Source organism: Triticum aestivum, chromosome 2B (genome assembly GCF_018294505.1).
Source record: "Triticum aestivum cultivar Chinese Spring chromosome 2B, IWGSC CS RefSeq v2.1, whole genome shotgun sequence".
Lineage (NCBI taxonomy): Eukaryota > Viridiplantae > Streptophyta > Magnoliopsida > Poales > Poaceae > Triticum > Triticum aestivum.
The window spans coordinates 606533211-606605299 of NC_057798.1; positions in this window are offsets into that span (position 1 = coordinate 606533211).

Sequence of the window (72089 nt, forward strand, 5' to 3'; positions counted from 1 at the left end):
ACGATGGAAGCGTTATTTAACGCTGCCAACAAAGCATTTGGCACCTCTGGCTGGATAGAGGTTGCCGGTGGAACAGGCGCGCCCCCTTTTGTCAAAGAAGGTTTCCTGCCTGATTCCGGGGCCTTGACGGTCTCCGGCACCGTAGCCAGCTGGGAGTCGAATTCGAGCTGACCCCCGTCGACAGTACCCGTGGCGGTCCCCTCTCCTGTGTGGCCGGCCGCCGGGATTTGGCCCGCTGGCGCCACTCGAGCGGTCTTCCCATCCCCTCCTTGGCCTCGGCCCATTAGGGACAACACTTAGGCATCGTCCGCATGTTTGGGGGAGGTGGTCGTCGGGGGAGTTCCGCTGTCCATCGCGTCCGAACCTAGTGAATCCTCTGACGAGGACTGCTCGGCGCGAGACTTGGCCGGCTACAATATGTGTGGCTCAACATTATCAGCATTGAGCGATAATTAGTTCGGATATGTTAATATATTCGGATTCTGTGTACTCACGATTTAACCAGGGGCTGGACCCTGGGATCCCACTCCAGGCTGCTGTCGGTGGCGGTGGTGGAATCGTCTACGGAGGAGATTTTCCCCCTCTTAGATGACTTGGCCTCCAAGTGTATTGAGGCAGTCCTTTTCTTTCTCCCCTTCGCTGGGGGGGATTGGCTTTCCTCCTTTTCCTCGTTCTCTTCGGAGGAAGAGCGGGCCTTTGAGTCTTCGGACATTTTGTCTGAGACACCCCTGCGACGAAGGCCGCCCCTGGTCTCTTTGGCTGTCTTCTCTGCTTTCTTCTTAGGCGCCTTGTAAGGCGCTGGGACCAGCATCTTCGTTAGGAGTGGGCTGGCTTGTTCTTCTGGCAGCGGGTATGGACAATAGATCCACTCCGCCTTCTTCGTCCAGCCCTGGGAAAATTATCGGAGAATATGTTAAGCATCTTCTTCAAAATATGTGGCTAAAGCATACGTTCGGTTAAATATCCAAAAACTTACCGAACTCGCGGGACGGGACAGTTTGTACCCGCGGTCCTCGGCCGAGTCCGGCCACGATTTGCCAGACTTGAAGAGCACCTTCTAGATATCTTCATGCGTTGAGCCGAAGAGCTTCGTCAGGGTCGGGTGCTCAGCTGGATCAAATTCCCATAAATTGCAAGCCCGACGTTGGCACGGGAGAATCCGGCGAACCAACATCACTTGGACCACGCCGACAAGTTTAATGTTCTTATCTCCCATGCCCTTGACACGCGCCTGGAGCACTGCCCGTTTGTCTAGCGAAGACCAGTCTAGGCCCTTCTTGGGCCAGGATGTAAGTAGCAACGGGGCTCTGGATCAAAATCCGGGAGCCACGGCCCATTTGGTGCCACGTAGCTCGGTGACGTAGAACCATTGTTGCTGCCACCCTTTGACAGAATCATTAAATGTACCTGATGGCCATGTGACGTTGGGCATCTTGCTCACCATGTCTCCTCCACACTCGGCGTGCTCGCCTCCCACCACCTTGGGCTTCACATTGAAAATCTTCAAGCATAACCCGAAGTGTGGAGAGATGCGGAGGAAGGCCTCGCACACGACGATAAGCGTCGAGTTGTTGAGGAAAGAATTAGGGGATAGATCATGGAATTCGATCCCATAGTAGTACATGATGCTGCGAACGAATGGGTGGAGGGGAAACCCCAACCCGCGGACAAAGTGAGGGAGGAACACGACCCTCTTGTGGGGTTCCGGGGTAGGAACGATCTGTCCCGCCATTGGAAGATGATGCGCGGTCTTCTTGGCCAGATACCCAGCCTCCCGAAGTTCCTTGATATCCTTCTCCTGGACAGTGGAGGCCATCCACTTGCCTCCAGCTCCGGATCCGGACATTTTCGGAGCGCTTTAGTGGGAGGAGAAGGTGAATGCTTGGGCATTGGAGCTCGAGAGGAAGGATAAGCAGAGGAAGGAGAAGGAATGGGTTAAAGAAGAGGAATCCTTATCCCTTTATAAAGGTGGATCATGCGCCTTCCCACATTCCCTAAGACTCGCTTATTCCCCAAACGCCGTGTTAATGGCTAGGTTGGGGTACCCACACCCGTATTGATGAGAATCCCATGATAAGGGGACACAATCTATGTTTCGACAAGACGTGCCAATGAAACCACCTCGTTGTGGCTGGCTGATAAAACGGTTCAAATAGTAACCGGGCCGTAGTGTAATGTCACGCTACGAATAAACTGTCAGCAGATTAGATCCGTGAAATATTATACTCTCTACGGTGGTATGTGGAATTTGTTTTCGTAGCCGGACACGATTCTTGTGTTCACGATCTACTTTGGAGTATTCGGAGAAGGAACCCGCCTTGCAATGCCGAAGACAATCTGTACGTCGGACTCAATCGTTATTGAAGCCTGGTTCAGGGGCTACTGAGGGAGTCCTGGATTAAGGGGTCCTCGGACAACCGGACTATATACTTTGGCCGGACTATTGGACTGTGAAGATACAAGATAGAAGACTTCTTCCCGTGTCCGGATGGGACTCTCCTTTGTGTGGAAGGCAAGCTTGGCGATTCAGATATGTAGATTTCCTTCTCTATACCCGACTCTGTGTAACCCTAGCCCCCTCCGGTGTCTATATAAACCGAAGTGTTTTAGTCCGTAGGACAAGGACAACAATCATAATCGTAGGCTAGCTTCTAGGGTTAGCCTCATCGATCTCGTGGTAGATCAACTCTTGTAATACTCATATCATCAAGATCAATCAAGCAGGAAGTAGGGTATTACCTCCATAGAGAGCGCCCGAACTTGGGTAAACACCGTGTCCCCCGCCTCCTGTTACCATTAGCCTTCGACGCACAGTTCGGGACCCCCTACCCGAGTTCCACCGGTTTTGACACCGTCAGACTCCACCTCGGTCACCGCTCCTAATCAATATCATGGCACTTTAGTCAAAACAAATCATTCAGCCTCCCTGACTATAGACAAGGTTATTACATGCCTTGGTTATCCTCCAGCTATTTCTTCATGTGGCCGAGCTCTTCCTCGGTCCACTCTAGACTCTGCTTCAGTCCGGAGACTTCAGCAGCATGAGAGGTCGCAGCCAGTAATGACGCCTGCTTATCCACGTAGACATTTCATGGTTAGTCTCCTGTGAAACTTGTTTGATCCTATGTCCGGCTTTTCTTTTCGAACGCGGGACAGTGTCTCAGGGGCTACTGTGTATACTGTGACATTCTTTTTATAAATTGTGTTGCTTACCTCAAAGCCTGTTAGAAGGCTTGTGCAGGCTCTGGTCAGCCCGCTTTTCACGGACTAGATCCTCTCAACCACCGTACCCATATGGGTATGGTGTTCCTCAACAATGGAAGCGCCTCACAGCGCTTCGAGAAAAGTATCTGGTGCCTCTGGATGGACAGAGGTCACCGGTGGAATAGGCGCACCTCCTTCTCCTGAAAGAGGTTGCTTGCCTGATTCCGGAGCCGTATGGGTCTCCGGAATTGTATTCGGCTGGGGGCCGAATTCGACATGCCCCCATCGTTAGTGTCCATGGGGGTTTGCTCCCCCATGTGTCCGGCTGCCGAGGTTGCACCCTCCGGCGCTGCCCTGACGGCCTCCTGAGTCTCTTCCTGGCCTGGGATCTTTCGGGACAACACCTTGGTGTTATACATGGCCTTGGGAGAGGAAGCCACCAGAAGGGTCCCGCTGTCCATTGCCTCCGGGTCCAGCGAATCCCCCGAAGATGAGGATCGCTCGAGGTTGGATCGAGCCGGACTTCAACACATAATTTGAACATATAAAAATCATGAAGGAAAAAGGGCCGGACACATGGGTGCATCTTCAGGTACTTACGATTCGGCCAGGGGCTTATCCCTGGGGCGCCATTCCGAGCTGCTGTCGGAGTCCGCTGTGGAGCTGTCCGGGAGGGAGGCCTTCCCCTTCTTGGATGCTTCGGCCTCCAGACGCATGGAGGGCACCCTTTTATTTCTTTCCCCCTCAGCGGGGCATGGCTTTCGTCTTCCTCCTCTTCCTCATCATCCTCGACGGCGGAGAAATGAGTCTCGGCGTCTCCAGACGTCACGTCTGAAGCGCCTTTATGATGTGGGTCACCTCTGGTCCCCTTGGCCTTCTTCTTGGCCTTCTTCTCCAGCGCTTTATAGGGCGCCGGAACCAGCATCTACGTCAGAAGTGGAATTGCTAGGTCTTCGAGCAGCGGAGCCGGACAGTATATCCGCTCCGCCTTCTTTGTCCAGCCTTGAAAGAATTAGTAGGGAGGTTGATGTCTACTACACAACCTTCTTCCTATAGACGTTGTTGGGCCTCCAAGTGCAGAGGTTTGTAGGGCAGTAGCAAATTTCCCTCAAGTGGATGACCTAAGGTTTATCAATCCATGGGAGGTGTAGGATGAAGATGGTCTCTTTCAAACAACCCTGCAACCAAATAACAAAGAGTCTCTTGTGTCCCCAACACACCCAATACAATGGTAAATTGTATAGGTGCACTAGTTCGGCGAAGCGATGGTGATACAAGTGCAATATGGATGGTAGATATAAGTTTTTGTAATCTGAAAATATAAAAACAACAAGGTAACTAATGATAAAAGTGAGCACAAACGATATTGCAATGCGTTGAAACAAGGCCTAGGGTTCATACTTTCACTAGTGCAAGTTCTCTCAACAATACTAACATAATTGGATCATATAACTATCCCTCAACATGCAACAAAGAGTCACTTCAAAGTCACTAATAGAGGAGAATAAATGAAGAGATTATTGTAGGGTACGGAACCACCTCAAAGTTATTCTTTCTGATCGATCTATTCAAGAGTCCGTAGTGAACTAACACAAAGTTATTCTTTCCGTTCGATCTATCATAGAGTTCGTACTAGAATAACATCATAAGACACAAATCAACCAAAACCCTAATGTCACCTAGATACTCCAATGTCACCTCAAGTATCCGTGGGTATGATTATACGATATGCATCACACAATCTCAGATTCATCTATTCAACCAACACAAAGTACTTCAAAGAGTGCCCCAAAGTTTCTACCGAAGAGTCAAGATGAAAATGTGTGCCAACCCCTATGCATAAGTTCACAACGTCACTGAACCCGCAAGTTGATCACCAAAACGTACATCAAGTAGATCACGTGAATATCCCATTGTCACCACAGATAAGCACATGCAAGACATACATCAAGTGTTCTCAAATCCTTAAAGACTCAACCCGATAAGATAACTTCAAAGGGAAAACTCAATCCCTTATAAGAGAGTAGAGGGGAAGAAACATCATAAGATCCAACTATAATAGCAAAGCTTGTGATACATCAAGATCGTACCAAATCAAGAACACGAGAGAGAGAGAGAGAGAGAGAGAGAGATCAAACACATAGCTACTGGTACATACCCTCAGCCCCGAGGTGAACTACTCCCTCCTCGTCATGGAGAGCGCCGGGATGATGAAGATGGCCACCGGTGAGGGATTCCCCCTCTGGAAGGGTGCCGGAACAGGGTCCCGATTGGCTTTTGGTGGCTATAGAGGCTTGCGGCAGCGAAACTCCCGATCTATTGTGCTCCTGGATGTTTTCGGAGTATATGTGTATATATAGGAGGAAGAAGTAGGTCAGTGGAGCTGCGAGGGGCCCATGAGGGTGGGGGGTGTGCCTCCCTGCCTCGTGGCCCCCTCACTTCTTTCTTGATGTCCACTCCAAGTCCTCTGGATCATGTTTGTTCCAAAAATCACTCTCCCGAAGGTTTCATTCATTTGGACCCCGTTTGATATTCCTTTTCTGCGAAACACTGAAATAGGCAAAGAACAACAATTTGGACTGGGCCTCCGGTTAATAGGTTTGTCTCAAAAATAATATAAAAGTGTATAATAAAGCCCATTAAACATCCAAAACAGATAGTATAATAGCATGAATACTTCATAAATTATAGATAAGTTGGAGACGTATCAGAGGCTTAGGCTTCTTCCTCAAATATGCAAGTAAAGGATATACCTTGAAAACATGAAAAAACTTACCGGGCTAGCGGGATGGGGCAAGTCGTGCCCATGATCTTCGGTTGTGTCCGACCACGTCTTGCTGGACTTGAAAAGCACCTTCCAGATGTCTTCGTGCATAGTGCCGAAGAACTGTAGCAAGGTCTGGTGCCTGGACGGATCGAACTCCCACAACTGGCAAGTCCGACTTTGGCATGGAAGGATCCGACGAACTAGCATCACCTGGATCACGTTGACAAGCTTGACGTTCTTGTCCACCATGCTCTTGATGCGCGTTTGAAGCATTGTCAGCTCATTTGACGAAGACCAGTCCAGGCCCTTCTCTGGCCAGGAGGTGAGCCGCATTGGGGGTCCGGACCGGAATTCGGGAGCCGTGACCCAGGTGGTGTTGCGCGGCTCTGTGACATAAAACCATTGTTGTGCCACCCTTTGAAGGTCTCCACAAAAGTACCTATTGGCCATGTGACGTTGGGCATCTTGCTCACCATGGCGCCTCCGCACTCCGCGTGCTGGCCACCCACCACCTTTGGCTTCACATTGAAGATCTTCAGCCATAATCCGAAGTGAGGTGGGATGCGGAGGAAAGCCTCGCACACGGCAATGAATGCCGAGATGTTGAGGAAGGAATTTGGGGCTAGATCATGGAAATCCTGCCCATAGTAGTACATGAGTCTGCGGGTGGAGAGGAAATCCCAGCCCGCGGACGAAGTGGGAAATGAACACTACCCTCTCATGGGGCTCCAGAGTGGGGACGATCTGTCCCTCGGCCGGAAGTCGGTGGGCGATTTTGTTGGCCAGATACCCGGCCTCCCGGAGCTTTGTAATGTCCTCCTCCTTGACGGAGGAGACCATCCACTTGCCCTGCGCTCCAGATCCGGACATGGTTGAAGTGCTTTCTGGGGGTGGAAAGGATGACAACTTGGGCGCTGGAGCTCGAGGATGGGGAAGGCAGAGAGAAAGAAGGCATGGGTGAAAGAGGCGGATCCTTATCTCTTTATAAAGGGAGTGAACATCAAGCGCCCCCCACTCGCCCTAAAAACTCGCTTATCCCCAAGGGTCGTGCAAACGGTACGATGGGATTACCCAGGCCCGTATTGATGAGAATCCTGCAATAAGGGGACACGATCTCTGCTTTGACACGGTGTGCCAATCAAACCGCATCTTGAAATATGGAGCAACAGGCTAGAAAACAGTTCGAAATAATGGCCAGGCGGCGACGTGATGTCACGCTACAAAAAGTTGTCAGCGGATTGGACTCGTGAAATATTATACTGTCCATGGTTTTGCGTGGAATTTGTTTTGCAGAGCCGGACATGATTCTTGTGTTCAAAGACTATTTTGGAATATTCGGAGGAGGAGGCCGCCTTGCAATGCCGACGACAATCTACGCGCCGGACACCTAGTCATTGAAGCCTAGTTTAGGGGCTACTGAGGGAGTCCTAGATTAAGGGGTCCTCGGACGGCCGGACTATGTGACATGGGCCGGATTGATGGGCTGTGAAGATACAAGACCGAAGACTCTCTCCCGTGTCCGGATGGGACTCTCCTTGGCGTGGAAGGCAAGCTTGGCGTCAGGATAATGAAGATTCCTTTCTTTGTAACTGACTTTGTACAACCCTAGCCCCCTCTGGTGTCTATATAAACCGGAGGGCTTAGTCCGTAGAGGAATAATAATAATCATACAAGCTAGACTTCTAGGTTTTAGCCATTACGATCTCGTGGTAGATCAACTCTTGTAATACTCATATTCATTAAGATCAATCAAGCAGGAAGTAGGGTACTACCTCCATAGAGAGGGCCTGAACCTGGGTAAACATCGTGTCCCCTACCTCCTATTACCATCGACCTTAGACGCACAATTTGGGACCCCCTACCCGAGATCCGCCGATTTTGACACTGATAGTGGGCACGCCAAAAGGGGGGAGTCCTACTTGGACTCCCGGTCCAAGTAGGATTTGGCCCCCCCTTTCCTATTCCAACTAGGAGAAGGAAAGGAAGGAGGAAGAGGAGAGAAGGAAGGAGGGGGGCGCCTCCCCCTCCTAGTCCAATTCGGATAAGCACATGGGGGGGCACCCCTTGAGGCCCTTCTCTCCTTTCCTGTATGGCCCATTAAGGCCGACTACTTCCCCCGATGAATTCCCGTAACTCTCCGGTACTCCGAAAAATACCCGAATCACTCGGAACCTTTCCTATGTCTGAATATAGCCTTCCAATATATCGATCTTTACCTCTCAACCATTTCGAGACTCCGAACAAGCTTCGGTAATCAAATCACATAAACTCATAATACAAATCATCATCGAATGTTAAGCGTGCGGACCCTACGGGTTCGAGAAATATGTAGACATGACCGAGACATATCTCCGGTCAATAACCAATAGTGGAACCTGGATGCTCATATTGGCTCCCACATATTCTACGAAGATCTTTATTGGTCAAACTGCATAACAACATACGTTCCCTTTATCATCGGTATGTTACTTCCCCGAGATTCGATCATCGGTATCATCATACCTAGTTCAAACTCGTTACCAGCAAGTCTCTTTACTCGTTCTATAATGCATCATCCTGCAACTAACTCATTAGTCACATTGCTTGCAAGCCTTATAGTGATGTGCATTACCGAGAGGGCCCAGAGATACCTCTCCGATACACGGAGTGACAAATCCTAATCTCGATCTATGCCAACCCAAAAAACACCTCCAGAGACATGTAGATCATCTTTATAATCACCTTGTTACATTGTGATGTTTGATAGCACAAAAGGTGTTCCTCCGGTATTCGGGAGTTGCATAATCTCATAGTCTGAGGAACATGTATAAGTCATGAAGAAAGCAATAGCAAGGAAACTGTAACGATCATAATGCTAAGCTAACAAATGGGTCTTGTCCATCACATCATTCTCCTAATGATGTGATCCCGTTCATCAAATGACAACACATGTCTATGGTTAAGAAACATAACCATCTTTGATAAACGAGCTAGTCAAGTAGAGGCATACTAGGGACACTTTGTTTTGTCTATGTATTCACACATGTACTAAGTTTCTGGCTAATACAATTCTACCATGAATAATAAACATTTATCATGAAATAAGGAAATAAATAATAACTTTATTATTGCCTCTAGGGCATATTTCCTTCAGAAATCGAAGCCTTCGTCATCACCAACAACCCTCTCATCTTGGGAGGATCAGTCTTCCTTAACATCTTCATCAACACCATCTCATCTCAAACCCTAGTTCATGTATTGTGTTCAATCTTTGTATCAAAACCTCAGATTGGTACCTGTGGGTGACTAGTAGTGTTGATTACATCTTGTAGTTGATGCTAGTTGGTTTATTTGGCGGAATATTACATGTTCAGATATTGTATGCTATTTAATATCCCTCTGATCTTGAGCATGATTATGATTTGTGAGTAGTTGCTTTTCTTCTTGAGGATGTGGGAAAAGTCTTGTCATAAGTAATCATGTGAATTTGGTATTCGTTCGATATTTTGATGATGTGTACATTGTGATTCCCTTAGTGGTGTTATGTGAACGTCCACTACATGACACTTCACCATTTTTGGGCCTAAGGGAATGCATTGTGGAGTAGTTATTAGATGATGGGTTGCTAGAGTGACAGAAGCTTAAACCCTAGTTTATGCCTTATTGCGTACCGGGCTGATTTGGATCCATATGTTTAATGCTATGGTTAGATTTTATCTTAATTTTTCTTGCGTAGCTGCGGATGCTTGCGAGAGTGGTTAATCATAAGTGGGAGGCTTGTTCAAGTAAGAACATCACCCAAGCACCGGTCCACCCACATGTCAAATTATCAAAGTAGCGAACGCGAACCAAACCAACATGATGAAAGTGACTAGATGAAATTCCCATGTGCCCTCGAGAATGTTTTGCTTATTATAAGAGACTATTCCGACCTGTCCTTGAGTCGCATAATCCAGCAACCAGGCGAATCAGCTCGCAAGCTTTGGAATCGGTTCCTAACTAAAAAGAACCAGATCGTGGATTGTCTGGACGCCGAAGCCTTAGCGGCCTTCAAACACAGCATCCGGGATGAATGGCTCGCCCGACACCTCGGGCAGGAAAAATCGAAGACCATGGCGGCCTTAACCGCACCTTGCTGCACCTATTGTTACTTGTTATCCATTATCTTGCTATCAAACTACCTGTTGCCGATAATTTTAGTACTTGCAGAAATTACCTTGTTGAAAACCGCTTGTCATTTCCTTCTGCTCCTCGTTGGGCTCGACACTCTTACTTGGTAACAATCCATGATCATAAGTGTGGTTAAGGCCGCCATGGTCTTTGATTTTTCCTGCCCGAGGTGTCGGGCGAGCCATTCATCCCAGACGCTGTGTTTGAAGGCCGGTAAGGCTTCAGCGTCCAGACAATCCACGATCTGGTTCTTTTTAGTTAGGAACCAATTCCAAAGCTTGCGAGCTGATTCGCCTGGTTGCTGGATTATGCCACTCAAGTCATCGGCATCCTATGGCCGGACATAAGTGCCCTGAAAGTTGGCCCAAAAAGCATCTTCCAAATCTTCCCAGGTTCCAATGGAGTTTTCTGGGAGGCTATTCAACCAGTGCCGTGCCGAGCCTCATAGCCGTTAGAGGAAGATATTTGATAGCATGGAGGTCATCTCCACGAGCCATGTGGACGTGGAGAAGGAAATCTTCAATCCATACAGACGGATCCGTCGTTCCATCATACTGTTCGATGTTTACGGGTTTAAACCCTTCCGGAAATATGTGTTGCATTACCTCATCGATGAAGCATAAAGGGTGTGTGGCCCCTCTATATCGCGCAATATAGCTGCGGAAGTCGGCTGACATCTGAGTTCGCTCTGATCCCGAGTATAGTAATGGTCGTCGTGCCGAGCCTCATAGCCGTTGTTTTGCGTCGGGGCATGGCCTCTTGATCTGTAGATTGATCTAGTCTAGCCTCTTTATTGGCTAGGCCTCGTTGCAAATCATATGTGTATCCCGTGGCTGCTGTCTCCTTGCCTCTTCGGCGAGGAGGTGTGGGTTGGTGTTTGGCTTGATATGCCACTTTATCCCGTCCATATGGAGGTTGGTCTGGTTGATCTACCTGATTATATTTCGACGGTATTGGCCCAAGGGCTTCATCGTCAAATTGTGGCAGCAGCATATGCTTAGGGTGACTTTTGAAAGGTCAATCGTGGACGTATTCCTCAGCACCCAGGACCTTAGTCCACCTTTCATTAAGCGTATCTTGTTCAGCTTTGAGCTGCTGCTGTTTCTTTTTCAGGCTCCGGGCTGTGGCAATGAGCTGTCGCTTGAAGCATTCTTGTTTGAGGGGTTCCTCTGGGACGATGAAACCTTCGTCGCCGAGGCTAACTTCCACTTCGGATTCTGGCATATAGTTGTTGTCTCCGAATCTTCGTGATCAGCGTGTTCGGGACTATATTGACCCTCTTCCCTCGCGTCCTATGCGGAGGTGGGCTCGACAGGGTATTCGGGATCTTCGGCATCATCCGGAGTCTCATTGTCTCCGATGCCGGTATTACTATCCTTCACCCGACACGATCGTGAGCGGCGCCGCTGACGTTGGTGCTTTGGTGGTTTATCGACGGGTTTGTCCTCATCGGGGTTCTGATTATCATCGTCGTACTTTTTATCAATAGTGTCCACCATGTATACGTCGTAACTTGAAGTGGCTGTCCAACGCCCTGTGATGGGTGGGACTTGGCTCGGTTCGGTGTCGGCATCGTCGTCCATACCATCGCTGTCTTCGGACGCGTAGTCCAGCATGTCGATTAAATCCTCAACAGTGGTTGTCGGGGATATACCCCGGGGCGTAACCCGGCCGGACTGGATGACTCACTAAGTAACCCACCCGAGCCTGGCGACTCATGGGTGACCCGGCGAGTGGGTCAGAGGAATGACAAGACCCGGTGGCCCAGAAGGCGGTTTATGGAAGGCCGGATCATGTTATGGTGGGCCGGTTTATGAGGAAAGCACAAGGAATATTTTCCTACAAAGGAAGCAAGACTAGGACTCCACTTGTAATAGAGTAATCCTAATCCAACTAGAACTAGTCATGTAAACCGCCCCTTCAACATATATAAGGAGGGGCAGGGCTCCCCAAAGAGGGACAAGCAACAATAAACAATCTCTAGGGCTAGACACAACTAGAGGAGAGCCGGTTTACGGCGACTCCCTCATGAGCATAATGAGACCTAGCCACAAACAGCATGTAGGGCTATTACCGGATGATGTTTCCCGGGGCCCGAAGCTGTCTAAATCCTTGTCTTGTGTGTCGATCCGCCTCGCGTCTCTCTCATCTCGATCAACCCGTCTCAAGCTACCACATAGATGCGTTGGCCTCACGACTAAGTTCTCACACTAGGACATCTGCCGTGACAATTCCACGACAGTTGGCACCCACCATGGGGCCTGCGCATGGTGGTGTTGAGTTCTTGAAGGGATCTCCCCTAAGGTTTCGAGAAGTTTGCGATTAGCCAGATGAAGAAGAACTGATGCGGAAGAATCGTGCAAGATGACCCGACATGGGACAACTTTTTGGCAGAGCTGATGTGTTCATTGTTTATGATCAGAAGTTGTGATTAATTCTACAGGATCAAGACAAGAGCTAAGGGCTGCGTACGGCCGCCGGAAGAGCCGTGGTGATCCGCCAGCTAGATCGTTTTTGTGGACCTCTGCAAGTTGCCAATCTGAGACACTGCTGGTACTACTTCACGTCATTGCATAAAAGAAGAAACAAAAAAGCATGGCCGGAGGCCCAGGCGCACACGTCACTGATTGCATGTGCGTATGTTGAAGTTGCCGTGAAAGAGGAAAAAAATGCGACGGCCGCCGATGGATCGTGTGCGTGCACAGCTGCTGCATCGATTGAGAGGATGTTCAAGTGGATCAAGAAAAAGGAAATCAAAGCCGACCATGTATGGATTGTACTACTACTACAATACAAAGTCGGACTGATGTGCCATCACAAAAGTCTAAGTGATTTGCACTGTTGTCGGATTCTTCGAAGATCCGAAGACCAGATTAAAAAAAAGTAGGGGCTTGTGGAGCACCCGAGGACTGTGCGTGCGCGTGGATCAGAGGGAATATTATAACAAGTATATCATTACGACAAGACAAAAGGAAAGAGTACTTTGCATTCGGATCAGCTATCATATCCGAATTCTACTCAGTACTGGTGCAAGTCCAGCAAGACAAAAACAAATTGGATAGCTGCCTAATTAGGCGGTCTAATCTGGGGCTGAGGTGAGGTAAACTTGGATATCTCTATATGAGGAGATCAAAGGCAACTGCTATTTTCTTCATCACATGAAGACAAAGAAAAAGAATGGGACAAAGGAGGATAAGGTCACGTGGAGACATCATGCATTTGAAGACAAGAGAACACAATACTGTCCACCAAAATCATCAGGTGTTATTCACTCTATCTATTTCATCAACATGTAGTAATTCGCCCGAGAACAAATTACTCTGGGATGTAATATTTTTATGCAGGGCGACTATTAAAGAAAAAGGGTGGTGTTATACCATGGAGGCACATCCGGCTGTGTCGCGCGGTTTCACGAACAGGCATGTCGCGGTCCGGTTTTTTATTAACGCGCCGGCCGACTCGTCCGTCCGTGCTGCCTTACAACACCACGGACGACTCACCCGTCCTCCCTCGTGACCGGTTCATGCGTCCGAACCGGCTTACAATGCAGACGACAATTTGCTCGTCCGCACCGGCTTACAACGCCGCGACCGATTTATTCCTCCGCTTCCGCGGCCGACTCACCCGTGGTGATCATCAACTTCGCGGTGGATAATTTCTGGCCTAACATATCAAGGTGAAATCTGTCCAAATTTTTATTAATATATTTTATTCTTTAAAATAACAAATTACTCCGGCTTTTGATATTATTTATGCAGGAGCAATTATTCATCATAAAGCTATGGCCGTGTCATGGATGTATAGCTCGCGCCACTATTATAATGCGCTAGCATCTGACCACACCGTCAAGCTCGATGAATATATCTGCAAGCCGCGATTCTGCAGACCAGTTTACATCAACATGATGTGGTTAATTCGCCTGTCCGCACCAGCTTACAACACCGCGCCCGACTCATCTGTCTGTGCCACCTCTCATGCTGCGGACGTATTTCCCGTCCGTCTCTCGCGGTCTAGTCTACATGAACACGCCAGGACGCACCTGTCTGCATGAGCTGTTCATTGAGTATGAGCAAGTCACAACTTGGGTAGCCCAGTTTTCTTTCAACAAAATGAAGGCAAATTATCATATACTATCAACCACCGTCTGCACTGGGTGGCCCAGTGGGCAGGCGCACAAGTCGCCACCACTACAGTTTGGTTAACTTCAAATAGCCTTGGAAGGAACCATTGGTTGTGTTGCTGACACGACTCATACAGGATCATTTATAACCCGCCGCAGTCACCTCAACCTTCTATGGATTTACATCGTGCTATCAACACCAATGATATGCCGGTTTATATCACGGTCCAATATGGAGAATCTCAAGCCAACTCCTCGAGTCACCTTGAGACTTGGGGGCTACAGTGATAAGACTCATCAAATGTCTGTGGTTTTCAGTGAAGTCAAGAACCCTAGGACATTGGAGGGAAAGATAACCCGGTCCCGGAGGCTACTACCATATTGATGAAAGTATAAAGGCCGTCAGAAAATTTTTGGTTCAAAACGAAGAATGCCGGTTTAAAATCTGGTTCAAGGGAAGTCTATTCTCCCACAAAGCTCCAAAGCTCTCAAATCCGGTTTAAGAATTTCCGGTTCAAAAAGAATTAATCTCTCACAAGTTCAAGTTTAAAGGTCGCCAGAAAATTTCTGGCTGAAAATGAAGATTTCGGTTTAAGATACGGTTCAAGGGAAAGATGTCTCCCATAACGCTTTGAAGCTCTCAATATCTGATTTAACATCTAGTTCAAGAAGAAATATCTCTCACAAAGTTCGAGTTCTCAGAAAAGTCAAAAGGGGCCAAAGAGAGTTTGTTGCACAGCACAACTCAAACATGGGAACCCGGCAAGCACAGCTCAGAAATATATCACTTGGGGGCTTGGTCGTATTCAAACCATAGCTACACCTCTTGATCAGCGTAAGGCCACCAAGGAAATCACTTGGGGGCTTGGTCGTATTTGAACCATAGCTACACCTCTTGATCGGCGTAAGGCCAACAAGAAATCACTTAGGGGCCAAAGAGAGTGTTGCAAAAGCACAACTCAAACATAGGCACCCACTGAGCACAGCTCACAAAGTTACTTGGGGGCTCTTTGTGCAAAGCAACAAAGAGTTTGAAAGGACCCTTGTAATAGGCTATCGAGCCAGGCTTGGAAGCCAGGTGTATTCACCTAAAACCCCGGGTTAACATGCCTTCATCAAGTAAGCCACTCCATCCAGGTAATCCTGGTATGACCCGCCGAACGTTTGACAAGTCAATCTAATACATACCCTGAACTTGTCAAAGTTAAAACGATGATTGGTTAATGTGAGGTCCATCTTAAAAGGCTATGTAAAATGGTTTAACTCAGCGGCCTGGCAGCCCATGAAAAGCCTCGAATTTGGGCCTGACAGGCCTTGAAAAGCCTCGACTACAAGATTTTATTTGCTTTTATTTGTCAAAGTCTTTTCTCTTTTGATAAGGTTTTATGCTAAACCAGCGTCTATTCACCCGGCCTGACTATAAGTCATCAATATAATCCGGTGTTTGTTAACCCGGCTTGACTTTCAACTATAAGTTGTTAGTACACAACCAATTATAAACCGGTGTTTGTTAACCCGGCCTGGCTTTGTCTATAAGTCACCAGGATGATCATCTGGTGTTTATTATAACCCGCGATGGCTTCATTATAAACCAGCAAATCATGGTGGGAATTACCAGCAAAGCATGGTGGGAGTTATCAGTACTCCAGATTTAGGTTATCACTCTTACTACAAAAAGTTGGTAAACCAACGATGTGATTCAATGTCACACATATGATATATTTCATATTTGATTATTCTTAAGTGCAGCCTTGGTTATAAACCCGGGTTATATGTTGGGCATTATGACCCGTCCGGTGGTAAACCGCCAAGACACTTTAAACTTGTTGTATGCAGAAACAGGTTGAATAAAGCATAATTATAAATCACCGGCGTTTATTAACCCGTCCTGGCTTTAAGACGATAAGTCGCCAGTATATGATGAGAAATTATCTGGTGTTTGTTAAACCGGCCTGGCTTTGGACTATAAGTCACCAGTATGATGATAAATTATCAGGTGTTTATTAACCCGGCCTGGCTTTGGACTATAAGTCGCCAGTATATATTTGGATTGCGCCATTGGAATCATGCGCTCATAAATTATTGGATTATATTATTCAAATATTTAGATAGCCAACATGGTTGGATTTTATTATGGTTATCAATAACCAGTATTATGATTGAGGTTTTCAAAGTCGCTTTAAGCGCAATGGCTATTATTTTATCAAAGGATATGATTTATTTTACAATGAAAGGAATAGTCCCGAGTTGCTGCAGGATGACAACCCGGCACTTGGGGGCTACATTATTTAAGTTGAGATCACATCAAATATTTCAAGTCCCATGTCACTGCCAGCACGCACCATGGCACTTGGGGGCTAATACAATGTCATTTTTTCATCACCTTATTGAAGACCCGACTCATCACATTGTAATGAGCCGGCCCTTGGGGGCTACCGATTGCTCCTATCAACAATTTAAGGTACACAAGTCTTAATCCATTATATTGAAGGATCCATTACTTAGTTGGTAAAGAACAAAGCTCTTAACCTTGTGGACGTGGGTTCAAGCCCCATGATGGGGGTTACATTATATGATGTTCTTTTCAAAGAAGTATATATAAAGTCCCAGCTCAATATTATCTTACTAAGCCGGCCCTTGGGGGCTACACATTGTTGTTCATGTCTACATGATCATATTTATAAAGTCCCTGCTCATTATTGCATAATGACCCGACCCTTGGGGGCTACACTGGTTGATGTTTTTATGGGTATAAGGCAATTACAAGTCCCAGGTTGCTGCAAGCATGACAACCCGACACTTGGGGGCTACATATATGGAGTATTCAGTTTTCACTAGTGACTGAGATGAACAACATGGATTTCTTCAAAGTGGCAGTAATTATATGGAAACAAGCTCAAATCATCACTTTGTTCTGTTCAAGACTTGGGGCTACAGGTAATATGGATATAAGGGAGAAATATCTTCCAATTTTCAGTTTTGAGCTAACCAGATTACCCCGGTGTCACCAACTATTATTGATCCGGCGTCACCAACAATTATTGACCTGGCGTCACCAATTATTATGACCCGGTGTCTGCAACAATCATAACCCGACATCATCAATAATCAGGAACCGACATTGGCAACAATCATGAACCGGTGTTGGCAACAATCATGACCCGGAATTATCAGTTTTATAACCCGGCGATTTTGGAAATCATAGATCGGCAAGTTTTATATTTTCAAGCTGACTGAATATCAGTTGAATATTTGAAGACCAATATTTTTGTCAAGTCAGAGCATTGAAGGCCGAGTCAAATGGATTCTTTATTTACAACATTTTTTCTACAAGCAAATTGATTACGAAGCTGGTCTACTGACCCGGACTTTCTACAAGGAGGGAATGACAAGGACTTAATGATGATCAGGTGCCGGCTTACAAAAATATTTAACCCGGAGCACAACCTGTCAAATTTGTTCTTGTGTTTATGTTGCAGATCAATTTAACATGGATAAATCGAAATTAAACTGGGGGCTAATGTCGGGGATATACCCTGCAGCGTAACCCAGCCGGAAGTATAACCCGGCCGGACTGGACGACTCACTAAGTGACCCGCCTGAGCCTGGCGAATCATGGGTGACCCGGCGAGTGGGTCAGAGGAACAACAAGACCCGGTGGCCCAGAAAGTGGTTTATGGAAGGCCGGATCATGTTATGGTGGGCCGGTTTATGAGGAAAGCACAACGAATATTTTCCTACAAAGGAAGCAAGACTAGGACTCCACTTGTAATAGAGTAATCCTAATCCAACTAGGACTAGTCATGTAAACCGACCTTCAACATATATAAGGAGGGTCAGGGCTCCCCAAAGAGGGACAATCAACAAGAAACAATCTCTAGGGCTAGACACAACTAGAGGAGAGCCGGTTTATGGCGACTCCCTCATGAGCATAATGGGACCTAGCCACAAACAACATGTAGGGATATTACCGGATGATGTTTCCCGGGGCCCGAAGCTGTCTAAATCCTTGTCTTGTGTGTTGATCCGCCTCGTGTCTCTCTCATCCCGATCAACCCCTCTCAAGCTACCACATAGATGCATTGGCCTCACGACTAAGTCCTCACACTAGGACATCTGCCATGACAATTCCACGACAATGGCTATCAAGTGGTTGGTGGGCGGGGTATAAAATTCCCCACCCTCAGCCCCCAGCCTGAGCTGGGTATAGTTTGGAGGTAAAATCAACGTGATGGCGAGAGACTGCATTAATCCCAATGCTTCATCTAGGAGTGAAAGTTGGAACCGAAACTGTGGGTCGGCCGGACTGAGCTCGGCATGGGACACCTGACCGGACCCAATGAGTGTAGACCTCGATAGTTCGGAGTGATCGTCCAGAGGCAAGTCCAAGATTGCATCTGGGTCTTCGGTCGGGAGCTCCACGAGAGGAAGGATTCCGACAGGGCCGACACTCCCGTCTTCGGACGATGGGACCCACTCCGGATCTAAGGCCGGGGCAGGTATGAGGGTCGACCCTTGAACGTGATCTAATAGGGGATCCGAAAAGACTTCTTGATGGGGGCACGGAGGGGCGGCCAAGTCCGCAAACCTGTCGAAGATTAGTTCTCCTCAGATGTCAGCGATGTAGTTCAGGTTTCCAAACCTGATCTGGTGGCTGGGGGCGTAACTGTCGACATGCTTGAGATGACTGATCGAGTTGGCACGAACACGAAGCCACCAAACACAAAGACCTATCCGGGGAGAAAATTTTCCCTGGACGCAACATCATTGTTGATGAAGAGATGAGCCATCGATCCCCCTGTCGTAGATAAAGCGGAGCTCTCAATGAAAGCACCAATGTCGGTGTTAAAACTGGCAGATATCGGGTAGGGGGGCCCAAGCTATATGTCTTAGGACCGATGGTAACTATGGACAAAGGACACCGTGTTTAACCAGGTTTGGGCCCTCTTAATGGAGGTAAAACCCTACTCCTGCTTGATTATATTCGTGGGGTTTAGGAGTTACAAGAGTTGATCTACCACAAGATCGTGTTGGCTAACCCTAGATTGGCTAGCCTAGCAATGTTGTGATCCTGCCTCCAATCTAACCATCCGGTTTATATAAACACTGAAGGGGCTTAGGGTTGTACAAAGTCGGTTTAACAGAAAGGAAATAACATATCCGGACACCTATACTTTCCATCCACCCATACGGGAGTCCCTACCGGACACGAGAGGTGATCTTCTGTCTTGTATCTTGACGACCCATCAGTCCGGCCCATATCCAACAGACCGGACGCCCGAGGACCCCCTAGTCCAGGACTCCTACAGGTATGGGCACTTCCCTTGGCTTGTGCCAAGCTTGCGGGAGATGCCCCAGTATCATATCACCATCACTTTTATTATCTTTACCTATTTTAGTTCAATATTTATCTATTTCATGATTTAGTTGTATAAAGTTTAGTATGATCTATTTTTGAGTGCTAGTTTCATGATCTATCTATCTATGTAATCGAGTGAGAGTTATATAATAAAGATTAGTTCGAGTTTTTGATTCTTTACTTTTATGTTTCCATAACAATGAAATAATGAAAAAGATCATAAGCTATTCTTATGGGAAGTAATAACATTACATAAAGAAAAGTATAAGTGGTATTTTTTTTAAAAGTTGGCAAACATAGCATTGGTCAATGAGGTAATTCATGAAAGAATTAACAAGGGAGGAGAATATTCATATGCAAATACACTATCTTGGACATCTTTTATGATTGTGAGCCGCCATTACGTATTTTATGTCAAATTGTTAACATTGGACAAGGAAGTCAACATAATGATTTATGGTTGTTCATATTCACATAGAAGTTATATTGTCATAGATCCTCTAACATGTGGTGCTTACTCGAGATCTTTGCTAGCCAAAAATCCGCATCAAGTAGAGATACTACTCGTGGATCCCCTTAAAATCAGGTTCATATTACAAGAGTCCACTATACCTACCTATGGATGGAATAAGATCCATCAAGTAAGTTGTCTTTGGTGTATAAGGCAATAAAAATTGCTTCTAAATATGTATGCTCTTTTAGTGTAAGGGAAAATAAGCATTGTACGAACTTGTGATGGCAAAGAAATAAAAGTGACATACTGCATAATAAAGGTTGGTCTCACAAGGGGCACTATAACATGATGTTCTTTTACTAAGAGACTGTGCATCCAAAAATAAAAAGTGCATGCCAACCTTTGCTTCCCTCTGCTAAGGGCTTATCCTTTACTTTTATGTATTTACTGTTTATGCAAGAGTCAATAGTGTTCTCCCCTATTCCTTTTTATTTTTCTCTTTTGCAAGCATCATGTGGTGGGGAAAGATCTAGGAACATATATCTAGTTGGATATGGGTGATCATGAATTATTATTGTTGACATCACAGTTGACGTCAATAGGTTGGGAGGCGAAATTATAAGCCCCTATCTTTCTATATGTTTGGCTGAAACTTTTTGCTCCATATATATAGTGTGAGTGTTAGCAATCTTAGAAGACTAAATGATGGTTGGGTATGTGTACTTGCTAAACAAAGCTCCGACATGAGACCCTTCCTGAAAAGATGATGAATTGCGATTGCATTGTTGACGGAGAACATAGTTTGTTAGTTTCCAAGACAGTTTATTATCTATACTTTGATGTTGTGATGAATTGTTACTTTCTCATGAGAAGTTTTATGATAATGTCTATTGTTGTTATAATAATTATCATGATGCTACTATGTCCGTATTTTGTTTTTATCGACACCTCTCTCTCTAAACATGCGGACATGATTATCGATATCGGCTTTCACTTGAGGGCAACCAAGGTCTAAGCTTGGCGGAGTTGATACGTCCATTTTGCATCATGTTTTCCTACTATTATTTATAGTGTTTTCAATCAATATAACACTTTGTGGAGCAATTCTAATACCTTTTCTCTCATAATATGCTAGGTTTACACAAAGAGGGGGATTGCCGACAGTTGGAATTCTGGACCTGAAAAAGCTATGTCAAAGATACCTATTATGAACATCTCCGAATGAGCTGAAATTTTACGAAGATTCATTTTGGAATAAATAAAAAATACCGGAGCAAAGAAGTACCAGAGGGGGCCACCCAGGTGCCCACAAGGCACCAGGGTGCGCCTGCCCCCTAGATGCGCCCTGGTGGGTGGTGGGGCCCTTGGCCAGCCCCGGTGCCTATATTCTGTTACATGAGCCCATTTTCCCTAGAAAAAATAGAGAGAGGACTTTCGGGACGGAGCGTCACCGTCTCAAGGCAGAACTTGGGCAGGGGTGATGTTGGCTTGAACTACGTCGGCATTTCCCCAAAGAGGAAGCGATGATGCAGAACAACAACGGTAGGTATTTTCCTTAGTGCCGAGACCAAGGTTATCGAACCAGTAGGAGAACCATGCAACACCACGTAAACAGCTCCTGCACACAAAGACCAAATACTTGCAACCCGACGTAAGAGAGGGGTTGTCAATCCCTCACGGGTAAAAATATAGATAAAATTGTAGTAGTTTGGATAAATAGATCTTGCGGGAACGCAAGATAAAATAAATAAATAAAAAATGCAGCAAGGTATTTTTGTATTTTTGGATTAATAGGTATGAAAATAAAAGCAAACAAAAATAGATCTCAAAGGAAAATATAATAAAGAAGAGACCTGGGGGCCGTAGATTTCACTAGTGGCTTCTCTCAAGAAAAATAGCATACAGTGGGTAGACAAATTACTGTTAGGCAATTGATAGAACTTCAAATAATCATGACGATATCCAGGAAATGATCATTATATAGGCATCACGTCCAAGATTAGTAGACCGACTCCTGCCTGCATCTTCTACTATTACTCCACACATCGACTGCTATCCAGCATGCATCTGGTGTATTAAGTTCATGGAGAAACGGAGTAATGCAATAAGAACGATGATATGGTTTAGACAAGATCTATTTATGTAGAAATAGACCCCATCTTGTAATCGTTAATGGCAACAATACATACGTGTCGGTTCCCCTTCTATCACTAGGATCAAGCACCGTAAGATCGAACCCATCTCAAAGCACCTGTTCCCATGGCAAGAAAAATTGATCTAGTTGGCCTAACTAAACCAAAGATTCGAAGAAGAAATACGAGGCTATGAGTAATCGTGCATATAAGAGATTAAAAGACTCAAATTCATGGATAAAAACATAGAGCTGATCATAAACTCAAAGTTCATCGGATCCCAACAAACACACCGCAAAAATAGTTACATCAAATAGATCTCCAAGAGACCATTGTATTGAGAATCAAACGAGAGAGAGGAAGCCATCTAGATACTAACTACGAACCCATAGGTCTACAATGAACTACTCACGCATCATCGGAGAGCCACCAATGAGGATGATGAACCCCTCCGTGATGGTGTTTAGATTGGATCTGGTGGTTCTGGAACTTGCGGCGGCTGGAATTGATTTTCGTCGACTCCCCTAGGGTTTCTAGAATATTGGGGGTATTTATAGAGCAAAGAGGCGGTGCGGTAGGCCACCGAGGTGAGCATAACCCATCAGGGCGCGCCTAGGGGCCCAGGCATGCCCTAGTGTCTTGTGCTCACCTCGGGCCCCCTCTTGAGTACTTCTATGGCCCACTGGATGTCTTCTGGTCCAAAACAAATCCACAAAAAGTTTCGCTATGTTTGGACTCCGTTTGATATTGATTTCCTGCGATGTAAAAAACAAGTAGAAAACAACAACTGACACTTGGCACTATGTCAATAGGTTAGTCCCAAAAAATTAATAAAGTTGCTATAAAATGTTTATAAAACATCCAAAAATGATAATATAACATCGTGGAACAATGAAAAATTATAGATATGTTGGAGACGTATCAGCATTGGCAATCTTAATTCCTGCTTGTCCTCGAGTAGGTAAATGATAAAAATAGAATTTTTGATGTGGAATGCTGCCTAACATGTTCATCACATATTCTTTTATTTGTAGCATGGACATTTGGACTTTTATATGGTTCAACGCAATAGTCTAATTTTGATATGAAGACTTCAATCTCAAGCGTATCAACAAGCAACCATGTCTTTCAAAATATCAACGCTAAAGCAAATTATCCCTAGCCCATTATGCTCAATCATTGATCCATTCATGAAACACACTCGCATATTAGCTACACCCAATGCTCAAGTACGATCATAGTGCCCCTTAGTTGGTGCTTTATAAGAGAAGATGGAGACTCAATTAAAAAAATAAAAATTGCATAAAGTAAATAGAAAGGCCCTTCACAGAGGGAGGTATGGATTTGTAGAGGTGCCAGACCTCAAAGCGAAAAAGATAGAGATAAAATATTTTGGGTGGCATGCTTTTCCTGTCAATGAAAACGATCGAGTAGTTCCCAATACTTTCCATGCTAGATATATCATAGGCGGTTCCCAAACAGAAAATAAAGTTTATTCCTTTTTCCACCATACTTTCACTTTCCATGGCTAACCGTATCCACGGGTGCCTTCCATACCAACACTTTCCAAGGAATTTATTATTTGACAACATAAAGTAAATTCATTTTTTATTTTGGGACTAGACATCCCTAATACCTTTGCCATACTGTCATGCAATGACAAGATAATAAACACTCATCTTGAGAATAACATACCTTTGCCATACTACCGTTTCATGAGCAGTACGAGCACACAAAATAGAAATTTATTTTGAAGTTTAGAGATGGCACATACAAATTTGCTTAAAACGGCAAAAGAATACCGCATATAGGTAGGTATAGTGGACTCATGTGGCAAAACTGGTTTAAAGGATTTTCGATGCACAAGTAGTGATCATACTTACTGCAAATGAAGGCTAGCAAAAGATTGGGAAGCATCCAACCAAGAAACGAAAAATCTCATAAGCGAGCATTAAGCATAACTAACACCGAATAATGCACCACAAGTAGGATGTAATTTCATTGCATAACTATTGACTTTCGTGCTTGCATAGGGAATCACAAACCTTAACACCAATATTCTTACTAAAGCATAATTACCCATCAACATGACTCACATATCACTATCATCATATCTCAAAAATATTACAAAGAATCAAGTTTATTTTGTCCAATGATCTTCATGAAAGTTTCTATTATATCCCTATTGAATATCTATCACTTTGGGACTAATTTCATATGTTGCTTTTGATAGCTCAAAAAAATCTAAGTGAAGAACATGAGCATGAAAATATTTCTTCTCTCAAAATAATTTAAGTGAAGCAAGAGAGAATTTCTTAATTTTTTACTAACTCTCAAATAAATCTAGTGAAGCATGAGAGCATTTCTTCAAAAATAGTAAAGCATGCCATGCTAAAGAAGATATAAGTGAAGCACTAGAGCAATTCCATGGATCATAAAGATTTAAGTGAAGCATAGAGAGCAATTCTAACAAGTCATAGCATAATTTTGGCTCCCTCAACTAGGTGTGTCCAGCAAGGATAGATGACTTAAAACACAAAGCAAAACAAGCAAAAACTCATATCATACAAGACACCCAATCAAAACTCATAATATGTGATGAATAAAAAAATAATTTCAAGTAAAATACCGATGGTTGTTAGAAGAAAGAGGGGATGCCACTCGGGGGCATCCCCAAGCTTAGTTGCTTGATACTTTTTTTTAATATTATCTTGGGGTGCCTCGGGCCTCCCCAAGATTAGCCTTTTGCTAATCCTTATTCCTTCATCCATCGCAATCTCACCCAAAACTTGAAAACTTCAATCACACAAAACTCAACACAACCTTCGTGAGATCCGTTAGTATAAGAAAGCAAATCACTACTTTAAGTACTATTGCAAACCCATTCATATTTTTTATTGTATTATATCTATTGTATTTTAACTTTTCCATGGCAAAAACTCTTGAAAGGAAACCATAGAATCATTAACACAAGCACATAACACAACAAAAATAGAATCTGTCAAAAACAGAATAGTTTGTAGTAATCAGGGAACTTCGTATACTTCTGTAACTCCAAAAATTATGAAAAAATTAGGACAACATGGGCAATTTGTATATCAATCTTGTGTAAAACATTCAGATGAAAAACACTTTTCTGTGATTTATGAAAATTATTTTTCTGAGCGCAATAGTTTCTCATTTCCAACAAGATCAAATCAACTATCTCCCATATTATCCCAAAGGCTTTGCTTGGCACAAGCACTAATTTAAACCACAAAAACACATCTAAACAAAGGCATAATGGAGTATTTTATTGAAAACAACAAGAAAACTAAGAAGCAAAAAGATACAAGTTGGGTTGCCTCCCAACGAGCGCTATTGTTTTACGCCCCTAGCTAGGCATAATGTGAAGGATCTACGTGTTGTCATTTGTAGTTTCAGCAATTTTTGTAAGGGCTTTCTCAAACCCGGGAGGCTCTTTGCATTTCCCTAAATTCTCAGGAAAAGAAACCATCTAGAGATCTAAGATATCCAATTGCTTATTACAAAGAGTAATCAAAGTGTTCATTCAATAGAGGTTCCCACCGATATGCTTGAGGGGTTCATTATATTTTTGCAAGTCAACCATATGTTTATGCAAATCACTCAAGCTGTCTAAGATTTGCACCCCTTCTTGAGTAAAATAGATCCCCTTCTTGGTGGGTGGAATCCCGAAGATCCCCTCTAGAATCTCATAGGCAATATTAGCATCAAGTTCGAGAAAATTTCCTTTAGCGGCTAAATCCAGAAGTTGCCTATGATGCAAGGCAAATCCTATATAAAATTTCGAAGCAAAATCATTGCATCCCCTTTCAGGTTGCTAATGCGATAAGATTCCATTAGCCTATACCAAGCATCTTTCAAATTTCCTTCTTGTCTCTGCTTCAAGTATAAAACTTCAAAATCTGGAGACAAAGGAGGAGTAGACATGCTAGCCAAAGTGACAAGGTGGGCAAGCAAGATCACACACATAAACAAATCTAACGAGAAAACGGCGAACGAAAAAGAGGGCGAATAAAACGGCAAATTTTTATGAAGTGGGGGAGAGGAAAATGAGAGGCAAATGGAAAATAATGTAAATTGCAAGGAGATGAGATTTGTGATTCGGAACCTGGTAGATGTTGGTGATGTCTCCCCGGCAACTGCGACAGAAATTCCTTTTGATGTTGGCTTGAACTACGTCGGTATTTGCCCAAATAGGAAGGGATGAGGCAACACAACAACGGTAGGTATTTCCGTCAGTGATGAGACCAAGGTTATCGAACTAGTAGGAGAACCACACAACACCACATAAACAACTCCTACACACAAAGAACAAATACTTGCAACCCGAAGTAAGAGAGGGGTTGTCAATCCCTCACGGGTAAAAAGATAGATAAAATTGTAGTAGTTTGGATAAATAGATCTCGCGGGAACGCGAGATAAAATAAATAAATAAAAATTGCAGCAAGGCATTTTTGTATTTTTGGATTAATAGACCTGAAAATAAAAGAAAACAAAAATAGATCTCGAAGGAAAATATAATAAAGAAGAGACCCGGGGGCCGTAGATTTCACTAGTGGCTTCTCTCCAGAAAAATTGCATACGGTGGGTAGACAAAATACTGTTGGGAAATTGATAGAACTTCAAATAGTCATGACGATATCCAGGCAATGATCATTATATAGGCATCAAGTTCAAGATTAGTAGACCGACTCTTGCCTGCATCTACTACTATTACTCCACACATCGACTGCTATCCAGCATGCATGCATCTAGTGTATTAAGTTCATGGAGAAACAAAGTAATGCAATAAGAACGATGACATGATGTAGACAAGATCTATTTATGTAGAAATAGGCCCCATCTTGTTATCCTTAATGTCAACGATACATACATGTCGGTTCCCCTTCTGTCACTGGGATCAAGCACCATAAGATCGAATCCATCACAAAGCACCTCTTCCCATGGCAAGAAAAATGGATCTAGTTGGCCTAACTAAACCAAAGATTAAAAGAAGAAATACGAGGCTATAAGTAATCATGCATATAAGAGATCAAAAGATTCAAGTAAATTTCATGGATAAAAACGTAGATCTGATCATAAACTCAAAGTTCATCGGATCCCAACAAACACACCGCAAAAAGAGTTACATCAAATAGATCTCCAAGAGACCATTGTATTGAGAATCAAAAGAGAGAGAGGAAGCCATCTAGCTACTAACTACGGACCCGTATGTCTACAGTGAACTACTCACGCATCATCGGAGAGGCACCAATGAGGATGATGAACCCCTCCGTGATGGTGTTTAGATTGGATCTGGTGGTTCTAGGACTTGCGGCGGCTGGAATTGATTTTCGTCGACTCCCCTAGGGTTTTTGGAATATTGGGGTATTTATAGAGCAAAGAGGCAGTGCGGGAGGCCACCGAGGTGGGCACAACCCATCAGGGTGCGCCTGGGGGCCCAGGCGCGCCCTGGTTTCTTGTGCTCACCTTGGCCCCCCTCTTTGTTACTTCTTTGGCCCACTGGATGTCTTCTGGTCCAAAAAAATCCACAAAAAGTGTCATTGTGTTTGGACTCCGTTTGATATTGATTTCCTGCAATGTAAAAAACAAGCAGAAACAACTGGCACTTGGCACTATGTCAATAGGTTAATCCCAAAAAATTATATAAAGTTGTTATAAAATGATTATAAAACATCCAAGAATGATAATATAATAGCATGGAACAATAAAAAATATAGATATGTTGGAGACGTATCAAGGGGCACTTTTGCTCTCCGACGGAGCTATTCCGTCGGGGATACTTCCCTCCGGGAGGGGGAATTCAAAGCCATCGTCATCACCAAACCCTCTCATCTTGGGAGGATCAATATTCATCAACATATTCATCAACAACATCTCATATCAAACCCTAGTTCATCTCTTGTGTTCAATCTTTGTATCGAAACCTCAGATTAGTACCTGTGGGTGGCAAGTAGTGTTGATTACATCTTGTAGTTGATGCTAGTTAGTTTATTTGGTGGAAGATTATATGTTCAGAACTAATATGCTAGCTAATATCCCTCTGATCTTGAGCATAATTATGATTTGTGAATAGTTGCTTTTGTTCTTGAGGACATGGGAGAAGTCTTGTCATAAGTAATCATGTGAATTTGGTATTAGTTTGATATTTTGATGATGTGTATGTTGTGATTCCCTTAGTGGTGTTATGTGAACGTCGACTATATGTCACTTCACCATCTTTGGGCCTAAGGGAATGCATTTGGAGTAGTTATTGGATGATGGGTTGCTAGAGTGACAGAAGCTTAAACCATAGTTTATGTGCTATTCCGTAAGGGGCTGATTTGGATCCATATGTTTAATGCCTTGGTTAGATTTTATCTTAATTCTTCTTTCGTAGTTCCTGATGCTTATGAGAGGGGTTAATCATAAGTGGGTGGCTTGTGCAAGTAAGAATAGCACCCAAGCACTGGTCCACCCACATATCAAATTATCAAAGTTGCGAACCTGAATCAAACCAACATGATGAAAGTGACTAGATGAAATTCCCATGTATCCTCGAGATTGTTTTACTTATTATAAGAGACTGTTCCGGTCTATCCTTTGCTACAAAAAGGATTGGGCTACCTTGCTGCACCTATTGTTACTTGTTACTTGTTACCAATTATCTTGCTATCAAACTACCTATTACCGACAATTTCAGTACTTGCATAAATTACCTTGCTGAAAGCCGTTTGTCATTTCCTTTTGCTCCTCATTGGGTTCGACACTCTTACTTATCGAAAGACTACAATCGACCACCTATACTTGTGGGTCATCAAGCATAACCTCAACATTAGTCGTCACCTCAATGTGGGGGCATGAAGCATTTCTCCTTGGTGGGCCGGCATGAGAGGTGGCCGGTGAGGGTAATCACCGTGGGTGCCCATGAGGCAGTCGGCGAGGTAATGAGGGCACTGATCTGGGGAGGCCGCGGGCCAGAGGAGCGGGTCGGCTGGGGCTGCCCACATATGGCTCAGAGGAGGTGTAGGACCCCGAGTGAGCGTTTCAAGGGTGCTTGGTGGGTGGGGCTTTGGCCGGAGGCCAGCGGGGAGCCACGTAGGTGCTACTTGTGAGCTGCATTTCAATTTTCCCCAAAGAGGAGGGGATATGTAGTACAATAGTGATAAGTATTTCCCTTAGTAATAACCAAGGTTTTTCAAACAAATAGGAGAACCACGCAAATTCCCGTCTTCAACACCTGCACACACAAAAGCAAATACTTGCACCCAACACGGGCAAGAGGGTTGTCAATCCCCTTGAACTCGTAACTTGCAAGGATCAAATCTTGTAAAGGTAGAAGGATAAATTGCAAAGTAAAATAAATTTAACTAAATTGCAGCAAAGTATTTTTGGATTTTATAATATGATTAAAGTAGACCCAAGGGCCATAGTTTTCACTAGAGGCTTCTCGCTCGAACACATAGCATACGGTGGGTGAACAAATTACTGTTGGGCAATTGATAGAAAAGCGCATAGTTATGATGTTATTCACGGTAATGATCATGTATATAGGCATCACGTCCGAGAGAAGTAGACCGACTCCTGCATGCATCTACTACTATTACTCTACCAATCGACCACTATCCAACATGCATCTATGGTATTAAGTTCATGAAAAATGGAGTAACGCCTTAAGCAAGATGACATGATATAGACAAAGTAAACCAAATCAATATGAATAAACCCCGTCGTTTTACCCTTAATTTTAATAATACAAATATGTGTTTTGTCCCCTTCTATCACTGGGATATAGAGCACCGCAAGATTGAATCCATTACAAAGAACCTCTCTGGATGAAGATAAATCAATCTAGTTGGCCAAACCAAACGGATAGATCAGAGACAAATACAAAGCTATAGCAATCATTCATAATAAAGTTCAGAAAAGACTCAATTACTTTCAATGAATAATCTTATCATAAGCCCACAATTCACGGGATCCCAACAAACACACCGCAGAAGAAGATTACATCATATAGAACTCCAAGAAGATCGAGGAGTACATGGTATTGAATATCAAAGAGAGAGAAGAATCCAACTAGCTACTAGCTATCGACCCATAGGTCTATGGTGAACTAGTCATGCATCATTGGAAGGTAGTGAGGATGATGTAGAAGCCCTCCGTGATTGATTCCCCCTCCGATAGAGTACCGGAAAAGGCCTCCAGATGGGATCATGAAAAAACAGAAGCATGTGGCGGCGGAAAAGTTGTTTCAGGTGGCTCTCTGTTGGTTTGGGAATATTTGGGAATTTACAGAGGTGGAATTAGGCCAGGGGTGCTACCAGGGGGGGCACGAGCTCAAGGGGCGCGTCTTGTGAGCTCATGGCTCACCCGTAGCTCTTCTGGCCTCCTCCGAACCTTCTAGGGTCCCTTCTGGTCCATAAAATATCACTGTAAAGTTTCATGGCATTTGGACTCCGTTTGGTATTGATTTTCTGAAAAACCAAAAACAAGCAAAAACAGGAAGTCGTACTGGACACTAGATTAATAGGTTAGTCCCCAAAAATGATATAAACTATCATATAAAGTATCCAAGATTGATAATATAATAGCATGAAACAATAAAAAAAATATAGATACGTTGGAGACGTATCAACCATCCCTAGCTTAATTCCTGGTCATCCTCGAGTAGGTAAATGATAAAAAGTGAATTTTCGATGTGAAATGCTACCTAACATGTGTATCATGTAATCTCTTTCACGGTATAATTATTAAGATCTAAATGATTCAAGACAATAGTCTATCATTTGATATAAAGACATCAATACTCAGGCATACTAACAAAGAATCATGCCTTTCAAAATAAAGAATGCTAAAGAACACCATCCCAACAAAATCATATAGCCTTGTCATCTTAGTCTTCCTAACATAAAATATTAATAATGAACTACCCCGATGACAAATCGAGCAATTGGATCATACTTTTTAACGTGCTTTAGCATTTTCAACCTCACGCAATACATGAGAGAGAGCCATGGACATAGCACTATGGGTGGAATAGAATGCAGTGGTAGAGATTAGTAAGGAGAAGTCAAAAAGGAAGATAATCTCGTATCAACGCGACTAATCAACATGCTATGGAGATGCCCATCAAATGATGTCAACACGACGAGTAGGGATTTCCATGCAACATATGCACTAAGAGCTATAAGTGTATGAAAGCTCAATGGAAACTAATGATGTGTTTGTTTTAGGATTTTTTAACGTAACCTCGTTATGCTGGTATCACATCCCGTTCAAATGTGTTTGGTTCGGTCGAGACGTAATTTGTTAATAGTGGTATCAGACGACGTAGTACAAATATGATTACGCCCGAAATTTCCTGTATCAGAAACCGTCACTTTCACGCATGAAGCCCCTTCCCACGACGTCGTCTTCCTCGCGGTCTCCTCCACCCAGGCACCGCGGCCGGTGCACCACGTCTTGCTCGTAGTCTCCTCCGCCTAAGGCACCACCGCCTGTGCACCTTGATGGCCTCCGGCGAGCCGCCAACCGCCGAGAACCTACATAGATACATGGCATACGTCGCCGGAGCTGCTGCACGTCGGCTGTATAGAGCAGGCCACCGGCCGGCCAGCCCGCCCAGTCCTAGCTCTGTATCTAACCCACTGATTGGAGCGTGCACATGCACAGGAGCGCCGCTATCGGCCACCGCTAGAAATTTTCTGGAATCAGTTAACATTGCGCTTCATAGAACCAAACAGAGTTTGATTCGCCCATACCATTTACAGTGACGGTGTAATTTTATTACGTTTGCACTTGCGCCACTACTCATGAACCAAACACCTCCTAAGTGGGTGTGCATCCAACTAGCTTGCTCATGAAGACATCAGACATTTGAGGAAGCCTATCATCGAAATATACAAGCCAAGTTCTATAATGTTAAATTCCCACTAGTATATGAAGGTGACAGCATAGCAGACTCTCTATATGAAAAACATGGTCCTACTCTAAAGCACAAGTGTGGTAAAGGATACTAACATGGCCCCTTCTCTCTTTTTCTCTCACTTTTTTGTTGGGCTCTTTCTGGCCTCTATTTTTTTTGTCCGGATTCTCATCCCGACTTGTGGGGGAATCATAGTGTCCGTCATCCTTTCCTCATTGGGACAATGCTCTAATAATGATGATCATCGCACTTTTATTTACTTACAACTAGATATTACAACTCGATATCTAGAACAATATGACTCTATATGAATGCCTCTGGCAGTGTACCAGGATGTGCAATGATCTAGCGTAACATGTATGATAATGATGGATGGTGGATGAGACAAAATACTATGTCAACTATATGATCATGCAAAGTAATATGACAATGAATATGTATGTCATGCAAACGGAACCATGGAAGTTGCATGGCAATATATCTCAAAATGGATATGGAAATGCCATAATAGGTAGGTATCGTGGCTATTTTGAGGAAGATATAAGGAGGCTTATGTGTGATAGAGTGTATCATATCACAGGGTTTGGATGCACCTGTAAAGTTTGCATCGGCTCTCGAGGTGAGAAAGGGTAATGCACGGTACTGAAGAGGCTAGCAAATTGCAGAAAGGTAGTAAGAGTGTGTATAATCCATGGAGTTAGATTGGTCATAAAGAACTCACATACTTATTGCGAAAGTTTATTAGCACTCGAAGCAAAGTACTATTCGCATGCCCCTAGGGGGATAGATTGCTAGGAAACGACCATCGCTCATCCATGACCGCCACTCATAAGGTAGACACCACTACAAAAAAAAGACACATCCATGACATTTTGGGCTGAACGATTTTTTTCCTGTCATACATATGACACTTCTATGACGATAATTGTGACAAAACCCGGTATCATCATAGATGTTGTGGGCTCCTACTTCTATGACAAAAAATCATGACGGAAAATGGGCTTTTCGTCCTGGGCGGGCCAGAGACGCAGCTGCATGACATTCTTTGGGCCGTCCATGACGGAAAAAACCATGGTAGAAGCGAGGGCAAGGAAAATTTCGGGGAGTTCCCGGTTACAGTGGGAGGTCGGGGGCTGAGCGATGCACGTTTCTCTCGTACACGTACGCGCGTGTGTGCGAGGCGTTGGCTCTAACTGAACCCGAGCGAGGCGTTGGGCTCTAACTGAACCCGAGCGATTGCACTGCAGGCTACGCGTTACTGAACCCGAGCGATCAATCGATGGCTGTTAACTAAACCCGATCGAGCGATTCCTTCGCTACTGCTACTAACTGAAGTCGATCGATGCTGCCTCTGGGATGAATAGTGAGCGTTGCTGGGGGGGTTCGATGAACAGTGAGCGGTGGCGTTGCCTCTGGATGAACAGGACCCTGTGGTGTGGAGGGCTGGATGAATAGTAGACGATGGAGGGGTGCTCGTGGAGGGGTGGATGAACAGGACCCTGTGGTGTGGAGGGCTGGATGAATAGTAGACGATGGAGGGGTGCCCGTGGAGGGGTGGATGAACAGGACCACGTGGTGTGGAGGGCTGGATGAACAGGACCCCGTGGTGTGGAGGGCTGGATGAATAGTAGACGGTGGAGGGGTGCCCGTGGAGGGGTGGATGAACAGGACCACGTGGTGTGGAGGGCTGGATGAACAGTAGACGATGGAGGGGTGCCCGTGGAGGGGTGGTTGAACAGTAGCCGGTGGAGTAGCGTGCGGTGGAGGCTGGATGAACAGGAGCCCGTGGAGGCTGGAGGAGGTCGACGGTAGCCCGTGGAGGCTAGAGGAGGTCGTCGGTGGAGATGAACAGTATCCCGTGGAGTCCCGTTTTAAGGTACGCCACACCCCTCCCGATGAACAAGACCCCCGTTTCGACCGTAGCGCTCCAACACAAGTCCGTTTCGTCCGTTTTGCGGTACGCCACACCCCTCCCAATCAAGAGGACCCCCGTTTCGACCGTAGGAGGTCCGTTTCCTCTGTTTTGCGATACGCCAGACCCCTCCCAATCAACAGGACCCCCGTTTCGACCGTAGGAGGTCCGTTTCCTCCGTTTTGCGGTACGCCAGACCCCTCCCGATGAACAGGATCCCATTTCAAATGTGGCCGATCAAACACAAGGCTGTTTCCTCTGTTCTGCGGTACGCCAGGCCTCGTTTCCGTCACCTGTTCCGTCCAAGCCCTCCCGATGAACACGGCCATGCATTCCGTTCCGACCCAGCCGGTTGGCTCCCCATGAACACGACGACGACGCTGTTTCTCTGTTCCGACCCAGCCAATGTACACGAGCCCTGGCCGTACATATATATGCGCGAGTAGGCGTTTGAGACCCCGCCCGTATGTACACATACGTGGCCGTATTTTCTTTCTTGCACCCTAGCCGCTGTACGTACATGTACATGCTACGTGCGCGCCTCTACTACGACACGTGCGCGCCTCTACATCCACCAGTATATATGTACGTGCATGTTCGCGACCAGAATGACAACGCTACGTACGCTTCGACCAGGTGGGTCCCAACTGTCAGGCACTTCCTTGCGTGCGAAGATGTAGCTGGTGGGTCCCAGCAGTCAGGGGGGCGAATCATTTTTTTTGCCCGGACGCACTTCCTTGCGTGGGAAGATGTAGCTAGTGGGTCCCAGCAGTCTAGGGGAAACATTTTTTTCATGAAATACGGTGGCCCGTCCGGTGGGTCCCCGCTGTCAGGTGGAGGAGTAATTATTTTGCACGTAATAAGGAGGCACTTCCTTGCTGCGGCTGTCGACTCCAGCTGTCAGCCTCTCCACGTACGGTCCAACGTCCGATGGAAGCCGTTTTCCTTGACCATGTTGACCACGGCCGCGCTGAGAGCACCAGGGGTGGTGACGATAGTGAGTCCTAGGAAGGGGACGACACGGAGCCGGGGAAGACGCGGCAGTGGATGCCCACGTGTAGAGGAGTACGAGGGTTCACTTGGTTCGCTGCGGTGTGAGGCTGCCGTCGCCGCAGAATAACAGGGGGTGTGGGTGAGTAGAGGGATGGCCCTGGCCAGCGGTGGAAGTAGTAGGGGGCGGTGAGGCCTCCGCGGCATCACAGCCGGCCACGGGAGGTAGGAGCATGCGGCACGACCGACGCTGCTGTTGCGCGGCTAGAGCACGAAGACCCAGAGGTTGAAGAAGCACTACGGCCGTTGGATGGACATCGTACGGTCACTGGAGCTAGAATTGTTCATATTGACTAAGTTGAACAAAGCCCTCCGTCCTCGTAAACTTAGTAGGCCCACAAGTCAGCCTCCCACCAAGGTGAGTCCTAGCTAGCAGGGGTAGTATTCATTTTTTTGTGCGTAATAAGGAGGCATTTCCGGTGGGTCCGAGCTAACAGCGGGCTGGGAACGTTTTTTTCACGAAATACAGAGACCCTTCCGGTGGGTCCCAGCTATCAGTGGAGGAATCATTATTTTGCGCGTAATAAGGAGGCATTTTCTTGTGTGGGCCCCTACTGTCAGCCTCTTCCGATGATTGTTGTTTGTTGACCATGTTGACCTCGCCGCGCCGAGAGCACAAACGCGGTGGACGAGGGCGAGTCCCAGAAGAGAACCACCCGGAGCCGGCGAAGCCACCGCAGCGGATGCCCACGCTGAGGGGAGAACAAGCGGTGACTGCTCGGCAGCGGGTGAGGTTGCCATCGCCAGAAAATAACAGGATGTGTGGTGGTTAGAGAGATGGCCTGGCGGCAGCACAGCCAGCCACGAGAGGAGGGACCAAGCAGTCCCGCCGGCGCTGGTTTGGGCGGCTGGAGCAGGAAGATCAGAGATTGAAGAAGAACGGCGGCCGTTGGATGGACATCCAACAGTCACTGCTGTGTGTTGACTAAGTTGACAAAGCCTTGAGTACGTGTCAAAAAACATTAGGACAGCGTCATCGTCAACCTAGTAGGCCCAGAAGTCAGCCTCCAAATCTGTGGAAAACGCATACAGCCCATTAGCCATTATTTTCAATAATTTACAACCCATTTTCTAATTCTTAAGGATATTTGAATCCCATATTCTTTTTATTAGCATTACAGACCATATATTCTGGGCACTTCTAAAAAATTGAACGAAATTTTGCATATTTCGGTGGGGTCCGAACTCTTTTAATCACGAAATTTCGAGTCACGTTAAAAATAATTTTCAAAAAATTATATCAATATAAAATTCAAAAAACAATTCTCCGCAAAAAAAGAATGAAATTTAGAATCTTAACTAGCAAGATGCCCGTTCATTGCACTGAACATGAAGATGCATTTGTATGAGTAGTTTATCTTGTGGGAGAAAAGATGATATTTTAATGTAATTGCTAGTTGGCTTTGGTTTTATAAGAGTAGAGAGTAGAGAAATCCTGAAAAAATGATATTTTAATGCAATTGCCGGTTGGCTTTGGTTTAAAAATTTACAGCCCATTTCTTACAACTTATAGCCCATTTTCTGGGGAAGCCCATTTCTTACTACTTACATCCCTCCTCTTCTTGAAAGATTTGTTGCCCAGCAGGGCTGAGAAAAGCAAGTAGGCCGCGGTTTTGGTATTCTCCAAAAAAAGAACTGGGCTAGCCAATTTCAGAAAGAAAAAATATATCAACTGGGCTCGTCATGTGCTTAATAAAAGCGTAAGCGTGGGCTAGACGGGCCACAGCCCCTGCACAACATGCAGTTGAGCTCCGTCTCTAAACCTGAAAAACAACTGGGCAAGCTACTGGGTCCCTGGTGTTATCCGCTCGTTGTATAATTTTCTCGTTTATTGACTACATTGACAATGGCCTGGAACCTAGTTGTCAAACAATTAGGAGGAAGTATTTTTTGGCTTGTAATAACGAGGCACCTGCTTGCGAAATGCAATGACCCTGGTGGGTCCCTACTGTCAGCCTCTCCACATACAGTCATCTCCTGATTCCTCTTGGTTGTTGATCATGTTGACAACGCCAGACGGCAGCGGGCACGGCGAGCTAACCAAGGCGTAGAACAACGGCAAGGCCTCGGACGGGAACGAACAACGGCCATAGAAGATGCGACAGTGTAGTGGCAGGTGGAGGGGAGTACGAGGCCAACAACATGCAAGTCAAGCATACAAATGGTACAAAAAGCCCAAGGATTAATTGTTCATAAAATTTTTAGACAAAACCCAGATTGAACATGACAGTAACATCTAACCCAACCACTCTTTTTTGCAGTCACAAACAAATGGATCGGTCTGATCCGTAAAATCAACATCCTGTGCAAAAAAAATTATTTCAGGATGTCTACAACTTATTGTAAATAGAAGCCGAGCACGTTTAGAAGCCCATTTGTCCACCTGAAACTTCTTTTTTGCTGTTCAACATGTTCGTCTGTGAGAAATCTCTTGCTGTAAAAATTAAGCCTCATGGACAATAGTAACCTCGCATTCAACAGGAAGAATGTGACAAAGCTTCTATTTGCCTGGTTGGATGCGTATCGTCCCATCGTTATTGTCCTCAAACGAATGTCATGAGAACTGAGAAAATCCTTGTGCTTATTACGTCAACGATTGGTTACATGTTTTTCTCCATGTGGTTCTTCCTAAGTAGACATGAAGATTGAAAATAGTTAAGGTCTGAAAAAAGAGTAAGTCGAAATAACGACAGCTGAATAGTTAATTCTAGTACAATATATATGGGATTTCAATGTGCATGAAATCATCACCTCTATGTATAAATTCTCCATAGATCGAAAGCATTGCAGCAAGCCAATAATTATGTCCGGATCAAAACTATACATTCTGATATATATGATCTTGACAGAATCCAGCAGCATTGATAGGCTATCAATGGACGAACTCTTCATTGAGCATATAACATAATATTAGTACCCAAAGTGTACTGCAAGATGATATAAAACTTATGCGCACAAATGAAAAATGCAGCATATGATTACAAATGTGTAGATGATAATACGGTACCTGAAAAAGTGAGGAGCCAAACACCCACTCCTTGTCATTATTAAACGGGTCACGGATTACACCCAAGGTCTCCAGTTTGGGCGCAGAGACGACAGTTATTTCTGAAGGTGTATAACAATTATGAAGGAGCAACCTTTCAAGTGAAGGGGCATCTTCGATGATGAGCTGTTGTCCTTTAAAACAAATTCCAATGCTTTTAAGGTGAGGCGACTTTATTTGGAGACAATTGATATCGATTTCTATTCCCAAACCAATCAGCAAGCGCTCCAGGGCAGGGCAACTGGAGTGGATGATGCTGTGCAGTGAGGCCTCCGACAGATAAACCACCACAAGCGAAAGTTTTTTTAGCAGTGGGAGTCGAAGCATTTGTACCAGATCGTCTGGTAGATGGCACTGGGCGAAGGTGGCGGTGTGGAGAGAGGAGGAAAACCGCGAGATGGACAACAGTGGTGTGGGCACGAATTCTTGGTATGTTCGTGGTATGAAACTTTCATGGTAATGGTAGAACTCAAACTGCTGGAGTTTTCCGAATTCAGGGGATGTTAGCCAAGCGTCCACCTTGCCGGGTATGGACAGCAGGTAGCTTGTCGGGATGTAGAGGCATTGAACGGGGCCCTGCTGGTGAGAAGAGACGATGGCTCTGAGGAGATCAAATTCAGGAAGGACAGATATCTGACGACAGTCGAGATTGAGGGACGCGGTGCGCCATAGAGGGCGCCACCGAGTTGAGAGGACTTGTGTGCCGCAGCAATCCTTGATGGGGAGAAGCGAGATGATCTCCTCAAGGATGATGCCCGGGAGATCGCTGATGCGGTCCACCGGAGATTCTACCGGTTCCTCAGATCCTGGTGGGGGGGGGGGGCTCGCCGCTTCTCCCTGCGCTACCGGGTGCGAGATCTACAACCGGCGTCGCCGCTGGCGGGAGCCTCATCTTCTTGGCGTTGGGGCTACCCGACTCCATTTTCCTTGTGGGCATCACGCCCAGCTCACGGGTTTGAGCAGAGTAGCCAGAGACGAGCCTAGTGGCAGAGCAAGTGGGGAAGGAGGGCTGGGGATTTCTATAGGAGTGGAAGAAGAGGAGCAGGCGTTTTCTGTACGAGTGAGGAAGAAGGTGAGCGGGGTTTTCTGGACGAGTGAAGAAGATTGGGGAGCGTGGGGAATTGGGTGGGGAGACGAAGCGGGAGAGCGAGCTGTTCGTGTTTATAAGGCCCGCTGCACTAACTACTCGCTTTTTTCCCAAGAACCGCTCTCTTGTTTTGCGTTGCTGCATTGGAGCTGGTGCATGGGCTTGGCTGACTGGCCATGCATGCAGGATGCATGTGCCCGCCGGCCACTGCATGCGCCTGGTTTGTTACTAGGCCTATTTAATAGGGTGGTTATGGAGTAAATTAAGGAGATTTATTTTCTCTGTGTGCATCCACCAAATTAGAGGATGCGGTACTGGATGCAGACACTCACATTAAACTAACATTCAGAAGAACAAAAGTTCAGCATGTCTATGCATCTCAATGATTCACCATACTATAACCAATATACAAAGCTGTGAGAAGGTGTGGAAATAAAGAAAATCGGTCGATGCTTCTCTGAGCAAAGGGCCTCCCTGCGCACGCATTAATTTCCTGGGCATGCTTGTTTCTTCTCAAAATGTTGCGAGCACTTTGAGCATGTTGGCAACTCCACAGCTAGCTAGCTGCCTCATCTTGCAATTGATGCTGACACATTTGCAGCAAACACATGAGGCAATAGAGATGACTCAACATGGGTCCATATTGTGCAGTTCCCCTGAAATCATATTCATTGTCCTGAATCTGAAAAGATAGGAAAACAGTAGCTATACTTAAACGGTGTTGCAAAACAGTAGCACATATCAATAGCTCGGCATGACAAAACACGATCATCTGGACGAAGGGGATACTGACCTGCCTGAGGAAGATTACATATAATTTCATAAGTCCTTGGTTGATTTCCACCTTCGGCTGCACTGCTTGTTTGCTCCTCCACACATGACAGGATCGTTCCGCACTGCATTCAGCAAGTCAACGTACGAATAAGCTAATTTCATCTTGCGGTGGTCATTGTACCTAGTTACGAATGTAGGAATACCTGGAGCACCATGAGGTTAGCTGACAGCAGGAAGATGCAGCCATATAAAATTTGTGCGGTGCTACCAAAATTGAGGTTTGTATCCCTTCCCGTTATGAGAATTCTTCTTGAAGTTGGTAGAATGTGACGTCTTGTTCTTTGCATCAAACTTGCCTTTCCCCTGAGATTTGTTCTTGTTGTTTTGGGGCTGGTTGGGCTGGAAGTTCTTCTCGTGTACCATGTGGGCACTAGAAGCTCCCTCAGCGACCCGAGCACGTGTGTCTTTTGCTCTCGCCTTCTCCTCAAAATCAAGAGTGCTAATGAGATCCAAAACAGAAAACTCATGTCTCTTGTTTTTCAGAGAAGTAGCAAAATCGTTCCACGAAGGTGGAAGCTTGGCAATGATGGTCCCAGCAACAAATTTGTCCGGCAACACACACTTAAAGTACTCAAGTTCCTTAGAGAGTGACTGTATCTCATGAGTCTGCTGAACAACAGAGCGCTCATCAGTCATCTTGTAGTCACAGAATTGCTCCATGACATACAACTCGTTGCCAGCGCCCGAGGGCCCAAACGTGGCCTCGAGCGCAGCCCACATGTCTTTGTCGCTGTCAAACGACATATATGAATCCACAATGGAATCGTCAAGAACACTCAGCAGGGCGGCTTTGAAGAGGGTATCCATGTTCTGAAGAGCTTCCTGCTATGTAGGATTAAGATCGCCCTCAGGCTTACCCTTAGTGGTGTCATAGCAGTACATGATCTGAAACCAATATACTGCTCTTGTGCGCCACCTTTTATATTGCAGCCCTTAAAAGTAGGCAGCTTCAAAAGCGCAGCAAAACCACTCGGAGTAAATTGCCTGTAATCAGGTTTTTGGATTGGATTGTTGAATATATGAGCAATTTAGTATGAGATTTAATCCGAATCAGCAGTAAATAGATCATGACGACAATTGCAAACATCAAAGTAATGATGCGGACTAAACCAGAGGACAGAATCACATACTTTACAGCAGGAGCAGAACCGATGTGGTTGATGTTGTCACTCATGTCGTTGATGAAGAGGTTACCGAGGTCAGGGAAGAAGGCTGTCGATGAGGAAGTCATCGCTGGCAGCAGTCATAGGAGTGTGCTCCCCAAAAACCTGATGGCCCCTCTCTCGTACAGGATCACGAAAGGCGGGGTTCGAAGGACTGTTGTCCCTTATCGCGGCGCATGCCAGAAGGAGGGCTGGAGAAGAATTGCATGGTGGCGCTGAGATCTGGAACGGTGCGAAACCATATGATACAGCAGCGGCTAGGGTAGAGCATGTCAGGTCGGTCGTGCGAGTATAATAGTAGGCCTTTGGCCCCCAAACCCCACGTTCAAGTCAATAATATCTCAAAAAAGTCAATAATAGCCCCACCAAGGTTTGTCTCAAAAGAAAAACCGGAGTAATTAAGGCGTCCGTTAGTCCCTTTAGTATAAATACAATATCATTAATAATGGCCCCACCTTTTATCTCACAAAGTATGTCGAAGTACAACCGGCTACACGTTTACAATCCGCTTCTCTTCTCTCTCATCTTCTCTCTCCTTCAACTAAGCACAAATACTATATTTAAGTCCTTATAGCCTACTTATGTCAACTAATTGTAGTACTTGCTCTAAAGTTACTATCCACTGGGTAGTCTGAAATGCCGGGCGTGCAGCGGGCGGTGCCCTCGGTCGACGCGCCGCTTCAACGGCGGAAGTAGTGAGAGGTCGTGTCGCCCGACTTGCCATCAATTGTGGAGCGGTGGGCTCAGCTGGCACCAGGCGGGAAGCGCGCACGGGAGGGGGGAGCGGTTTTTGTTGGGCCAAGAAGGTGAGAAGCCAACTTGGGATCGGTCCGGACGGGGAAATATCATGTGCTCCCATACTCTGCATATGGCACTAGTCTATGTTACTACTCCCTCCTTTCTGGTTTATAGAGATGTTTAGAGTAACATAGTAATATGTTATAGTACAAGTTACTCCCCACTATGACCAGCCTTGGCCTCTCCCAGTGCTCCACCATGTATAGCTGCTAAGCCTGCCACGTGGGCATAAAATATGATGTGGCACCAATAAACTAAGCACCTATGCATTGAAGACTTGAGTTACTAAGCCATTTAGTGCACTTAGCACCTCATCTAAAGATCATTAATAGTATAGCCAGTGCCATGTCATCTACAGCCCATCTTATAGTCAACATGTACAAAATAGTAGATCAAAAGAGTGTACTACTACTTTTTTATTCTGTGGCCCACCTTTCATTCTCACAAAGTGCCTAGGAGCACGTGCTAGAGCTGGCTCTTCATGAAGAGCCTGCTTACCTTCTCTCTCCTCTTCTCTTTCCTCCAACTAAGCAGAAATATACTAGTTTATTCCTTATAGCCCGCTGACTCAGCTCTATTGTACTTTCTCTAAGCACATCTAAGACTAGCCACAACGGTGAGTAACATACACTAGTAACATACACATATCCCTAGACTATGTTACTACCTTCGTAGTGGGTAGTAACATAAGTGTGGTAACATGCAAGCTTCATTTATTAGGTTATAGACTCATATTGCATTGGGACATGTGATGTTACAGTAACTAGCTAAGTTACTATAACTACCTCTCTATCCTCATTAAGTCACTGCCACATAAGCAAATTTGCTGAGTTGGACTCGATCTTACTGCTGAAGTTACTCCCACTTTGGCTAGTCTAAGCACTTACTAGCACCCCCTTGACCGTGGACCTTGACGGTGTACGTCACCTTGTGTCTCATAATTTTCCTCGTCATCATCTGAGTCCTAGAAGATCTCACCCACATCATCATTAGCATGCAGCCGCCTTGATAGACAACGTGTGCAGAAGGAGTAGAGGCGACTGGGGACGCACCACCACCACATCGTGGGCACTCCGTATGTGCTCGTGTGCATGCAGCGTGCGTGTTTTTCCATCGGTGCTAGCTCTAAGGTCGAGGCTGCGGTCATCTTCATCTCCGACTGCGACTAGTAGTTGAGCAACGACGGCAAAGAGGTGCTGCAAGAGATGTGTATGCGCCGTTGCGTGCGAGCTTCGCCGTAGCACGACGAACCGGATGTCGCCGCGGATGGCGCACGCCTCCATGCAGCCGAGTGTGTGTGCATGCATGTGTTATTCACGTGCATTCTGCGACCGAGCGTGTGTGCATGCACGTATTGTGTACGTGTTTTGTGTGCTCCATGCTGTGCGCGTATGTGCATGAGTTGGATCGGATGGAGTTAGTGCGTTGGCTTGTGTACAGGCGTGGCTGCATGCGTCCTGTACATGCGAAAAGTTCATGTTCTTTTATTTGTTTATAGGTGGGCAGGCGGCAAAAAACAGGGGAAAACGTGCAAGGTTCCTTGCAGACGCTCCACCGCGAGGTTCCTTGCTCCTCCTCGATTGTCGGGAATCTAAGCTCTTCAACTCTTTTCTTTTACATGAGCTTTGTTCATCCTTTTCCCAACACGCGAGACATCTAGCATCAAGGTGCACGTGCCATGCAAGAAAATGGAGATAATCAGATAAGCAGCGCGTAAGTGAGTCGTGCAGGGGGGAAAGCGGGGGGAAACCCTTTTTCGTAAGTGAGTCGTGCACTTCGATGGCACCTACGCAATGTTTTTTCTCCTCGATGGCACGTGAATAGTGCACGTACTCAACGACGGAGCACGGGATGGTAGCAATGACATGGTCAGCCCTTTTTTGGAGAGAGTACGTACTACTAGTAAATAACTTTGATGTGTCCCGTCAACTCGCAGAACGACGAGAAGCTTGATTATGCCTTCTCCCTCGCCAACGCGTGCGCGGTGGCTCGCAGCACGAGGAGAAACTTTTGCTTACAAGCGGTGGACGTCCAGCAGTTCATTTGGTGTCAGATTGCCAGAAGCACTACTGTAGAACCATCGACTTCCGGAAGAGGCGAAGAGCCAAGCGCAAGGTCACCTACTAACCTTAGGCTAGGCGTAGTGGGAGTAACATAAGTAGGGGTACCTCCTTTTTTTATTCTAGAAACAACCACACGCGAATATCAAGGTGCTTGTTACGTAGAACAAATTTCCTGCAGTCCGTGCTCAGCCCTCCTCTATCTCTCTTCTCACCCAGCCAGCGGACGCGCGGAGCCCATCGTCTGTTTGCTCACATGCGGCCCCACATGTCAGTGAAAACGCAAGAGGACCCACTGAACCTGCACATCTTTCACCTCGACGTGCTGGTGATGAAAAACAAATCCAATAAAGATCTTCGGTGGCCGCTTTTGGAGTTACTCAAGAGTAGTAAGATTCTATTTACAGTTTAACCCAAGATGCACATCTCGTGGCTTCAACTACCACTCTATTTTCTTTCATGACACGACCTGGATGCTGGATGTCCCACGTGTCGGCAAAAGGAGGAAGAACCCGACCAAATCTTCGGTTGTGCTCTCGGATTAGACTAGTTGTGCTAACTTAAAAATTTTATTGTGTACTCCCACCGTTCCAAAATACTTGACTTCCATTTGTCCAAAAATGGATGTACCTATATACTAAAACATGTCTAGATACATATATATTTTGACAAATAGAAGGCATGTATTGTGCAACGGAGGGAGTAGAATGGATGCAAGTTTTTGTATTGGGAAGAAGAGTACATCCATATATTGATAGAGCGTTGGAGTTGGCCTTACAAGTGGGACCGCAGTTGAGGAAACCGACTATCGGCAAACCCCCACCTCGCCCGCCGCGCGATGGCTGAGTTAGAGAAACGATGAGGTTGAAGAGATTGCTCTAGCACGGACTCCAAGAAATATGGTGTCAGATGGAAGTCGTGCTGGTGGCGTGTGCCGTACTCCTGGACGTGAATGCTTGTTCTGGCCCATGCCACCCTACTACTCCTACTACTTACTTATATAGTACTAGTAGTATCGAGGATTCGAGGTGCTGGTTACGTACAATATGGCTATAGTAAAAACACCCGCACGACGCGCGAAGCATGTGAAGCTAGTACAAATAGTGTACTACTATTGTTGATTGGCCTCATCCGATAACCTGTTGCAATGCACGTACAATTATGTATTCGGAAAATATATTTTTGCCTCGTCGCACCACTCACTCACAGAAGCAACTCGAAAGCCATTCATAAATTTAGTAAGTTTATCACAGGCATATCATTTTATTACATACAATGGGTCATCAACCCACATCGACAACGAGGATACATTATAAATACTAAAGTTTTCACCACACAACAAATAACAAGCAATGAAATGAACTTCAACTCAACCATTCCTCGGTGTTGGAAACGCTTGCTTTTAACCACAAGTGATTCTCTGAGACGAGCCATCTATTGTTGATATCGAGACCAACGCAGGACTGATCATCCAGGCTGAAGCGGCCTACTATATCAGTACCAGGGTAGGGAACCACCCTAATGTCCGAGGTATAGACAAAGTTGCGCCTCATAAATGGTACTAGTAACGTTGTGTCAACAGCAGTTGGATCGCCTTTCACCATCATCGGATAGTTTTGTCCAAGGAAGAGCGAGTTTTCTCCAAGACTATCAATTCTGTACCAGGGAGAAGGTGTTGGCGCTAGCACACTAGTATCCATCCCGAATACCATGCAACGGGTGTTGGAATAGGTCCAGAGAGTGCGACCATGGGAGACAACACGTGCTCCCTCAGTAGTAACATCATCAGTGGGCTGTATACACACAAGAAGAGGTGATCCATCAGAATTAGTTGCCAGGCGCCACTGAGTATATACGTTCTGCTCGTCCTCATGCTCGTGATCATCACCATCGCCATCTCCCCCTTGGTTATAAAAATTTTCAAGTATAGGTGGTGGAATGTTCATAGGACCTTGGAAACACAAGAAGAAGGTTAATTAGTAAAGGGAAACTTTCTAACCCGCATGCATGTGGATGAAACAATTATAATTATGGTGGAAGACAAACGTACCGAAACTACGAGGATACCATGCAAAAATAGTGCCATGAGCGGTGGAAGCAAACACAAGACCCTTGTATTGAATTGCATCACAGTACACATCCGTGTATAGAAATTGATTTTTGAGCAATATCCATCGAGTCAAACCACCAAGGACGGCAACAAGCTTGTCGAAGATAGCAACAACTTCATAGTTGTTGTAATTCCAAGAGCGGTTGGGAACTCGACAAATTGCTATCTTCCGTAGAAGACAGTCACCATGATCGTATTTGAACGTGCATACAATACCGGTGTGCTCAACCTCTGGGCAGTCTGCTGAGATTTTTGGAAGTGGAACCCGGTCACGAGTGTACACATTCACAAGTTCCCACTCGCAGTTGGACCCAATGTAAACAACCCAATCTCCATTTGCGCCTGCCCAAGCCTTGCCCTCAAGCGATGGCATCTTAACATCATACGTATCATTATCAAGCGGCATCAACTTGCACAGGGCAAGGCCTCCGTCGTGCGGCGCCAGTCATCAGGGTCACGGCGAAGAAGATAGGGGAGATCAAACTGCTCCTTGACTCTTGGGTTCCTTGTAATGATGTTATTAGTTGAGTCGAGAATGGGCTTGAACGAACCTGCCATGCTAGCCGAGGTGATGACGTCACACCGATCAATGAGTTCCTCCACCACGTCATCTTTCAGATCGGGGCAAGAATAACGGGGTCGTTTCCGGCCTGTTCCCTCCATGGAGAAGACGATCGAACAATGGCAGAAGAAAGGGTGAAGGGCTAAAGGAAAATGGAGGAGGGAGAGGAAGAGCGTGCGACAACAGTTCCAAATCGAGAGGGAAAGGCGAAGAGTCGGTGGACGGTTGCCAGTTTGCCACGGTTCACGAAGAGGCGCCCCGGCCTACACGTCCGTTCGGAAATACTCCTACTACTCGTCGTCGTCTCACTGATATGTTGGAACGGGACCACATGTCAACGAAACATGGTGTGTAATTTCTCGTGCAAAATGCGATCTGGCCGCGTTGGCCCGAGGTGCCGCATTAGTTTTTTTTGAAAGTTTGCCGCATTAGTTATCGACCTTTATTTTTTTAACATGCAATCTGAATGGATAGCTCCTGTGGTCATCACACGTGAGCGGATATAGTGATGGTTGATTCGCCCGAGCAACTTATTACTGTCGGAATATGGGAGTACCAGCGGATTCAAGGAACAAAGAAATGATGGTCGCTTCGTCTGAGCAACTTATTGTGGCAAATGTGGGGCTCTGTGATTTGACTGCTCACTAGTCATTACTACTGCGGCGCAAGGACCGGGGTGAATCTTTCCCTGAAGTTGTGTTGTGCACTCAATATTGCTGCATGGCAGGTGGAGCCGGATGAAGGATGTCCAACATGTCGGCGAAACGAAGTTTAATTGTTTCTGGCATTGCTATCAATCCTTCAGGATTAGTTTATATGTACGCATAATTTTGATGGAATTGTACTGTGATGCTATGAAGGTTTCAACTTTGGTTCCCACAGGAAAAAAAGGTTTCAAGTTAGGATTCATGTGTCTTGCCTCAAGATTATCTCGTTACAACATTCCATCAAATACAAATGAAACTACCATGGCTAATGCATCTCAATGGTTCGCAGATCAGCGCCAATATTCACATCACAACTGAAGACAAAGTTGTGAGAAGGTGTACAAATAAAGAAAAAATATATAATTGATCGATGCTGTTCGTAGGCATGGCTCCATTTCCTTGGCACAATGTTCATTGCTTGGCAGCTAGTTTCACCCAGCTCTGTAGCCAAAAAAGAGGTGTATGAAGGACACCACAATCCGATCATTTTGTGCAGCTCCACTAAAATCGAGCGGACCATCCCTGTTTGCAAAGATATCCAGTCAGTGTGATTACAATAATAGTGGAACTAGATGATGAAACATAACACACATAAATAGAAGCCAATCACCTCTACGATCTCTCTTTAGGACTAACTTCTTGTTGGAGAATATTAGGCACGGAGTTGCATGAGGAGGATAGCAAAACCAATCTCCCTTTCCGCAGTCCCACAGAAATGTAAAAACGTTGCCCGTGTGACATTTTGGCGGAACTGCACAAAACACTCTTCAGAAAAGTGATTTGTGCAGTTCACCAAAAGGTCGCAATAGCAATGAGGTGAAAATGGATAGCCCTGTTTGCAAAAGGAGGTCGAAAGGAAACAATTACTTCCCAATAACATGAGTTGAAGACACATACACCAACAAAAAAGAAGCATGTTCCATGTAAAAAGGGAAAGATAGCACATGGCGGTTTATCAAAAATGGTTTGAGGATGAGATTGCAAGATGGAAAGTACGCCGGCCGAGATACGATTTAAGCAAATAACTAAAGAAGATCCACATGCAGCAACGTTGGAAGATGGGCAGTGGAGCACGGCTAGAGGAAGATGTACCTGAGGGTCGTCGGGATGTTACTAGGAGGGCATCGGCGGCCGGGATCAGCCCATACTACAATAGCGAGCAAGTGGCGAAGGCCCTACCGTGCCGAAGCTTGGTCAGAGAGAACGGCGGGTACCGCAGATCGGGACGAGCTGCCTCAACACCGTTGAACGGAGAGACGATGCACACCTCCCTTTCCGTCGGCAGACGGGATGTGGCCGGATCGCTACCAACGCTGAGAGAGAGAGAGGCCACGTCAGCCTTGTGTGAGATGGTGTGACGAGAGACAAACCCATTTTTCCATTTTCCCCACGGCAATCGTTTTATATTCTAGGCGTGGTACCCGACCCTCCTTCGAGTAAACAACCGCTACACGCGTCAAATTATTACGTGGGCTGCCTTTTCATACAGAAACGAACTCCACCGTGTACCCGCACGGGTGTGGCCGGGAACGAGACGTGAGTATGTGCGTCCTGCGTGCACTTCTTCTTTAGGTGCAGGTACGTACGTGGGTGGGTGTGAGAGAGATGGTTTGTGCGAAACAGAGGCAATGTGTTGATGATATCTCAGTCAGAAAACCGTAACATATGCAATGTGTGTGAAACGGAGTCATGGATGTGAGATATTGATAGAATTGAAAACAGGGATGAAGTGTGTGGCTGCGCGATCGATAAAGAGTGCCATCAAATTTGTGTTTGCCCACGTCAAAGATACAGGGTGGCTGGCCTACTGGAATTTGAGAGGGCAGAGGTGCAGTTCTTCTCCTGGCATGGATACCTACCTACAACGTTCAACTATCGGTGTGTGTGGGTGTGTGTGGGGGGGGGGGGTAGAGACCGGTCGACTAGTATATGTGTGGGGAAGGAGAGAGACCTAGCTATGCATTGAGGGAGATCGATCGACATCCATGGATATGTGTAGCAGAGGAATAAGGTTGGGAAAAGACAAAGGTAGAGCATCGGAGGGTTGGTGGTGGAGTGGCGTCTCACAAATGGTGCGAGAGGCCTGCTAGAAAAACGGAGGGTATGAGTGCAATATAAATAAGAGAGGGTGGGGGATGTCTGTCTGTCTATGACGTGCGTGTGAGAGACGGGTCGGGAGGTATTCAAGGATGATGAGGGGAGAAGATATGGTTGTGGTAAGCATGCGTAACTACATAGGAAGATCAACCGTCATGTGTCCGAGAAAAGGAGAGACATAACTAGCGAGGTAAGTTCCCTGTGCTTGGTGAAAACGAATTATAGTCTACCTGGCTATATGTAGGGAGATCAGTTCATATACACGCCCGCATGTGTTAGAAGCAAATAAGGTCCGGAGAGGCGGACATGGGGAGAGGGTGTGGCTAGGAGGTGGTGCGAGAGGCCTACCATGTCGAGGGGGGAGGAGTGTGCGAGCATGTGATAAATGAAAAGAGGGGCGGGAGTGTGCACCTGTGTGGAATCGTATTGGACTATGGGGGCATGGACGGTGAGAAGAGAAGAGGGGAAGTATATATGTGTTTGTTGTAGGCACACTTGGCTAGAGAGAGATATCAACCGGTGTGTGCTAGAAAGAAGGAGTCGGGGGCCTACACACACCGCTGGTGGACGACCTAAAGAGAAATAATGACTGTGCGCGATGGAGGGGACGCTAAGGGTGTGTGAGGGGGGCGGATGTGTGCATGCAAGATAGAAAGTTAGCGCTAGCTAGCTACAAATAGAAGAGGGTCGTGAAGGTGTAAAAGACGAACAAAGATCATAATTCATTATAAAAAAGTGGATATGGATACTTGAAGAATATATCATAATGTAGAACATTGATTATAATTTGGGCTAATGTGTGGCTTTTGCAACTCAGGTGTAAATACTTGTCATAATGTAGGGGGCGGGGCACTATACTTTGTGTGATAAACATGGTGTACGTCTGGAACATGGTTTAGATTATGAATATGTAGTTAGTACATCAAATGTACTATTATTTGGAATCAACATCAAGTGTATTCAAAAAATAGAATTCGAGTTCATGTAGTACACGTAGTTCATATCTATCTCTATAGTAATCATGTGGTGTGTTATTAAGGTAATACATGAATGATGGTTGAAGTTGGCAACAATCATGATTGTAGATTCTTATTGAAATAGAGAAACCAATTCAAATTTAGTTCGAATTGCAGTGGCAGTATAGACATTTGGAATGCACTAAAATGTTGGTATGAGTAGGTTACATGCATTATACAGCAAGCAAAAAAATTTAATCGGACATAGCTTTGAATAGCATTTGTATAGTAAAACGGGGCAAGACTCTCTCTTTGTGTGGTGTGAATAGTTTTATTTTTTTTGTTTTCTTTTTGGTTGAGGGAAGTGTGAATTGATTTGGTACGTGCAAGTACAATATTACTACACGTTAGGCTTGTCCCTAAAATACAACCCGCGTCTTGTTATATCCCGAAAATTCAGATATTGTGCTCTCAAAACTGGCGCCTTCACAACCCGCGCCTTGCTATCCCGAAATTACAACGCGCGCGAAAACTCCCTCCAGCTGCCAAATCCCGACACGCGAAATCCCCCTTCTAACCCTTAGCCAAAAGGGACGCTAGTTCAAATCGGTGGGGGGTACTTTTGTGACACACCCTACATTTTGGACAAGCGCGTCCCTAAGTCATGCTTCACCCCCTCCCATCGCCCCCTTTTCGCCATTCGAAATCCCAGGCCGCCATAACCTATCCGCTCCAGCCGCGAAACCCCACCCTCCTCCATCCGCCACGTCACCGCTGCCCAGCCGGAGCCTCCTCCCTGACGACGACGTCCACCGCAACAGCTCGACGTGCCTCGTCCACCTCCCCGGATGAGGATCTGTCATCCATCTCTCCGTCTCGCGGTTCAGCCGCCCCGTCCTCCACCTCCAAGGAGCTGCTCCAACGATCGCCTCGTCTATCACGGCTGCTCCATCCCCACAGCGCCGCCTTAACCTGCTCCACCGAAACCGCAGCATCCTCACCGACTCCTCGGACGAAGCCGAGGCCTACTCGGTGCCACCAAAGAGGTTGTACACTCATCGCATCACACCTTCTCCTTAACTCGATCTCTCGGCGCCGATGGTGCTCCATCCCGCACCCCCATGGAGCGGCTACCTTGAAGCCAGCGCCACGGGCGACATCTCCATGGCGGCTCTCCCCCAGTGTGAGACCCCTTCGGCGGCGGCGTACATACCAGCTGGATCTGCTGCTGCTGCTCCGGCTCTCGCTCGTGCTGCTGCTGCTGCTCCGGCTCTCGCTCCATCGCTCGCTCGCCCAGCTGTTGCTGCTGCTCCCCCTCACTCGTGCTGCTGCTCTGCTCCGATTAAGCCACACTTCAGTCGACTGAATCGACTTTTGGGTCAGTCGATTTTCAGGGGTTGAGGGGGCTCGCCGGAGTTAAGGAAGAACCACCCGCAGCGGGGACGGGGGCTTGCCGGAGAGGTACTCCACTATCTATCTTAGGGTTCAAGGCCGGGGCCGGGGGGCCTAGAGGGCTGGCCGGGGCGACGGTGGCGAGTTGTTTCGGGGCGGCGAGGCGGCGATGGGGCCGGCGGTTGGGCCGGTGGTGGCTGGCGGCTCAGGGGGGTGCAGGTTGAAGATGAACTGCAGGCCCTCCCTAAACTACATGTCAAGTGCCTCTCTACTACCATTGCGTTTAGTTTCGACAGTAGCATTCAGATTCCATAGTAAATTTCAGTTTCGACAGTTTAGTTCAGAGTCAACAGTTTTTACCTCATCTGTTGTAGTCAGGTGGTTTTTGGTGATGTTAATTTTACATCCATTTTACATCATCTACTGGGGATGCTATTAGAATCCCACTTCAGATTGACGATGTCTGCCTTGTGCTGCTTCAGCCTTAACGTCTTACGGCTCACCGGAGTTGCTCCAACGATAGAACGATCCATCACAACAGAGCAGTGCCCTGGACGCCGTCTACAGATTCCTCAGATCTTCCTCCACACCTCCGACAGCCACCTCTGCCTCAACTGCTTCAGCGACCAACCCAATGATGCTGAGGTCGACACAGCTACGGCAAAGAGGTTGTACACTTGTTTCATCACTTATTACTATACATTCACGTCGATCCATTAGTGCTATTTTGGTTCAACGGAAAAACATAGCAATTGGGAATTTTCCAATGGCACTCTACTATTCAATTATTCATGCATTCGGTTGAAAGGAATGAAGCAAAACATCCACCTGGACCTACTTTTCAAAATCCTATGCATGAAAACAAGACCAAGTGCATTAGTGCCTGAATAACATTCTAACTGTACACGCTTTCATATGGTTTGACTTTATTGTGGCCATGTTTCTTTGCATTCCTGTGCTCTTCCAGTTCCTGTAAACCAAACACCCAAGTTGACAGAAACCCTATCTTTACAAATGCTCTGTTTACCATGTGCATTTTCCTATCCTATTCTAGTGTTTTTCCTATCCCTGCGTTTTAAGAATCATGCAAGCCAAATGAGCCCTTACAGAATTACTTCAATTACAGGTACGTGTCGAAGGGAACTTTGTGTGGTTTGTCCTGCTCCTACCGCGACGTCGTCCACCTCACATGAGCTGCTCCATCAACAGAAGCATCCACCAAACCAGACATCACGACTCCCGACCGTCTTTCGCCGCCTCAGATCTCCTTCCCTGCCGCCGGCACCCACCGCAACGGCATCAGCATCATCGACTCAGCAGATGAACCTGAGGAGTACACGGGTCCACAAGAGAGGTCGCACTCTTTTGTTTTTTTGCTTATGTTATGCATTTCTTAAACTTACCTGCTACTTTATCGTCCTGTTCAGCTCTTGGACTCCCATGTCAGGTCCAAATTAATGTTCAAACTTGAGTTCTAAATTAGTTGTGGGGCACATATCGAGGCAACAATGAATAGTATGTCTGTCTAATATCTGGTTCACCTAGGGTATGCCTATGTTGTTCATCTCGGGTGGGAAACAAATAGTAGAGCAATCATCATCTGTCTTTTTATTAATTTAAAGCAATCATCAGCCTGCTATCATTATTTTTGGATCCATCCACTAGTTGTTACCATCACTCTAAATTTCTACATGCTCTCCTTACATAATCTCACCATATTTTTCGTATGCATGTCAGATATTGTACACAGTCATGCTGAACATGTAGAGAAAAAGAGAAGAGTTTTATGCGGCAATACAATGCCATGCAGACATCGCTCAATGGTGGGTTCAATGGCAAACCCTCCCCACCCCTCTCCAGATTGTAATCCAGAGGAAGATATCTATTCTAAGGCGGATTCAGACGCCGCTGACCACTCCTATTTACCCCCCAAGGTGTTTTCTCTACCTTGGCATGATGATGCTAGTCATATCATGCATATGTTGCCTTGCAGTGCCTACTTTTGACATCATATATGTCATCTGCTTAGTTTAGACATGTTCTGTAATGCCACCTGTTTAGTTTCTATATCATATATGGGAATTATGAAGTCTCATGTATTTTAGCCAGCCATAATGTATGTGAAATGTGCAGTGCCATCCTGTTTAACCAGACATCATATATTTGAATGATATCTTGCCCATCCTTTTCTTCATTATATTTCCATTTGTCAACAATGTTTGTACATTAAACTACTCTTCACATGGACGGTTGGGCTAATCAAATCAGCACGAGGGACAGGAGGAGATCGTCACCCAGCCCACGCGATCGCCATTTCACATGGCCGGGTGGAATATGAGGCAGACAGGCAAGCCTCTAGGCCCCACCTTACCGCACTCCATCCTTTTCTTCATTACATTTCCATTTGTCGACAATGTTTGTACATTAAACTACTCTTCCTGTGAATCAGCCATTTGGGTGGGAGATAGAAAAATCTGGAGTGAAAACAAGGCCTTCAGAGCAGACAGTGCTACCTGTCGAAGCAGATCTCTTGTTGGGTTCATAGATAGATGACCAGTCCTATTCCCCCACTGAGGTGTATGCTCTAACTTGGCATGGTTATACTGCTCATATCATGCATATGATGTCTTGCATTGCATAGTTTAGACATCATATACACAATATTCAACACCATGTTCTTAGTTCAGACATCATATCAAATGCCCTCTGTTTAGCATATAAATCACATATGTGAATTAAATGATGTGATCCTGATTACTTAGATAACATGTAGGTGAATTATGTCATACGATCCTATTTAGTTATTCATCATATCTTTGAATTATGTTATGCTATGCTATCCAGTTTAGATAGACATCATATATGTGAAATTATGTCATGCTATCTATTTTAGTTAAAGAATATACATGTCAACTATTTCATGCCCTCTTATTTCCACACTATCTATTGCATCTGTCTCTCATACAATGTCTGTACATTCAACTATGTTTCCTGTTTATCAGCCATTTGAATTGGAGCGGGTGATGCCAGTATCTAGCGGACTAAAAACACGGTCTTCAAATAAAACAGTGCTACCTCTTGGTGGAGATAGCACCCCGGTTGTACATGAACAAGAACCAACCCTACCACACATAACCCAAACTCTCGCAGATTGTACCCCTACTGCAATGGACAGAGAACCAGCTTCACCCAATCTAACCCCAACCCTAGCCAATAGTAACTCAGTTCCTGTTGACACAACACCATCTCCACCGCAGAGCTCCCAAACAAGAGCAGTTAGTAAGGCAGCTCCAGTGCCCAAAGGGCCAGTACTATCACGGCGAACCCCAACTCCACCAGTTAGTACGCCTATTCCTGTGGAGGAAGCACAACCAGCTAGTCGTAGTTTAGCATCTATCGCATTTGATGTTGTTAAATCGTATGTGCGTATCTTCCCATCTTGGAAATATTATACTGAAGATGAAGGAAAATGCTAGTTGCAGGTGTTTGTCCAGGAGTTATGTGTAAGTAATGTTATTCTTGGCAATTACTTTGCTTGGTCCCATACATCCTACCTCCATGATGGTTATAATACAGCAAATTTTCCCATTTTTCTCTGTAGAGAAGGACCGATTTGGAAACTCAGGATGAGGTAACCTGTGCTAATACCTCTGTTATCTTCAAGAATGCTTGGTGGCAGTATCAGAATTACCTGAAGAAAACGTACTTCACCGGCAAAGAAACTCATCAAATTCCCTTACGTTCTCCCGAGACACATTTATTGGATGATCATTGGGTATGCCTTGTTCCGTACTAGTCCCGAACCAAGAATGTGGTAAGGTCTATGAACTCATTTTCTATTTTTAAGTATTATATTCTTGCATCTTACTGTACTCTGTTCATGTAGAACAAGTGCCTAAACCTAAAGAACAACTGTTCTAATTTAAAATTCCATTGCTATCATAGTTCAAAAAAGCGCTAGGCGTTAATTGTGCATTTTGCCACCGCCTTGCGCTTTACTGACCAGAGTGCATGCTTATGCGCAGTTATGCACAGATTAAGCGTAGTTATGCGCAATGCATTTTGCCAACGCCTAGAGCCTAGGCGCGCTGAAGCGCTCTCTTAGGCGCGCCTTTTTTAACTATGATTGCTTTGCTCTTGTATCACTGTATTTACTCATGCAAACTTATTTTTAAATTGAAGGATCCAATCGAAACTCCAATGGCACAGCAGGTATGTTCACGCATGTTTCTTTAACAGGTTTGCTCTTATCAATAGCTGTTTTGATTTCAATTTCAATTGTGTATACAGTTGACTTTCATATCATGCACATTACTAGCATCACAACAGAGCCAATAGTGTTGTTGTACATGTAGACCCGTGGTACCCATCTGAAATCTTGTTGTGCCGTGTAGTTTCCCACGCTTTGTATTCTTTCACTGCTGCTTTGTCTTGAACTGATATGATTTGAACCGTGTCCCTATTTTGATTTGGCAAGACAATGCAGTGACCATAGGACATAGATATATGTTTGTTTGATGCTTTTATTATGTACTAGTACTTGGCAATAGAAGACTTGGTAGTTTAATCCTGTCCACCTTACTAATGAACTGGTTCACCGAAATGAGTTTCATATACTAGTACATGATAAACTTGTTATGTGTCTGCTTGTTTCTTCTTTTAGAATGCTGATAGAATATTGGGGAAGAGTGCCTTATTAAGCAATGGTAAAGGAAGTAATGCAGATAAGGTTCAGGATAATGACACATCCTTGTTGGTCTCCAACAAAGCTGATAAAACAGCTCAGGCAGACTATCTTGAAGACAGCGAGACAACCCCAAAGTCCTGTCTTGGTTTAGTGTTCGAGTTACTGGCCACTACCGCTTGCACAAGCTATTCAAACTCACTGTCTGAATCAGTTCAGTTTCTTGAGTCTCAACTACAAGTTGAAATACATCGATCAGCTGTGCTGCGATAAGAAGCGGAAGGACTGCGGAAGTCCCTGGAGCATTCAGATGCATACTTTCTGGTGCAACAGCAAGCGTTGGAGGGTTTTAGCGCCAAATAGGACAAAGCTAATCAGCTTGCTAAGCTTATTGCCAGCATGGTGGATACCCAGGATAACGTTTCTTGAGCTCTTCTGAAGTTGTTTCAATTATGCTCTTGTTTTGCTGCCGCATTTATTTGCACTGGTGGCTAATTTTGACGGCCAGTGTATGTAATGTGCTGCTTTGTTCCCTATACTTGCACTGGTGGCAAACTTTGATGCCCAGTGGATGTAATATGTGTAAGAGCGGTAATAGGCTAGCGTTAATTGCTTGCTTATTTATTTCCTTATTGTCTTGTTTTGTTGTTTGCTTGTAGTCACAATAGCCTATCTTTGGTAACTAGGCCAAAATAATCATGGCAACACACGGACTGTTGTAACCATGGGCCTCATGTAGGCCGTATGATCCATGGGCCTTCTTCCGGCCGTAGGATCCATCGATCTTCTATACGGGCCTTAGGGTCCATGGGCCTTCTACGGGCCGTAGGGTCCATGGGCCTTCTGCGGGCCGCGGGGTCCATGGGCCTTCTACGGGCCGTACGATCCATGGGCCTTCTACGGGCCGTACTATCCATGGGCCTCATACGGGCCGTAGGATCCATGGGCCTTCTACGGGGCATATCATCATTTCGCCAATCATGGGTCGTACTATTCGTGGACCATAACGGGCCGTTAATAGGCCGTATTTGATAACTCTATGAAAACAGCCCAACTGGTTTTTTTTACATGAAAACGGCCCAACGTATTAACGGTCCGCAAATGGGCCGACTGTAACGACGGGCTGAATTTGGCCCACAAGCAGAAAATGACAGTAACGGGCCGTATGTAACCGAATGCTGCAAATGAGCCCAAGAATCGATGGGCCCTGAGAAGGCCGAAAGACAACTTGGGCTGGAAACAGCCCAATGGAATAATGGGCCGTTAATGGGTATAACATGATACACTGTTCCTTACGGGCCAGTTTCACCACGGGCCGTTAATGGGCCAAGAGTTACAAAGGGCCTCATATGGGCCGAAAGAAGTCATGGGCCACACATGGGCCGGAAGTTAAAATGGGCTGGAATCATATTGGACGGCCCAGATGACGCTACTGGGCCTAATTCGGATAGGGCGTAATGGGCCCTGGGTTAGCGGGCTGTAAATGGGCTATATGCAAACAGGCCATTAACAGGCTTTCCGTGGGCCGGCCCGCCACCTTTTGACCAAGTCAAACGGGCCAGACTTTTCACAGGAATGGGCCTCTGTTGGGCCGTGCCACGTGTCACCGTATCATAGGCGCCTTCGGTCCAATGAGCGGATGACATCTGTCCCAGCGGTGAGCCGACACGCTCCTCCAGCCAATGATGATTTTACACGTGGAAAATCCCCATTGGTCGGGGCTGTTAATGGGTTATCGGATCCAAAACCCGACCTGATAGCTTAATGGCATTCCGTTACGGTGGATGCCACGTGTAGGTCACCCTTGACGAAAGCACTTCTGTGACACGCGATTTATCGTCATGGAAGTGGACACTTCCGTGATGATAATTTTGGTAATGTCATGGAACACTTCTATGACAGCACAGGTATGACTATCTAGATTCTGTCATAAATTTGTCATGGATGTACATGCATGACAAAAAACGCGACCTACTGTGACAAACACGTATCATCACGGAAGTGTATTTTTTTTTGTAGTGCACTCAATAATAAATCATGATCCAACTTCATCACAAAACTAGAGACTATACGTGCATGCTTTGGGAATCACAAACCTTAACATCAACATTCTTACTAAACCACAATCATTCACTAGTACCCCCACATGTTACCATCTTAATATCACAAAACTATTGCAAGGAATCAAAATTATCATATTTGGTGATCTACATGAAAGTTTTTATTATATCCCCCTTGAATACTTATCCTTTATGGACTAGTCTTATAACATGTGCAAATTGCCATTACTATTTATTAGACTCTCAAAAAGATTTAAGTGAAGCATGAGAGTGCAACAATTTCCTTAAAATATAACCACTGTCGTGCTCTAAAATATATAAGTGAAGCACTAGAGCAACTGCCTAGATCAAAAGATATAATGAAGCAAACAGAGTATTCTAACAAATCACGAATAAATGCTTGCCCCTCTCAAAAGGTGTGTGTGTGTGCGGCAAACAATGATTGTGGCAAACTAAAAAGCAAACAGAGCAAAGACTACTATAATACAAGACGCTCCAAGCAAAACTCATATCATGTGATAAATAAAAATATAGCTCCAAGTGATATACCGATAGATTGTAGACGAAAGAGGGGATGCCATCAGGGGCATACCCAAGCTTAGACGCTTGGGTCTTCCTTGAATAATACCTTGGGGTGCCTAAACTCACATCTCTGCAAAACTCGATCAAGGTTGCTTAAGCAATCATCAAAAGAAGTTCCGTAAACGGAGAAATCATCCATGAAAACCTCAAATATTTTTTCACAAAAGTCAGAGCATATAGCAATCATACATCTTTGAAAAGTGGCAGGTGCACTACATAAACCAAAAGGCATATGTCTATAAGGAAAGGTACCGAAATGCTAAGTAAAAGTAGCTTTTTCTTGATCCTCTTGTGACACAGGTATTTGGGAAAAACCAGAATAACCATCTAGAAAGCAAAAGTGTGTATGTTTTGATAGTATTTCTAGCATTTGATCAATAAAAGGTAGAGGGTAATGATCTTTCCTAGTTGCTTTGTTTAATTTTCTAAAATCAATTACCATTCTATAACCCGTAAGAATTCTTTGTGGGATCTATTCATTTTTATCATTAGGGAGAACAATAATACCTACCTTCTTAGGGACACAATGAACATGACTTACCCATCTCTACTATCAGCAATAGGATAAATTACACCTGATTCTAGAAGCTTTAGTATTTCATTTCTTACCACTTCCTTCATTTTAGGGTTCAACTATTGCTGATGACCAACAAACGGTTTAGCATCAGGTTCCATATTAATTTGTGCCGACATGGTGTGGTACTAATGCCCTTAAGATCATCCAAAGTTTATCCAATAGCAACACGGTGCTTCTTCGGATTTTTTAATAATTTCTTCTCTTCATGCTCTGAAAGATTAGCACTAATAATAATAGGATATATCTTATTTTCATCAAGATAAGCATATTTCAAAGTATCGGGTAATTGCTTAAGATCGAATACATGATTGCTCTTGGGTGGTAGAGGATCTCCAAGAATCTCAACAAGCAAATTGTGTTTCAAAACAAGCATCTGTTTAAAGAATATTTCATCTATTTCTTTTCTTTCATTCATGAACATATCATTTTCATGGTCTCTCATTTTCATGGTCAGATATTGTTCTAAAGGATCAGTAGGAGGCACGACAATAGAATCAAGACCAATAATTTCATCTTTATTAGGCAATTCTTTATCACAAGGGTGTCGATGAAACTTGGAGAAATTTAACTCATGAGACACATCCCCAAAACTGACACTAATAGTTTCCTTCTCGCAATCTATTTTAGCATTAACATTGTTCAAGAAGGGTCTACCAAATATAATGGGACAAAAATCATCTTGTGGGGAACTAAGAACTAGGAAATCAGTAGGGTATTTTATTTTCCCACACAGAACTTCAACATCTCTAACAATCCCAATTGGTGAAATAGTATCCCTATTAGCAAGCATAATAGTAACATCAATATATTCTATTTTAGCAGGTGCAATATCATTCATAATTTCTTGGTATGAGGTAAAGGGAATTGCACTCACACTAGCACCCAAATCACATAAGCCATGATAACGATGATCTCATATTTTAACAGAAACAACATGCATGCCAACAGCAGGTCTATGTTTATTTTTATCATCGGGTTTAGCAATTCTAGAAGCTTCATCACAGAAGTAAATAACATGCCCATCAATATTATCGACCAAGAGATCCTTAACCAAAGCAATACTAGATTAAACTTTAATTTGTTCAGGGGGTGTAGGTGTTCTAGTATAACTCTTATGAACAACAGCTGAAGCTTTAGCATGTTCGTTTATCCTAATAGGGAAAGGTGGTTTCTCAATATAAGCAGCAGGAATAGTACGATCAACATTATAAGTAATAGTTTCCTCTTCAGCTTTAATGGGTTCTACTATTTTTACTTCAATGGGAGGATGATATTTAAACCACTTTTCCTTAGGGAGATCAACATGAGTAGCAAATGATTCACAGAAAGAAGCTACTATCTCAGAGTCAAGTCCATATTTAGTGCTAAATTCATGAAAAGCATCGGTATTCATAAAAGATTTAACACAATCAAACTTAAGGTTTATACCCAACTCCTTACCTTCGCCGGGATTCCAATCTTCAGAGTTGTGTTTAATTCTTTCCAAGAGATCCCATTTGAATTCAATAGTCTTCTTTATAAAAGAACCAGTACAAGAAGCATCGAGCATGGATTGATCATTACGAGAAAGCCGAGCATAAAAGTTCCGAATAATAATTTCTCTTGAGAGCTCATGATTGGGTCATGAATATAACATTGACTTAATCCTCCACCAAGCTTGAGAAATACTTTCTCCTTCACGAGGCCAAAAATTATATATATAATTTTGATCACGATGAACCAGATGCGTAGGATAAAACTTCTGATGAAATTGCAATTTCAACCAGTTGTAATTCCAAGTCCCAATATCATCGCATAGCCTATACCATGTCAATGCATTTCACTTTAAAGATAAAGGGAAGACCTTCCTCTTAACTTCATCTCCGGGCAAACCTGCAAGCTTAAATAATCCACAAGCTTCATCCACAAAGATTAGATGCATGTAGTGTTCCATCTCTTGCATAAGGATTAGCTAGCAGTTTCTCTATCATACCCGAAGGAATTTCACTATAAATATTTTCAGTAGGTTGAGTAGGTTGAGGAGCAACTCTTTGTTCTTCCTGTTAGGGTGAAGATACCCCGAACAAGCCTCTCAAAGGATTATTTTCCATAGTGACAAGTGAAAGTAAATTTCAGCACACAATATAAATTTTTCCTTACCAAAGGCGCTTCACTCCCTGGCAATGGTGCCAGAAAAGAATCTTGATGACCCACAAGTATAGGCGATCTATCGTAGTCCTTTCGATAAGTAAGAGTGTTGAACCCAACAGGAGCGGAAGGAAATGACAAGCGCTTCTCAGCAAGGTATTTCCTGCAAGCACTGAAATTATCAGTAACAGATAATTTTGTGATAAGATAATTCATAACAGGTAACAAGTAACAAGTGTAACAAAGGTGCAGCAAGGTGGCCCAATCCTTTTTATAGAAAAGTACAAGCCTAGACAAACTCTTATATAAAGCAAAGCGCTCCCGAGGACACATGGGAATTATTGTCAAGCTAGTTTTCATCAGGCTCATATGATTCACGTTCGTTACTTTGATAATTTGATATGTGGGTGGACCAGTGCTTGGGTGCTGTCCTTACTTGGACAGGCCTCCCACTTCTAATTAACCCCTCTCGCAAGCATTCGCAACTACGAAAGAAGAATTAAGATAAATCTAACCATCACATGAAACATGTGGATCCAAATCAGCCCCTTACGAAGCAACGCATAAACTTATGTTTATGATTCTGTCACTCTAGCAACCCGTCATCTATTTATTACTTCCAAATTGAAGTAAATATGCCCTAGAGGCAATAATAAAGTTATTATTTTATATTTCCTTATTCATGATAAAGGTTTATTCTTCATGCTAGAATTGTATTGATCGGAAACTTAAATACATGTGTGAATACATAAACAAATACTGTGTCCCTAATAAGCCTCTACTAGACTAGCTCATTGATCAAAGATGATTAAGGTTTCCTAACCATGGACATGTGTTGTCATTTGATAACCGGATCACATCATTAGGAGAATGATGTGATGGACAAGACCCACCCGTTAGCTTAGCATAATGATCGTTCAGTTTATTGCTATTGCTTTCTTCATGCCAAATACATATTCCTTTGACTATGAGATTACGCAACTCCCGGACACCGGAGGAATAGCTTGTGTGCTATCAAACATCACAACATAACTGGGTGATCATAAAGATGCTCTACAGGTATCTCCGAAGGCGTTTGTTGAGTTGGCATAGATCAAGATTAGGATTTGTCACTCCGAGTTTTGGAGAGGTATCTCTAGGCCCTCTCGGTAATACACATCATAAGCATGCAAGAAATGACTAAGGATTAGTCACGAGGTGATGTATTACAGAACGAGTAAAGAGATTTGCCAGTAACGAGATTGAACTAGGTATAGAGATACCGACGATCGAACCTCGGGCAAGTAACATACCGATGGACAAAGGGAATTACTATGTTGTCATAACGGTTCGACCGATAAAGATCTTCATAGAATATGTAGGAGCCAATGTGGGCATCTAGGTTCCGCTACTGGTTATTGACTGGAGAGGTGTCTTGGTCATGTCTACATAGTTCTTGAACCCATAGGGTCTGCACGCTTAACGTTTGTTGACGATATAGTGTTATATGTTTTGGTGATCGAATGTTGTTCGGAGTCCTGGATGAGATCACGTACATGATGAGGAGTCTCAACATGCTCGATAGGTAAAGATTTATATATAGGACGATGGTATTTGGACACGGAAGTGTTTCGGGACGTACCAGGAAGAAATCGGGTCACCGGAAGGGGTTCCGGGCACCCCCGGCATGTATATGGGCTTAATGGGCCAAGGGAGGGATAGACCAGCCCACAGGGGGCTGGTACGCCCCTTTCCCTAGCCGAACATCCCTAGGGAAGGAAAGGGTGAGGGCTAGCCACCCTCCCTTGCCTTTCCCCCGCTCCTATACATGGCAGGGGGCGCCACCTTGGGAGAAACCCCAAGTAGGATTCCTCATTCTTGGGCGCCCCCCTTGGATGCTCCTCCCTCCCTCCCACACACACACACACACACACAGATATATATATATATATATATATATATATATATGTGGGAAGGGGGCGCCTATCATAGAATAGATCAATTGTTACCCATGTGCGGCGCCCCCTTCCACCGTTTATGCCCCCGGTCATATTTGTGCTTAGGCGAAGCCCTGTGAAGATCACTTCACCATCACCACCACCACGCCATCGTGCTGATGGAACTCATATACTACCTTGCCGTCTTGCTGGATCAAGAAGTCGAAGGATGTCACCGAGCTGAACGTGTGCAGAACATGGAGGTGTCGTACGTTCGGTACTAGATCGATTGGAGCACGGAGAAAGTTCAACTACATCAACCATGTTGTGAAACGCTTTTGCTTACGGTCTACGAGGCGCGTAGACACACTCTCCCCTCTCATTGCTATGCATCTCCTTGATAGATCTTGTGTGGGCGTAGGAATTTTTTTGTTTTCATGCAACGTTCCCCAACAGTGGCATCATGAGCCAGGTCTATGTGTAGATGATATGCACGAGTAGAACATAAAGAAGTTGTGGGCTATGATGTTCATACTTCTTACCACCACCGTCTTATTTTGATTCGGCAGCATTGTGGGATGAAGCGGCCCGGACCAACCTTAAATGACCACGTACATGAGACCGGTTCCACCGACTGGCATGCAACTAGTTTTGCATAAAGTGGCTAGCGGGTGTCTGTTTCTCCTACTTTAGTTGAATCGAATTTGACTGTGGCCGTCCTTAAAGAATGTTATAACAGCAAACCTCATAATTCACCATTGTGGTTTTTGCCATATGTAAGAACGGTTCTTGCTAGAAGCCCGTAGCAGCCATGTAAACCTTGCAACAACAAAGTAGAGGACATCTAACTTATTTTGCAGGGCATGTTGTGATGTGATATGGTCAAGACATGATGTGATATACGTTATTGTATGAGATGGTCATGTTTTGTAATTTATCAACAACCGGCAGGAGCCTTAAGGTTGTCTCTTTATTTTATGAAATGCAATCGTCATGTAATTTTTACTTTATTGCTATGCGTTAGCAATAGTTGTAGAAGAAATAGTTGGCGAGACGACCACGACGCGATGATGGAGATCAAGGTGTCGAGCCGATGACGACGGAGATCATGACGATGCTTTGAAGATAGAGATCAAAAGCGCAAGATGATGATGTCCATATCATGTCACATATTTTGATAGCATGTGATGTTTATCTTATGTTCATCTTATTTTGCTTAGAACAACGGTAGCATTATAAGATGATCCCTTCACTAAATTTCAAGATAAAAGTGTTCTTCCTGAGTATGCACCATTGCTACAGTTTGTCGTTTCGAGACACCATGTGATGATCGGGTGTGATAGACTCTATGTTCACATACAACGGGAGTAAGACAGTTTTACATATGCAGAATACTTGGGTTAAACTTGACGAGCCTAGCATATACAGACATGGCCTCGGAACACTGGAGACCGAAAGGTCGAACGTGAATCATATAGTAGATATGGTCAACATAGAGATGTTCACCACTGATGACTACCCCATCTCATGTGATGATCGGACATGGGTTAGTTGATTTGGATCACGTATCACTTAGATGACTTGAGGGATGTCTATTTGTAGGATCGAAAGTATGTCTAGAGGGGGTGTGATTAGACTACTTGACCAAATAAAAATCTAGCCTTTTCCCAATTTTAGTTCTTGGCAGATTTTAGCAACTTAGCATAAGTCAAGCAATCACAATAAAATTCAAGCAAGGATGCAATGAGTATATGAGCAGCGGAAAGTAAAGCATGCAACTTGCAAGAAAGTAAATGGGAGGAGTTTGGGGAAGCAAACGCAATGGGAGACACGGATGTTTTTGGCGTGGTTCCGATAGGTGGTGCTATCGTACATCCACGTTGGTGGATACTTCAATCCACAAAGGGTAACGCCTGCGCGAGTCCATGGAGGGCTCCACCCACGAAGGGTCCACAAAGAAGCAACCTTGTCTGTCCCACCATGGCCATTGCCCACGAAGGACTTGCGTCTCTAGGGCAGATTTTCACGAACTAGGCGATCTCCTTGCCCTTACAAACTCCTTGGTTCAACTCCACAATCTTGTTGGAGGCTCCCAAGTGACACCTAACCAATCTAGGAGACATCACTCTCCAAAAGGTAATAGATGGTTTGTTGATGATGAACTCCTTACAATTGTGCTTCAAATGATAGTCTCCCCAACACTCAACTCTCTATCATAGGATTGGATTTGGTGGAAAGATGATTTGAGTGGAAAGCAACTTGGGGAAGTCTAGAGATCAAGATTTATATGGTAGGATTGGAATATCTTGGCCTCAACACATGAGTAGGTGGTTCTCTCTCAGAAAATGAGTAGTGGAACTGTAGGCATGTTCTGATGGCTTTATCCACAAATGAAGAAAGGGTGGAGGGGTATATATAGCCTCCACACAAAATCTAACCATTACACACAATTTACCAAACTCGGTGGGACCGAATCAAAAAACTCGGTCAGACCGATTTAGTTCATAATGTGACCGTTAGGCATTTCGGTGGGACTGACATGTCAACTCAATGGGACCAATTTTTTTAGGGTTAGGGCATAACGTAATCTCGTTTTGACCGATTACACAAACTCAGTGGGACCGACTTTGGTAATAAGCTAACCAGAGAGTTGGTCAGGCAAACTCGATGGGACCAATTCGCTCATCCCGGTGGGACCGAAACATTATGAAGGGAAAAGGAGAGTTTGCAATCCCATCTCGATGAGACCGAGATCCCTATCGTTGAGATCGAAGTGACTATGGTTTCTGGTAGTGGCTATGTCAAATGAACTCGGTGGCGCTGGATAGATCAAATCGGTGGGGCCGAGTTTGACTTTTGGTTTGGGACATATGTGGATATGAGAAAGTGGTTGAGGGTTTTTGGAGCATATCACTAAGCATTTTGAGCAAGCAAGCCATTAAGCAACACATCATCCCCTTTTGATAGTATTGGCTTTTCCTATAGACTCAATGTGATATTGGATCACTAAAATTAAAATGTAGAGTCTTGAGCTTTAGAGCTTGAGCTAATCCTTTGTCCTTAGCATTTTGAGGGGTCCACATTCCTAATCCGTGCCATGCCAATCATTGAACTTTCCTGAAATATTCATCTTGGAATAGCATTAGTTCAATGAGCTATATGTTGTTAATGATTACAAAACCACCCAGGGATAGTTGCACTTTCAATCCCCCCTTTTTGGTAATTGATGACAACATATATATCAAAGCTTTGAGAAATGATAATAAGATTGAAACACATCGTCGCTTTGAGAAGTATGTGATAAGCAAGAGCTCCCCCTAAATTTGTGCATCATTTAAGATTTTCTTTTAAATGCAAATGCACAATCGATTAGTATCATGGGTTACTCTTCCATATCACATACATCTTGGTGGAGCGCTCAAAATGATAGCAATTAAAAGCATGCACTCATCACCAAGCAAAGTGAATGATCATATATGGATATAAGAGATAATATCATCCAAACAAACATTAAAGTAGCATATGACCAAACACATGATCATACAAATATCTCACACAAGGACATAAGATATCAAACAAGCACACAATAAAGTTCAAATAGCAAGAGAGACAAAAAGCAACACTCTCTCTCGAAGCCTATGATTTATACATATTTCTCCCCCTTTGGCAGCAAGTTACCAAAAAGTTCAAATATGCATAGTGCTATGCGTCTCTCATGCTTGATCTTAGGGAGGTGGTGTAGAGATGACTCCAAGGACGAAGGCTTCAGTCGATGTAGCTGGAGCTGGTGGAGTGGCTGCTAGAGGTGGCACTGAAGTTGTAGCTGCTGGTGCTGATGTGGTAGCTCTAGTATTTGGAACTGGCACACCAGCAGACCTCTGACCTCTTGGCACTTGCACTCGCTGAAAAACATCTGTAGTTGTCCTTCCTTTCTTATCCTATGCTTCCTCCTCGAGCTGCTCTACTGCAGTCTGTATCTTAGTGACTTTCAGATCAAGATCATAAAACTTGGTCTCTATGATCCTCTCCAAGATCTCCTGATTCTGAGTCAGGGTGGCCAAGCCCTTCTCAATCCTCAAAGTAGATTGGATCAGATAGGCTAGTTGATCTTGTTTGCTCTTAAAGAACATTTGAGATGCTTCTCAACACTTGGCATCTTTGCAGCTTTTTCTTCCCTTGCCTTTGCTCTCTTCTCTTGTGCTTGCACTAATGAAGGTTCATTCTCATCCATTACAACTGTGTTGTCTTCAAATTCTGGATGGAGAGGTAAATGCTCCTTGTCCAACAAGTAAGTGCCTGTGCCCATATTTGAGTTGATGAGCACCTGAATATGTGGAGCATACCCACAAGAACTTTTCTGGTCAGCATCTGTCCTCTTGATTGTCTCTACAATCAGACTCATGACTTTGAATTTTTGAGGCACATCAAAAATATGCAGCAAGTTGATTGAATGTCCTCTTATCATCCTGTGATCTCCAGATTTGGGCAACAAGGTATGCCTTAATATGGTGTTGATAGTAGGTAGACCAGACAACATATACTTCACTGAGCCAAACTTATGAGTTTCCAGGGCTTCATCAGGAATTTCCTTATACATGCTTGCCATGGAGTTGTGGTCTTTCTTCTTCTTGGCATACACATCCAAATCATCCTCATGTTCTTCTGGGGCATTGATCAACTTGGCCCATTCATCAATAGTTGATTGGTACCTTGTACCTTCAGACATCCACACTATCCTGCCATTTGGATAGAAATGAGCAGTGGAGTAGAATTGCATGATTAGCTCATCATTCCATTTGGTGAGCTTCTGTCCAACAAACTTGTCAACTTCACAAAACTTGAAGATTTCATATACACCTGGAAAGTGATCTTCATTCTGTTTGATATAATTCCAGTCAACCCATCTCATATCACAGACAATTGGATTCTTGTCAAGCAGAATGGTCTCATAGAAGTCTTGATTTTCTTTGGTGTGAAACCTACACTACTAGAAATACCACTACTAATGGCGCACCTAATATGGCCATTAATGGCGCATCACTGGTGCGCCATTGATAGCACGCCATTAGTAATTTTTACTAATGGCGCACCACCTGGTGCGCCATTAGTATCTGGTATACTAATGGCGCACCACCTGGTGCGCCATTAGTATATGCGAGGGTGCGCCATTAGTATGCCTCCCAGGGGGCATGTATACCCAGGTGCTTTGGCATACTAATGGCGCACCACCTCTGGATGCGCCATTAGTAACCGCAGCATACTAATGGCGCACTACCCGGTGATGCGCCATTAGTATGCACTGTCATACTAATGGCGCACTATCATGTGATGCGCCATTAGTATGAATATTAGGTTTTTTTTATTTTTTTATTTTCTGTTTTTTGCACAGGTTACAAAATGTATAATTTGACAAAATATAGACAGCACACATCAACAATAGATTCATCAAATACAATAGAAGATTAGTCTTTGAATACAATTCATCATATTAGTCTCCGAATACAATTCATCATATTAGTCTCCGAATTAAAAAGACCGAACAAAGATAGAACATTATATTACAAGTCTCGAGACCGCGAGTAGCGAGTTTGTCTTCGCATTACAAGTCGATATCGATCATCTAAACTACCATCACATAGAAGAGAGCTGCGGTCATCACGATGAGCATCATCACGATGAAACTCGTCTTCATCCGGTTCCTCCAATGCTCCCTCCCCTCTCCCGCTAGATAGAGGGCGTATCTAGATTCGGCCTCGGCCCTAGTGGTGTACCCTTTGTAACTGTTACCGCTGAATCGGTGAACCTATCTCCGACACTCCTCCCAGTCATCGTAGACTCCGAGAACCTTACCCTTGTACACGACATACGTCGGCATCGCTATGCACTAGCCAAACGAAATGTTAGTACCAATTCACAGACAATACATAAGCAATATATAATTATGCAACAGAATGATCGGAAGAGAAAAGCAAGACATTAATAGCATCGATTACATCTAAGTTGAACGACTCTCGAAACCAAAGAGACATACTACAAGTTCATTAAAGTTTAATTACAACATGAGCCAATCGATGTTTCAGAACTAGACAACTCGACTCAAGGGACCGGAGCGTGGATGAAGCTGCCGTCTATCGTGGGAGTCATGAAAGAACGGGCGTTGTCATCCTGCATTTGTAGCATTGTGTCGATGTCACTGTTGGACGGTTGATTTCTGAGGTAGAACTGCCCCGAGGTACGAAGGACATCTTGATGGATGATTTCCGCAAACTCCGACTGGATGCGAAAGAATTCTTGTCGGAGGTCCGCGTCCTGGATTGCCGACACGCTCGCGGCCCAATCTTGGAGTTTACTCGGTAGCAGAAGTTGATGATGGTCCCGTACGATCGCCCGCATGTGATGGATGGCGTAGTAGGAACCCTTCTGACCCCCAGGCGGCTGCTTGACGCAGCAGAACGTCGTATTGTGGGAGAACACGTGCTTGCCATACTTACGAATAGGCCTGGTGAAGGTGCCTCTAGATTGGGCGTAGCCGGGGAGAACATTATCAAGAACCTTCTTGACATTTGTGTAGTCTACGTTCGACTGACGGTCCGGGTCGAAATACGTGGCCATGGAATATTTGGGGCTTAGGAGGATGAGCGTGCAACGTGTGTCACTGCAGAAAACACGGAATGTTAAAAGAAAAACGATCGAAAAGTAAGAATTCATATGTTACGGGCCGGTTGAGGGGAGGACTTACTCGGGAAAGTAAGGCACGAGGAAGTTATCCTTATCTTGGTTTGCCAGAATGACGCCTTCGAGGTAAGAACTCGCGACTTGCCGGTCCCCAGCGCTGCCCAAGATCTTGGCATGCATGTAGAAGGGGTCGACTATCACGATGTCCGGGGTCTTGTCGCGAATGATCCGCATCTCCATACTCAGCGAAAATAGCCGAACGAAGGTGTAGTGCAGCGGATGAAGGTTAAACATAGCAAAGATGTCATCAAACCGCAGGACGATCGTACCCCCGATGTCGCCATCCACAAAGCCCTTGCCCTCTGGCACCTTGGCCACGAAAACCGGGTATGCCACATCCTTCTCTCTGAGACGCCGCTTCTCCAAAGAAAGAACACTGTCGTGCAGACTCCGCATAGCACCGGTTGCAGCATTGAGCATATTTGGTGGTAGCATCGCCCTACCCGCCACATGCGCCCTCCTCGAGATATCCTGCGGTGAAGGTGGCCCGTCCTGAGCACGGATCGTACTCGGTGCCGGCTGGCTCGCACCCTTCTTAGTCTTTCTTTTGCGTGCCTTCTTCTTCTCCTGTAATGGGACCGAGTTCTGCTCACGGACCGCCTTCTTGAGTGTGTTGGGGCTGATAATATTTCGCACCTCGCCTATCCTCGGGTCGCCGTACTTGTCGAAGTCTTGCTCATTGGCTACTCCATCCATTCCGATGATCTTCCTTTTGCCTCTCCTCACGACAACACGACTGGGCTTTGGCGGGTCGGTAATGAAGAAGCATTGGTCCACTTGGGAAGCCAGTACCCATGGCTCATTTTTCGCGGTGACGTTTGCGCCCGCGGTCTTGGATTTGGCTTCGGGTATAACCATGGTGGTGAAATACCGGTCTTCTTTTATGACGTTCTTGGCCCATCTGACACGGAACATCGGGACCTTCTCTCCAGCGTAGCTCAGCTCCCAGATCTCCTCGATCCTTCCGTAGTATCTGTCCTTGTCGTTACCGGTGTAGGATTCCATCGTTACCCCGGAGTTCTGATAACCATCGCTCTTCATGTCCTTGGCCTCGGTGTAGAATGTGTAGCCGTTGATATCGTACGCCTCATAGGTCATCAGGTTGTGCTCGGCGCCCTGTGACAAGGCGAATATGAGTTGTTCTTCCGCGGAAGAATCCTCATGTAAAGGGTACGACAGAAGCTTATGCTTGAACCAACGCATGAAACATGAGTTGTGCTCTTTGAGTGTATCTCCGTCCGTCCTCTGTTGGCCTCGGTCATTGTACGTCTTTTTAATAAAGGTTTTGTGCTCTACCAACCAAGGATCAACCACGTCTATGTGTTGTAGCGCGACTAGGTTTGCTCTTTCAAAGTCGGCGAGTCGACCCTCGAAGTCGACATGCATTTCGCGGCGACCCTCACGGTGACCCCATCCAGCGAGCCTGCCGAGGTGCCTGTTGACGGGCAGACCAACGGGGTTCTCGATGCCTAGATAATTCGTGCAGTAGGAGATGCACTCTTCGGTCAGAAAGCCCCT